This window comes from Prionailurus bengalensis, chromosome A2 (genome assembly GCF_016509475.1).
Source record: "Prionailurus bengalensis isolate Pbe53 chromosome A2, Fcat_Pben_1.1_paternal_pri, whole genome shotgun sequence".
Classification (NCBI taxonomy): domain Eukaryota; kingdom Metazoa; phylum Chordata; class Mammalia; order Carnivora; family Felidae; genus Prionailurus; species Prionailurus bengalensis.
In genome coordinates this window covers 6,161,027-6,216,005 of record NC_057348.1, presented here as the reverse complement: position 1 = coordinate 6,216,005, position 54,979 = coordinate 6,161,027, and the positions used below count along the sequence as shown (strand labels likewise).

Sequence of the window (54,979 nt, the reverse complement as noted above, 5' to 3'; positions counted from 1 at the left end):
GGCGGTTTTGCCTTCCTCCTGATCCTTGAAGTTACAGTGCACTCCTGCCCCAGGGCCTTTGCATTGGTGTGCCCTCTGCCTGGAATGTTCTCCCTCCAGATTCCCACATGGATCCCTCCCTCACCTCTTCCTCATGTTTACTAGAACATCATCTGTCTTCTCATGGGACCTCCCCTCACACCGTCCTGGGCACTTCCCACCCACATGTCCTGATGCCTTACTTTTCTCCTTAGCTTGTAGTACTATCTAACATAACTATATTGTGTCTTTGTCTGGCTGTCTAGTTATTTGTGCCTCAAAAGAGTGTGAGAAATTTGATCTCTCTTGGTCACAGCTACGTCCCCACAGCCTGGCACAAAATAGGTTCTGAATAAGTGCCATAGCTTGCAGGGCTCAGCTCCCTGCCCAAAGCTCTGTGTGTGTTCCATCCACACTATCCCGGGAAACCTTGTCCACTCCCACGAGTTCCCTGGCCACCTCTCCCTTGTGACTCTTTATTTTTTTTTTATTTTTAAAAATAATTTTTGGGGCGCCTGGGTGGTGCAGTCAGTTAAGCGTCCGACTTCAGCCAGGTCACGATCTCGTGGTCCGGGAGTTCGAGCCCCGCGTCAGGCTCTGGGCTGATGGCTCAGAGCCTGGAGCCTGTTTCCGATTCTGTGTCTCCCTCTCTCTCTGCCCCTCCCCCGTTCATGCTCTGTCTCTCTCTGTCCCCAAAAAAATAAACGTTGAAAAAAAAAATTTAAAAAAAAATAATTTTTTTAATTTTTTGAGGGACAGAGCACAAGTGGGGGAGGGGCAGAGAGAGAAGGAGACAGAGAATTCGAAGAAGGCTCCAGGCTCTGAGCCATCAGCACAGAGCCGATGTGGGGCTCGAACTCACAAACCGTGAGATGGTGACCTGAACCGAAATCAGATGCTTAACCGACTGAGCCACCCAGGCGCCCCCCTCCTCATGCCTCTTTAATCCTGACCTGATCCTGTTCCCACCTGCCCTGTGGACAATGTCCCTACTCTTCCCACAGCCCCCATCCCCACGCTCAGCAAGTCCCAGACCGACTGTAGCATCATCCCCTAACGTCTTGCTCTCCGTGTCCCTATCTCAGGGCTCCCCCGCCAGCCACTGAGCCACCCAGTCACAGACCGGTCATCACTGTCTCCTCTTTCTCCCCCCACACATCCCTCCCGCGTCCCAACAGTCACCAAAGTATCACTTCCTCCCGGCCCATGGCCCCCTCCATAGGCAGCCCTCCTTCTCTCTGGACCCCAAGCCCCGCCTCCCCCGATCTGCCTTCCCCGACAACATCTCAGGACACTCTTTAACCCCCACATCTGACCACAGCCCTCCTTGCTTAAAACTCGGGACACTGTTCCTGCTGCAGACAAAAGCCAAGCCAAGCCCAAAGCCTGCAGAGGGACGAGGATCTTGGGCTATAGAGCCTGCTGCTGAATGAGTGGTTACGTCCCTTCTCTTGAGCGCAAGCCGTCCCTGACTGCTTCGTGACAGCACAGTGCGTTTCTCCGAGTGCCTGCTGGGTGGCCGGCCCCATGCCAGGCCCCAAGCACACAGCAGAGAGTCTTTCGGGCCCTGGCCAACCCTCCCAGCGTCCTCCACCATCAGTTAGGGCCGAGCTTGACCTTTGAGAGAGGGAAGGGAGCTAGACTGGCATTCACAGCTGGCCTTGTGGTCGCTAGGAGCTGGCCTGGCAGCCCCAGCTAGGCCCTGGTGCGCTCCTGCGAGACATAAATAATTTCACAGAACGCGGGCGTTGGACAAGGCCACTCCGTGACCGTGGTGGGACGAGACAAAACAAGCTGAAGGCAGGCAAAACATGAGCATTGTCCAAACCACAGCAACAACCAGGCGTTCGCTCTTCCTGGAGAGTCTGAGCGCTGCTGTTCTTTCCCGAGACTTTCTGCGGAAAAACTAAGATCCTCAACAACAGAATTATCTCTCCCCCCACCCCACCCCCTGCTTTCTGACAGCATCCAGGATCCACCTCCTCCTTTTCCCAGCAGACAGAAGGATGAGGCGGAAACTGTATTTGCATCAGCCTGGCCGGTGCCCAACGCCCTACCCTCCGGTCGGGGAGCCGGTGATGGGGCCTCACCCCAGAGGACAATGCAACAATTTGCTTCAATTTAGTGAGAAGAAACCCACTCAGGGAATAAGTCCTGGGGAGGTATTACCTAATGTTACATTGACAATCATATTGCATTATAAATGTATCAAATCAATATGTTGTGTCTCAAACATAGGCAATGTTATATGTCAACTATATCTCAAGAAGAGAGGTGGGGGGAGAGGGAGAAAGAGAAAGAAGGAAGGAGGAAGGAAAGAGCCTATTTAGTAGCTGATTCGGGGTCATGAACTTTATTTATTTATATAAACATATTTATGTTTACATATATTTATTTATATGTATATAAATTTACATGTTTGTATAAATTTACATATTTATATAAATATATTTATACATTTATTTCATTTTATTTTTTTTTAATTTTTTTTTTCAACGCTTATTTATTTTTGGGACAGAGAGAGACAGAGCATGAACGGGGGAGGGGCAGAGAGAGAGGGAGGCACAGAATCGGAAACAGGCTCCAGGCTCCGAGCCATCAGCCCAGAGCCCGACGCGGGGCTCGAACGCACGGACCGCGAGATCGTGACCCGGCTGAAGTCGGACGCTTAACCGACTGCGCCACCCAGGCGCCCCATATTTCATTTTATTTTTAATTTATTTTTTGAGAGAGAGAGAGAGCAGGCGGGGGGAGAGGGGCTGAGAGAGAGGGAGACAGAATTTCAAGCAGGCTCTGCCCTGTCAGGGCAGAGCCGATGCAGGGCTCAAACTCACCAGCTGTGAGATCATGCCCTGAGCTGAAATCCAAAGTCAGATGCTCAACGGACTGAAACACCCAGGCGCCCCTTCATCTGCTTTGTTTGTTTTTTTAAGAAATTGTTTTTCCATTTAAAAAATGTTTTATATTGAGGGGCATCTGGGTGGCTCAGTCGGTTGAGCGTCCGACTTCAGCTCAGGTCATGATCGCACGGTTTGTGGGTTCAAGCCCCGCATCGGGCTCTGTGCCGACAGTTCGGAGCCTGGAGCCTGCTTCGGATGCTGTGTCTCCCTCTCTCTGCCCCTCCCCCACTCGCACTCTGCCCCTCTCTCAAAATAAACATTAAAAAATTTTTTTTTAATTTTTAAATGTTATTCATTGTGGTAAAATACACATGACATAAAATCGAGCATCTTAACCATTTTTAGATGTTCTGCGCAGTGGCATTAAGCACATGCACACTGTCATGAGACCGTCCTCACTGTCCTCTTTCAGAACTTTTCAGCTGCCCAAACCGAACCTCCGTCCCCATGAGACCCTGACTCCCCATTTCCCTCTTTCCTATTGTTTTGTATGTTATTTTCATTTGTCAGGTCATCTCAACAAAGAAAGCCAAACCTCCCAGCAGTAAAAAACCTGCAACGCGAACCCCCGTTGCCTCGAACCTCCCAGAAGCAGGGACACAAGCCCAGGTGAAGACAAGCCCGTCTCAGCTCATACCCACAGCTCCCCGGAGGGTGTGCTCTCGCTCGCGGTCACAAGTAACAAGCTTGGATTTGGTCAGCCTCGGGTGTGTTCCTGACGGTCTTTGGGCTGGGGGGGCACTGGTGTCCCTAAGGGCACCTCGGAGGTCTGCGAGCCCTGGAGTGACATGAAGCAGTGCAGTGACTCAACGACCGAAGACGTTGGCTCGTCCTGCGTGGGGAGTGCTGAGAAGCAGGCAAGCAGGAAAATTCTGGAAAGTGATAATAATGAACATACTGCCTCCAATCCTCACGGCTGCTTTCTGAAGCCCCATTTTCCAGATGGCAAAACTGAGGCTTCGAGAAGTCAAGTCACTTGCCTAGCTCTCTTGAGCTCTCCGGAGGCAGGATCCTCTGGCCTCACTCCCGTTCTTCTTCCCAGCTGCCCTCAGAGTGGCTGGGGACCATTGTGACAACGCTGGGTGAGGGAAGCTCTTTGGTCACAATGGGCAGAACTGGACCACGCGGGGACACAGCCTCGGAAGGAACGTATGAGCATCTTCTGGGAGACCGGGGACACAGGGAGTCCAGAGGGTCAGGCCGGTGGCCAAGGGCATTTCCTAAGACTCATTAGTCCCCATGCCACCCCTTGAGGTACGTCCCACATGCTCATCCCTGATGTGGAAACTGAAGCTCACAGGAACCCGATTGCTTATTCCGAGGTGACCTTGATTTCAATTGTTAGATTCTCCGTAGACTATTGGAGACTTCTCAGCTCTCAACTATTTCAGGTGCCAAAATGATCAAAGAAGCAAACGGAGACTCTGAACATCTGTGGTTTGGTTAAAATGCTTGGCCCCTGTTTTCTAAATATTTTTTATTGTTGTTTTTAATGTTTATTTATTTTTGAGAGAGGGAGAGACAGAGCGTGAGCAGAGGAGGGGCAGAGAGAGAGAGGGAGACAGAATCCAAAGCGGGCTCCGGGCTCTGGGCTGTCAGCCCCGAGCCCGTGAGATCATGACCTGAGCTGAAGTCGGTTGCTTAAGTGACTGAGCCGGCCAGGCGCCCCATGGGCCCTGTTTCCTAAAGAGGTCGACATGACCAGTTTTGAGCTGACTCGGTCTGGGCGGGGGGTGAGCCTGCGGTACCCCCCGCCCCCACCAGGACTGCTCTCAGAGGGGCTGGGAGCAGGGTCGGGGAGACTCCCCTGCTCAGAGCAAAGGCAAGAATGTCCCCGGTCAGCTAAATGGGGGGCCGGGAGCCTGGAGCTGGAGGTCAGAGAAGTGGAGAGACACGTCTATGCCTCTGAGAGTTTCAGGATAGGAAGAGATCCGGGAGAACAATCAGCACCCAGGACAATTGCAGAGGGCAGGAAGACCCACGGTGGGGGGGGGGGGGTGGTGGTGGCAGAGACTGTGGCCAGGACTGAGCAGAGACGGAAGATCCCACATACGGAGGGGAGGGCCCTGGCCTTGACCACTACCGGAGGGTGAGGAGAAGGGGCTCCGGTATCAAAGAGACTAGACTGCAGTCCTTCTTGTGGTCCACCCTGCACTGGCCTTGGCACCTGCTGTTCCTTCCGCCTGGAATGTTACTCCCCCCCGCCCCCATATGCTCCTCTCCCACGTTTTCCAGGTCTTTTCTCAACTGTCATCTCAGTGACACCATCCCATTTAAAACCGCAGCCTCGTCCCCTCACCACCGCCCTCCTGTGCTGTGTGATGTTTTTAGGCACAGCACTCAGCTCCTGCTAACACCGCCACAATTTGTAGTGTTATATTTTTTCAGCATTGTCTGTCACCCCCATTGTCACCTCCACAAGAGCACTGGCTCTTGGTCTGTTTTGTGACCTGATGTTCCCCCTGCCAAGCACCTAGAACAGGGCCTGGCACACGGTAAGTGCCCAATGAATGCTTTTATCTCTATGCTCTCTACTTTCCCTGGGGGCAGGCACAGGGGCTAGGCCTGTTTTGTTTGTTTAGTTTTTATTCAGAGAGAGAGAGACAGACAGACAGAGTATGAGCAGGGGAGGGGCAGAAAGAGAGGGAGACACAGAATCCCAAGCAGGCTTCAGGCTCCAAACTGTCAGCACAGAGCCGGACACATGGCTCGAACCCACCAACGGCAAGATCATGACCTGAGCCGAAGTCGGATGCCCAACAGACTGAGCCACCCAGGCGCCCCGAGCCTGTTTGTTAGGAAGTCCTCAGCCCCACCCCCAATGCCCAGTGCCTGGCGCACAGGAAGGAGTAAAAGCAGCTTTGTCCTCAGGCGGGCACTTGCTCAGTCTCATGATCTCCGCCCTCTCACAGGTGGCGCCTTGTCCCCCGATGGCGATGGCCGCGGTCGCCCTCCTGCCATGCCCGATGTCCCGGCTGGACTTCCTCAAGGCCTCGCACTTTGCACTAGGGCCGGATCCGCGGCTGCACGTGGACGCCATGCAACCCACGTCGCACCGGGACTTCCCGGCCTACCCGGGCGTCACCCGCGCGCTGTCGTGCCAGGAGCCGCCCGTCAGGTCCTTCTTCCGACAGGACACGCGCGCCGCAGGCGCGAAGCTCCAGTCGGAGGCGCACTGCGCGTTCGCGCCCCCGGCGCCGCAGCCGTCCGCGCCGTCGGGGACGCGGGAGCGCACCCTCGCCACGCCGGCCACCAACTTGCGCGTGTACGCGCCCGCGCGCTCCCGTACCGGCCTCTCCACCGCGCGCGCGGACTTTGGCTGGCCGGAGCTGCCGGCGCGCGCCAGAGAGCAGATCCGCGGCGCGCGCCTCATCTTCGACCGCGACTCGGTGCCTCCCGGCGACCGAGCCAAGCTGCGCATCCCGCCCACCACCTACCGGGCGCTTTTCCCGCCCCACGACGCGTGCCCGCGGCCCCGCGCGCCCTGCAGCCACTTCGGTGAGCGCGCCCACGCGCCCCACGCGCGATTTGCCACCCCCTAGGTTCTCCAGGCCCGCGGGGATTCCGCGCCCTCTCCCGGGGGACATTTGGCAAAGTCTGGAGATCGTTTTGGTTGTCACGACCCGCGGAAGGGGGTAGTCCTAGCAGGGAACGCATGGAGGCCAGGGATGCTGCTGAATATATCCTACCGTGCACGGGACAGCTGGCCCTAGTAAAGAATTACGGGGCCCCAAATGTCAATAGTGCCGAGCCTGAGAAAACCTAGAACTTCCCTGAGCCTCAGTTTCTACATTCACTGAATGGCATTGCTGCTGAATTTTTTCGAGGGGCTGTGCCCTGGGCAGAAGGCATGAATGGTGGTTTGGACAAATCTGCTAAGTGCCCCTCCCACACACACACACACATCCCAGGCCCGCCACCATGGTAGTTATGTGAGTCTGAGCAAGGTGACATCTCCAAGTCTCGATTTTCCTCCTCTGCAAAATGGGTGCAACAACAGCGCCCCACTTCATAGGAGCTGGTGAAGCAGAAGAGCCCAGAGTGCATGAGGCACCTGGCGTAGAGTGGGCGCTCAAAAAAGACTAGCTGTCATTTGTGTGGTTTTCCAATTCTGTGACTCGGGGACCTGCCGGTGGACATCACTAGGCAAGAGTCCCTCCAAGTTGGAGTCAGGGATTGTCAGATCTGGATTTGACTCAGTTCCGGTTTTGAATTTCGTGACTTCTGGCAAGTGACTTGATTTCTCTGAGCCCCCGGAAGGCTGTAGAGTGGGGAGAATATTACTAACTCTCAAATGAGGTTTGAAGCACTTAGCCTAGATTCCTGGCTCTGGTCAGGTATGTTGGTAGCTATTCTTGCTACCATTATTTGTATTATTTTGGCTGTTTTTCCACAACAGCCCTCAGGGGGGGCTAGTCAGGACTGCCCACCTCCCCTTTCCAGGCAAGGAATCGAACCCCAGTGGGCCTGAGGCTGCGTGGAACCAATGTTGTTCTCTCTCTCCTCTTGCTCCTCCTCAGGGGGCAACAACGCACTCCAGTGGGACCACAGGAGACAGGACGATGGGACCTCCTACCAGAGACAGTTTCAGGCCCTGCCAGGCCCACCTGCCTCGATGTGTAAGAGGGTAAATCGAGGTGGGGCTGGTGCTGCTGGGGAGGGCAGTGATGGGGGCTGGGTGGTGCCGCCCTCTTCCCACCTGTGTCCACCCACAGGCCTCCTCCAGTGTGGAGCTGGGAGACTCCAAGATTGGCTATGGGCCCGTGTGCTCCGAGCAGAAACAAGCCTACGGGCCCCAGGGTCTGCCCCCAGACAGGTACTGTGGCCTTCCACCAGGATGGAGCAAAGGCCTCTCAGCGACAGGTGGAGTGTACCACCTGAGGCTCTCGAGCCAGTACTGTGGGTGCCCCTCACCTCCAAGCAAGGCCCACTATTGCCCAGATCTCCCACCAGTAGCACCCCACAGCCTGGCCTTTGGGAAGCCTGCCCCTCTCCCATTTCCTGGGAGTTGCAAGGGCCCAGCTCAGATCTATCTGATCATAGAGCGGATCCCCCCTTACCTGCAGGTATGACAAGGCCCAGGCCTCGGCCCACATCCACTGTGTGAATATTCGTCCTGGAGATGGGCTCTTCCGTGACAGGACCACCGAGGCTGAACACTTCTACCCCCGAGAGCCAGGTGGGAGTCTGCTGCCCACCCTGCCCCCTGCTTCCGCAGCAGCCTCCCAGGTTGGCTCAGCACCTATTCTGTCACTGGCAGAACGTTTTGTTCTTCACCACGACCAGACTCCGGCATCGCACATCCTGGAAGGAAATCGGTGCCCCGGCCCGGGCAGCCTCACCACCTCCGTGCACTTCTTCCACGGCCAGGTCAGCAGGAAGGGGGAGAAGGCCACAGGGCTCATCAGGGACAAGGGTTCCCTAGACAGTACGGATAGCAAGTGCAGAGGCCTTGAGGTGAGAGTGCGCTCGACGTGTGTGTGTGTGGGGGGGAATCTCCTGGATCTATCTGCGGGATCTAAGGTTAAGTCAGTTAACCACTCCCAGCCTCAGTGGCTCTGTCTGCAAAATGAGATACAATGCCAACTCCCAGCACCAGCACGTGGGGCCCAAGGAGGGTGTGAGCTGTCCAAGGTCGTATAGCGCTCACCTCTTCTCTCCCGCCCGAGTTCTGGGACACCCCGCACATTTGGGAGCTTCCCAGATGCCATGTGGTCCTACAGCCACTGCCCGTGAACAAGCCACCCAGCTGCCACCTGCCTCACGAGAAACTGCAGAGTCACGTGGGCCTAGGGGAGTCCTCGCTGCTCGGACAGTTCTTCCAGACCTCCACTGGCACAGACTACTGCTCCCCGGGCACCATCCAGAAGCCGCAGAGAGCGCCCACTCTCCACTTGCTGCCTAGCAACCTGCCCCAGGGCACCGGCGGTGAGCTCTAACCCCGCCCCCGCCGTTCTCGCCCCGCCCACCGCCCCACTCTAGCTCCGCCTTCTGAGGAGCTAGATTCCACCTCTTGAACCATGATCCCAACTCTGCCCCCCACCCCACAACCTCGTCCCGTCGAGGATCTGATTCTGCCCCCTCCCCCCACCCCACCTCCGCCATGGCACCGCCCCCTGCATGACCATAGTCCCGCCCCTCCCCATATCTGCCCTCACCTGAACCCTGACCCCTGCTCTTCAGTCGGACTCTGGCTCCGCCCCCTGACCAACTAGACTACCCTTCCTGCCCCCCCTCCCCCGCAACAACTCTGTGTTTGCCCCGCACCTGGCTCCTCCCTTCTCCCCGCCTCCTAGTCCTTCCTTCGCTCTAACTTCACCTTGGGCTCAGGCTTCACCTGAACTCCTACTCCGTGCTTAATCTCACCCGTTCCTGCCCCAGGGCCCTGCCCCTCCTCCCTCAGCCCCTCAGCTCAACTACCCCCACCCAAATCTACAGAAACAGATTTTTTGACCATGAACCAGAAGATGCTGAAGCCGCATAGAACAGCTCCCGCCTCCGTGACTGACGAGATGCTACAGAGGGTGAGGGAGGAGGAAGGGGTATCTCCCTGACCGGTAACCCCCCAAAGCAGTGTAGTTTTGTCCCAGGATGATAACGCCGTGAACTCAGGCCCAGAATTAGTGTCAAGTTCGTTCAGGGTCACTCTACGGTGACCCCAGGCACAGGGTCATCTTAATGTCACTCCAGCCTCAAGGTCATTCATCCCTACTCATCTCCAGGGTCATTTCAGGGTCAGCTCAAGGACATCTTTATATCACCAGCCACAGGTATACCCTCAGCTGAGGGGTAGCTCAGAGTTGCCTAAGGTCACCACAGCCCTGGGGTCATTCCAGGGGTCCCCCGGTTTCTCTTCAGCTTCCCACCCAGCTCCTGGGGCAGCCCAAACTGGGACACCTTTTGCCTACCTCCTCAGAGTCCAATCATCAGCCTTTGCTGCTCCCAGGGTCATATGGGGACCACGGGGTGGGCCAGGTAGGTCAACCACCCTTCAGGCTGTCCTGCCAGGCTCCCCACCCTGACTCCACAGTGCAAGTATAACCACATTGAGCCCCCGCTGGGTGGACAGCGCTTCTTCTCAACCCAATACGAGGATGAGTTTGCCTTCAAGTTCCAAGGCCCAGCGGTGCTGAGATCGGCCAACCTCCAGGACAGCCATGTGCCTCTGGGCTCCCCCCGCCAGTGGGTCTGTGGGGCTGGGAAGGTAGACCCTCAGACCCCCCAGCCCCCTACTTATCCATGCCCTAGCCAGCAATAAACACTGCCTTGGCAACATCTCACCCCTCCTCATCAGTCAGCCATGAAAGATGATGCTTGGTGGGATGGAGACTGTACAGGAGAGAGTGACTCCATCAAAAAAACCCCCAAAAACCTTAACACACACTTCCATGGGCCCTTAAGGTCACCCCACTCTGGGCAGGGAGGCCACTCTAGCTTGTACAAGGGCTTGGCAGTTGGACTCAGTGTAAGGTGTCAGGTGCACCACCAAATCTGAATGATGTGGAGAGAGTGGAGTCAATGTTGAACCGGGCACTGAGGTGAAGTGTTGAGAACCTAGGCTCCCAGGGCTGAATGGACAGGCTCCAAATCTTAACTCTTCTATCCTGGATAGCAGTCTTGGGCAGGTCACTTCATCCCTGTGAGCCTCATCTGTTTGCTCATCTGTAATGCGGAGATGCAGGGAAGTCCTCTCGTTAGAATGTTATAAATGAGAAATGTGCACACGTGTCCATGCGTGTGGCTGAGGGTCAAGGAGGGAGAGCACTTCCCTTCTGAGCATGAAGGTGACGAGGAAAGAGGAAGATGAGAGTATGGGAAGGAGATTTCAATCGTTGAGAGGCTGGGTGGGGCCCAGAGGAGGGACAATGAAGGGGTGGAGAAGCTGAGAGTGGCCCAGCAATTTTCTCCATTATGGTTCACCCATAATGTCCTGGCTGGCTGGGCAATTGGCCCCCAGGTCAGAGCTGGGTCCGGGGACAAACGAACGAAAACCATCAGGATATGATCAAGTTCAAGGGGGTAGATGTCCAGCCAGGGACAAAATGAAGAGGGTGGAAAGGAGGAGGCTGGGGTGGAGCCCTGAAGCCAGTCCTTGACAGGGCTTGACAAGCAGGTCAACAAATGGTACCTTGGACAGCGCCCCCATCTTGAAGGTCTTGGGTGTGGTGAGATTGCTCTGTCTGGAAAAAAAAAAAAAAATGGGCATTGGTGGCCATGCCCAGGGCCTGCTTCAGTGGGCTGCTGCCAATCTGGTTTTGGGGAATGAACATGGCTCCCTGACTCCATAGTCAGACCTTCAAAGACCAAGGCCTCCCATCCATCGAGCCACTGAGAGCCAACCTCAAGCCCAACCAGGAGCCCTCTCCCCATGGGCAGCAATCCTGTGAGGCCAGGTTGTCATTTACACAGGAAGGGCAGGAGTCCAGCTTTGGGTCCTACAGAATAAGATGGCTCTTTTGGCTGCACTCATATTAGCCATGCAAGGGTATGCGAGCTGCAAAACACCTCTTCTTGCTTTCACTAAAGATGTACATGACACATTTGTGAATTACCTCCTGATGAACTGGGATTTCTCAAACCCAGTACTATTGACATTTTGGATGGGATAATTTTTTATTGTTAGAGGCCCTCTTGTGCATCGTAGGATGTTTAGCATCATCCCTGACCTCTACCCGCTAAGGGCCAGCAGCATTCTCCCTCTACCCCAGCCAGTTGTGACAACCGAAAATATCTCCGGGCATTGCCAAATGTCCCCTCGGGGGAAGAGTTGTCTTGGTTGACAACCACTGCAATAAACCCAGCCTACAAAGATCCCCAGGACAAAATCAGGCTCTCCTGATGAAGCTGGTCTGTTTGTTGACAAGACTACTGGTTTGGTTTTTTTTTTTTTTTTTTTTGACTACTCTTAACAAAAAGGCTATTCCTTTTTGCTTTGCCTGCCAGGAAGCTGAGAAAGCTTACTTTGGTATTCCTTTCCATGTAGCTCTGGTTGCAGGATTATTTGTGCTCCCACCTGGTTCTAGAAGTGGTTTGAAGCAACAACCCAGACACCAGATGAAACATAATGGGTAGGAGTTACAAGGAGGCAGATTTCTGCACAAATTGAAGCATTTTCTAACAATGGAATTGACTAGCCCTGGGATGGGTTGCTGGGAAAGAATGAGAACTCCACTAGAAATATTTTCAGTGCAGAAAGATACTTCATCATGATTTGGGATGTATTTTATGGATTTATGGCTACTCTTCCTGTATTCCACTCACCCCTTCCCACCACCAAAACAGGCATTTCATATTAACTACAGAAACCCAAAAGGCTGATAAAATAAGATGAATAACATAGGATTGCACCTGGGAGAACAGATTAATTTTTTTTTTTTTGAGAACAGATTAATTTTTAAAGAAAAACATTTCATCACCGAGCAGCAGAATTCAGACCGGCCACTTACCTGCCTGTCTGTCCTTGGGCAAGTGATGGTGTGCTCTGATCCTCACTTCATTTGTAAAATGGGATGGCACTTAATTCTTCCTTCCTAGAATGGGTACAAGGTTGACACGAAGTGTGCACGTACCATTCTTAGACCAGGTTGCAGCTGCACAGGTGCCCATAGTTTTTTAACGTCTTAGGTCATTTTTGTTGCAAGTGACAGAAACCCAGCTTGCTCCAGTTGAAGAAAGGGATTTTACTGAGGTTGCTAAAAAGAAAGCCACAGGCTCCAAACAGTGTTACTGGGGCCAGGCTAAAGCACCAAACCGGGGCTTAATACCTGACCTAATTGCAGTTTCAACCTCCTCCAGAAATGTAAATTTTAATCTATCGATCAGTAATTTTCTTTTTTTATAAATTTTTTAAATGTCTATTTTTGAGAGAGAGCGTGTGAACAGGGGAGGGGCAGAGAGAGGGAGAGAGAGACAGAATCCGAAGCAGGTTCTAGGCTCTGAGCTGTCAGCACAGAGCCTGACGTGGGGCTCGAACTCAGCAACCATGAGATCATGACTTGAGCTGACCGACTCATGACTCAGCTTAACCGACTGAGCCACCCAGGCGCCCCCTATCAGTAATTTTCTGATATGTACCAATAAGATCATCTGTCACAGAGGCCTTCCCCATCCCCCAACGGAAGGTAATGAGGTAATCTACCCAATAAGATCCACTGCCTTCCCCTAAGGGAAAGTGACTTTGCCTGGGACAACCCTTTTTCTTTTGCTTATAACTTTCTTTCCCTGCCCTCCTCCCTAGAAATACCTTCTATTTTGCACAATTCCTCATAATGCCCCCCTACGCTTTACAAGGGATGCTGCCCCATTCATGAGTCATTTAATAAAACCAATTAGATGTTCAAATTTCTTTGGTTGAATTTTGTTTTTCACAACTTAGAAATAAAATGTGGAATTAGGTCTCACGTGACTATCAGGACTGTTCTCCCTCGCCAGTTCTCAGTCCTGCATCCCTGCAAGTGGTGGCTTGGAACCATTGGGTTCCAAGGACGCTATAAAAAGATGCTATAACCCAAATCCTTTTGATTAAAGCCTCAAAGAAAGAGGGAGGGGTCTTGCCCCCGACTTCTCTTAGTGGAACTTAAGGGACACGCTGATTGGCGCATTTGAGTCACATGCCTAGCCGTGAGCCAATCACTGTGCCCAGAGGGATAGAATGCTATGATTGGATGGCCGGTCCACTAGCCCACCCCTGGGTGGTTTGGTTCCCCAAAGCTCACCAGGATCTTTGAGCCCGGAGACCAACCTTTCTGGACCTTGTTTCCTAGCAACAGACCTGTGCCTGCCATCCCCTTAGCATCTATTTTGCTCCAGGTTACAATCCGGAGGGTGGACAGTCAGCTAATAGGCTCCTCCCAACGGAGAATAATTGTACGTTTATAGACTGGGAGTGTTCGGTGTTAGAGAGTAGCCTGAGGCATCTAATGCGCCCTGGTTCTCTGAGAGAGTCCCAATCTTATCTCCCACCTCGTTACTAACTTCCTCTTCCAGTTTGGGGCAGAGAATTCAGCTCTGGCAATCACAAAATCAAGCAGACGCTAGTCTCTCCTTCAAGAAGTCCACAGAGGCAGCTTGTGTCTGTCGAAGGAGACCTTTCTGAAGACCTTATGAAGGCTCTCACGTATTTCAACATCCTCCATGTTTTTCTCCAAAGACCCTCAAACCACAGTCTCAAGAGACGCGTGTTTAGAGTCCCGAGATAAAATAGGCAGGGTTTTAAGAAGCTATTTTTCTTCCACATAACAGATTTCTCGTTTCTCGAGGAAGGCTCTTCTCAGGGCAGATTGTGCACTGTGTAAATCTAGGGAGTGCCCTTCACTTTAAAGTGAATACGTATGTGTACGCGGTGGCCCCGGCCCTCTACCTCAACGTTGCTCAGCCAATCCCACGTTTGAAGTCATTTCCCTCAATATCCTTCCCTTTCCAGGTACTAATTCTAAATAAGTTAAGACTATCATGGATTCAAGGGACAGAATAGGGATTCAAGGGACAAAACTATCCCAACTGTCTGGGAAATTTGTTGGCTCGTGGTAATGGAAAGGATCAGGGCGTCTGGCTTCAGGTATGGCTCTATCCAGGAGCTCAACCAATATTGCCAGAACTGTCTCTCCGACTTTCACCTGTACATCCTGGTGTAGACTGGCTTCAGTCTGCAGACTGTTCTTCCAGACAACTGCACAAGGTGGCTGAGGGTAAGATGAGGTCCTACATACAGCTGACGATCCCAGAGAAAGAATGAGACCTTCCAATGTCATGTCCTCAGACCTACTTATTGTGGCCAGGGGATGGAGTTGTCTGATTGGTAAGCTTAGATCGAATATTACTGGGGCGGGGGAGGGGGGCTGTGTTAGACTGGAGTAGTGGGGAAGGATCCACAAAGAGAAAGCAAGGTTCTGACTGAGGTACTTAGCAGACAGAAACAACAGCTGTCATTACAAGTATTATTTGTTGGGGCGCCTGGGTGGCTCAGTTGGTTGAGCGTCCGACTTCAGCTCAGGTCACGATCTCGCGGTCCGTGAATTCGAGCCCCGCGTCGGGCTCTGGGCTGATGGCTCAGAGCCTGGAGCCTGTTTCCGATTCTGTGTCTCCCTCTCTCTCTGCCCCTCCCCCGTTCATGCTCTGTCTCTCTCTGTCTCAAAAATAAAACAAACAAACAAACAAACAAAAAAACAAGTATTATTTGTTATGGGATCTTCCGGGAGGCGACGGGGTGAGGAAACCAGTGACATAATCCAATTTCAGTCTCAAACCTCTCAGATCTTCTTGTGGGCTTTCCCGCAGAAACGTGGAGAGCAGGTTTCAAACCATAAGGTCAGCACAGATCTAGAAGGTTCACAACAGGAGAGAGAAGACTCCTGGAGGCCTGACATACTTGAGGTTGTCTTCAAGGGTAGGTGGTGCCAAAATTAACCGGCCAACGACCATCAGAAATACACCTGTCATCAAAAAAAAAAAAATTTTTTTTTTTTTTTTAGCTTGCTCCAGTGGGAAAGATCACATAATAGGAACCATGGGGTGCCTCCATAAGAGGGTGTTGTGGGACAGGAGGGCATTTTATGGGATGCAGGCATGTGCTGGGTAGTTTTAAAGACAGCTGAAGACGGTAGAGGCCAAGTCTAAGTTGGTGCTAGCAGGGAGCGGATTGGTGCCTGGGTATTTTGATGATTTTTATCTAGCAGTGGAAGAATGGACGCGGGGCTCTCGTTGGTAAGAAGCAGCAGTCACTTGCGTTGGTCGGGAGAGGAGGGTGTGTATTCATTTTTGTGGTTGCAGCGTGTCCTTGTCTCTGGCTTGGTTCAGACATGGTCACAGAGCGGCCTTGTGTGATCATTGTTTATATTCTGTGACTGTTGTTTATGTTCAGTGAAGAACATCACGGCCCAGCTGCCAGCTGCCGGGGCTGTTTTTCACTCCCTCTTCCCGGGGATCTGTGTCTCCAGGTAAAGTCTGCCCAGAGTCCTTCCCAGCTCTGGCCTAGGCTTCTCCAGAGATCATCATCACTCCAGTGGGCATCAGACACAGGGAGTCCACACCAGTGACAGCAGTGAGTGACCCATCAGCCGGGTAGGAGGAATACACTCAGGGACAGCGTTCCCAGCCCTTTTCCTGGCAGAATCTTAAAGGGGGACGCTGGGCTGGGCAAAGATTAACAACTTCGTAAATTGCAGGGCTTCTCCGAGCCTTGGCTGTGTTTCTGTGCAGTGCCAGTCGGCCAGGGAAACAAGGTTTGGTGCCTTTTGGACAAAGATAGAGTCAGACACATGGGCAGGAGGCAGAGACAGAGACAGAGGAGGACAGAAAGAGAGACGGAGGGGCAGAGGCAGAAAAAAGTGGCAGGAACGGAGGCAAAGAGATTGGAACAGAGAGACGCAGGAGGAGAGGGACAGAGACACAGAAAGGAACAGAGCTAGGCGCGGAGAGGGGAGCAGGGATGGAAAGAGAGACAGGCGAGAGACAGACACGGGGGCCGAGGCAGGCGAGGGCAGAGAGGGACCCCGAGAGGCTGAGACGCGGGGCCGGGCCGGGCCGGGGCGAGGGCAGCGCGGGAGGGCGCGGCGCAGACAAAGGCGCGGTCGCGCGGCCGGGGCGGCCGGGCCGGGACAAAGGCTGGCCCGGGGGGCGGGGGCAGCGATGGCGACGGCCGCGGCGGGCGCGGGCGAACTACAAGTCCCAGCAGCTCCCGCTGCGGCCCTCGGCCGGCCCCTCTCGCTCCCCGGGAGCGCCTGGCGGGGCCGCTGGGCCGAGGGGGCCGCCGGCGGGGCTGGCGGGCGGGGGGCTTCCTGCGGGCCCCGGGGGCGCGGCGGGCCGGGCAGGGGCGAGGGGCGCCGGGTGAGTGTCCCCGCGAGCGGGCCGGGCGGGCGGGGGCCGGGGTCGCGGCCGGGGCGGGGGCGGGCGCGGGGCGCGGCCCGGGGCGACCTCTGTCCGCCTCCCCCCCAACCTCCGCTCGCGCGCGCCGCCCGCCCCGCCCGGGAGAGCGGGGTCGCGGGCGTGAGGGGAGGGGGTCCCCGCGGCCCGCGGGCCTAGCGCGCCCTTTCGGCCGCCGCGTCCCCGGGGGAGGGCCCAGCCGGAGCTGGGCGCCTGAAATCGGGAGGTGTGGGGGGGGGCACCCTCAGCTGTGGGGTCGGGAGCTCAGGACGCCCCTTCCCCTGGAGGCGATCCAGACCCCCTCCATCCCAGGAACCGTGGAGGACGTCTAAGTATTGTTCTCCCCACCCTCCAGCCTGAGGTCGGGAGTTCAGGAGGCCCTTCCTCAAGAGAGGGATCCAGGGGTTCCCTCTGACCCTCTGGAGCCCCGTTATTGTTCCCCCTACTCTCCAGTCTTGGGGGCCAGAGTTCTGGAAGCCCCTTCGCAAGAGGTCATCCAGGGGTCCACCTGCCCCCCCCCCCCCCCGGAACTCAGAATGCCTGCCCCCCCCCCCTTCCAGCTAAGAGATGGGAATTTGGGAGGGCCCTTCCTCAGGAGGCAATCTAAAGGTCCTCCTGCCCCCCAGGAACCCAGAAGGGGACCCAGGCATTGTCCGCCCCCCCCCCCAAATGTGGTGTCTGGGTTCAGGAGGTGATCTAAGAACTCCACCCTCTTGCTTAGCCACTTCCAGCTGTGGGGTTGTGGCTAGGATGTCCCTCTCCCTCCAGGATCAGATCTATTTGTCGTTTGCTCCCCAACCCCCACCCATGGAGTGGGTAGCTCCAGACCGCCTCCCCATCAGGTAATCCTGAGCTCCCTGTGCTCCCCAGAAGGGGTCCCAGCTATTGTTTCTAGACCTTGTTCCCAACCACCAGGCATGGGGCTGGATGGAATTCAGGATCTTTTCTCCAGGAGAGGATAAAAGGGTCCTGACACCCGTCGCCATATCTCAGCCATTGGGTCAGTTACTCAGGAATTCCCCTTTTCTAGGAGATGACCCAAGACCGCCCCCCCCCCCCCCAGTAACCTAAGAGGAGCCCCAGGTATTATTTTTGCGCCTCCCCCCCCCCCCCCCCCGCTAGGGGTTAGAATTCAGGATTTCTATCCAGTTGGGCAGACAGGTATACCAACACCTGTCCCTGCTCTCCTGGCTATGGGGCCCATGGGTCTCCCTGCGTCCCACTGGGTCCTACAGCATTTCCCCCACCCTCTCTAGCTTTAGGAACTTGGCATTCAGGTACACAAGGGTCTTGACCGTTACTCCCACCCCGGAACTGTGAGGTCTGGCACTCAGGTCGTCTCTTCCCCAGCAAGCAAGCCAGAGGTGCCCCTGCCCTCCCCCAGTGACCCAAGATGAGTACCAGATGCTTTTTGCCCCCCACTCACCCCCACATCCAAGCTTCAGAGCTCACAATGCTCCTCTCTACGAGGCAAGCCCGAGGTTTCAGGGGAAACCCCAAATATGCCCTCCCCAGTGACGGAACTGGGATTCAGGCCGTGTACTACGAACGAGCAAGCACAGGAACCCAGGGACTTATCCCTCTTTCCCGTGAGGGGACCCCAGCCAAGGGGGTAGGAAGCCTGGATTCTCTCTCCTCCACAGGAGCCAAGCTTCCCACGGGAGGAGGAGCCCAAGATGCAGAGAGGGGCAGAGCCCTGGAACTGGGTACTGGAGACCTCTAGTGCCGGGTCCCATGACTTCCATCCAGGTGTGGTGCTGAGAAGGGAAGCCCCGCCCCACCCCCATGTCCCACCAGGGTCCCTCTTCTCCCTGCCCTGTCTGGGGCCTGCCACAAGTCTCCCCGCAGTCTGAGGCAAGAGAAGGATCCATGTGTGTGTGCAGCGATGGGTTGTGGGGCACGGCCCCCTCTCACTTCCCTGCCCAGACTCCAAGAGAGACCCCCTGTTCTCCAGCACCTACCTCCACCCACCCTCTGTCCTCACCCCTGCAGATCCGGCCCTAGAAGCAGCCAGCATTTCCACACCAGGGATGCGGCGCTCGGTCCTGGTCAGGAACCCAGGCCACAAAGGCCCAAGGCCCGCTTATGACGAGCTTGACTCTGACTCCGAGGACCTGGACCCCAACCCCGAAGAGCTGGACCCAGAGCCCGACCCAGAAGACCTCAACACTGTCTCCGAAGATGTGGACCCCAGCTATGAAGATCTGGAGCCTGTCTCTGAGGATCTGGACCCCGATGCTGAAGCTCCGAGCTCCGTCTCGGGGACCCGTGACTCGGATCCCCAAGATCTCGACCCCATGTCCTCAAGTTTCGACCTGGATCCAGACGTCATCGGCCCTGTCCCCCTGGTTCTTGACCCCAACAGCGACACCCTCAGCCCCACCGAAGCCCCAGACCTGGACCCCCTCTCATCTAGCCTCACTGCCACTCCCGAGGTCCTGGCCGCCAGCCCCGCGGTGCTTCCTGCTCCTGCCAGCCCTCCCCGGCCCTTCTCCTGCCCCGATTGCGGGCGAGCCTTCCGCCGCAGCTCGGGGCTGAGCCAGCACCGCCGCACCCACAGCGGCGAGAAGCCCTACCGCTGCCCCGACTGCGGCAAGTCGTTCAGCCACGGCGCCACGCTGGCCCAGCACCGGGGCATCCACACGGGCGCGCGGCCCTACCAGTGCGCCGCCTGCGGCAAGGCCTTCGGCTGGCGCTCCACGCTGCTGAAGCACCGCAGCAGCCACAGCGGCGAGAAGCCGCACCACTGCCCCGTGTGCGGCAAGGCCTTCGGGCACGGCTCGCTGCTGGCGCAGCACCTGCGCACGCACGGCGGCCCGCGGCCGCACAAGTGCCCCGTGTGCGCCAAGGGCTTCGGGCAGGGCTCCGCGCTGCTGAAGCACCTGCGCACGCACACGGGCGAGCGGCCGTACCCGTGCCCGCAGTGCGGCAAAGCCTTCGGCCAGAGCTCGGCGCTGCTGCAGCACCAGCGCACGCACACGGCGGAGCGCCCGTACCGCTGTCCCCACTGCGGCAAGGCGTTCGGCCAGAGCTCCAACCTGCAGCACCACCTGCGCATCCACACGGGCGAGCGGCCCTACGCCTGCCCCCACTGCTCCAAGGCCTTCGGGCAGAGCTCCGCGCTGCTGCAGCACCTGCACGTGCATTCCGGAGAGCGCCCCTACCGCTGCCAGCTCTGCGGCAAGGCCTTCGGCCAGGCTTCCAGCCTCACCAAGCACAAGCGCGTGCACGAGGGCGCCGCCGCGGCGGCTGCCGCTGCCGCGGCGGCCGCCGCAGGCCTGGGCCTCAGTCCTGCTTCGATGCTGCGGCCCGGGCAGGTCTCCCTCCTGGGGCCTGATGCTGTGTCTGTTCTCGGCTCCGGCCTGGGCCTCAGCCCTGGCCCCAGCTCTGGCCTTGGCTCTGACCCTGGCTCCGAGCCGGGCTCCCTCCCTAATCCCAGCCCCAAAGCTGTCTCTGGCTCCGAATCTACCCCCACCCCTGATTCTATCAAAGCTTCTGACCCTAAGCCTGGTCACGACGCAGATCCCGACCTTGTGGCCAGCCCTGACCACGGATCTGGCCCCAGCTCCGACTCCAACCCCGAGTCTCATCCCGAACCCTGCTCCCCCACCCATGACACTGTCAGCCCAGCCCTCCCTACTGGCGAGAGTCCTGAGTGGGTGCGGGAACAAGGGGCGCTGCTGGGGCCCGACGGCTGAAGTGGACGCCGATGCTCCCGGGGGCCTGGGGAAGTTGTGTGTCGTGCAGTTTAGTAAAATCCTCGCACTGCCTCCTGGCTCTGTGTTGTGGTTTGCCTGTTTCTCTTTTTCCACTAAGGCACAGCCCTTTCCTCGGGAGATGGGGGAGGGTGTGGCCCGTGCCAGCCATAGCTGGAACCCCAATGTCCTGGCTCCCTGCCCCTAATCCTCCAGGCTTCCCCGTTCCCCCACAAGGTCTCACACTGGCCCACCGTAGTTACCACTCTGCTCCCCAAGAGCACCCTAGCCACCCTAGTCAAGGGCAGACTTCCTTGGCGGGTGGTCTGAACAGGATCCCTTCCCTCTGGCTTTTCTCTGAGTGGTGGAATTTCTGGCATGTTGACAGTCTAGAAGGCTGATAATGGAGGCTGATAGGAGACCTGGCCAGCAGCCCTATCCCATGTGTTCTGTGTTCGCACAGCCTACCCCACGCCCTTCACAGCCCATGTTCTAGGTACAGCACTGGACAGAAGAGGTGCTCATTTATGTGTTCAGCCCAAATCTGTTGCTTCCTGGAGCCTCAACAGAGAGCAAGATAAGCACGGCCTTGGCCTTCACAGAACTCACAGATGCCAATTTCAGAAAGCTTTGAAAAGCAGTTACTGGGGGGACTGCTCTCCTGAGGAGGGATTCTAGAATCCCAATAACCCACTAATTTAATTGTCAGTGCTGGTTGCCCGGCCTTGCTCTGTACCCTTGCAGTTTATGCTGTCGCATTTTCTCTTTTAATTCCACAGCTTCACCAGACAGGTAACTATGACTAAGTATCCCCATTTTGAAAACGAGCAACCAGACATGTGGAGTTTAAGGGACCCTTTGGCGGATGTAGAAGTAAGTGGCAGTTGGCAGGGCCTAGATTTATTAAATTTTTTTTCAACGTTTATTTATTTTTGGGACAGAGAGAGACAGAGCATGAACGGGGGAGGGGCAGAGAGAGAGGGAGACACAGAATCGGAAACAGGCTCCAGGCTCTGAGCCATCAGCCCAGAGCCCGACGCGGGGCTCGAACTCCCGGACCGCGAGATCGTGACCTGGCTGAAGTCGGACGCTTAACCGACTGCGCCACCCAGGCGCCCCCAGAGCCTGAGTTCTTAACCAGCGTGCTTCAAAGAGTGTGCAAAGGCCCCGGGGCTGTTGAGTGATGAGCTAGGGGAGATTGGGGCCAGAGCAGAGGGCCCCGGCAGACTGAGGTGGGAGTTTGCTTGTTATCCTTGAGCAACGGGAAGACGTCGACAGGTGTGGTAGAAGACTCAACAGGAGTTACTCTTCCAAAATGCTTTCCGGCTGCCGCCTGGACAGTGTAGTGCAGGGGGCCGGAGTGGGAGCCTCAGGTTAGGAAGGAGGTGGCTGCAGTGGTCCAGGCCAGGAATGTTGAGGGACTCTCGGCTGACGGCCATAGGAGTGGGGATAAGTGGTCCTATTTAGGACACAATTAGGAAATGACATAGATTTGCCGACAGTTCAGATGAGAGGAGCGGAAGCCGAAAGAGATGCGAGTAAGCATGAGGTTTCTGCCAGGCCAGAGAAGCAGCCATGAGACAGGACGGACGATCATCCTCGGACTCTGGGGAGGGTAAGGGGTCAAGCCTTGAACGTGGAACTCAAGAATCCGGCACCGGACGGAGGCGTGGCAAGGAGCCAGGACGGAACCAGCCCTACTTTGGCATTCTCACAGCCAGCCCATCCCCCAGCACCTTCAGGGACCGTCGGCGTTAGGGCCCCAAGACCGCCCTCCGCCCCGCAAGTCGCCAGCCGAAGACAACGCATGCGTGCTGCGGCCGCAGGGATTGTCGTGGCGCAGGGGGTGGGACGGGATCCGGTCACGTGCTTCCAGTGGCGGGGGGGGGGGGGGCGCGCGGCGCCGCTCCGATCACGTGACCGCGGCTCGAGTCAGCTGATGCGAGAGGGTTTGAAGCTGCACCGCGAGGGAGCGAGGCCGCAGTGGCAGCGGCGGGCGCTCGGACCCCGGCTGCCCCGCCGCGCCCGCCGGCGTCCGGCGCTCCCCGTCCCGGCATGGCAGCCCCCGTGGGCCGGCGCGGCTCAGGTGAGGGCGCGCGGCCCCGCGGGCCTCCGAACGCGGGCGGCGGGCGGGCGGCCAGCTTCCCCGACCTGGGGCGGCTGAGCTCCCGGTTTCCCTTGCCTGAACTCCGGTGCTGACCTCTCAGCTTCCCGGGAGTGGAGATAAGGACAGATGGCTCCTAGAACCTGGGCCACAGGTGGGCAGCAGCTCCTCCGACCTCGGAGTGGCGGGACTGCCGAGTGCTCTTCCTGGACCCACGTTGTGCTCAGAGTCCCTAAACTCAGGCAGCGGGTGGGCCGCCAGCCTCGCCAGCTCGCGCCGGGGAGGTTTCCAGGGTTTGCGTTCTGCTTTGCTCAGCTTTGCTGGAACTCTCAGCGGGCACCAGCTTCTGCAACCCTCACGTGAAACTCCCAGGATTCCCTTCCCCAATCCAGGAGGCAACGCTCAGCTTCTCTAAACTCAGACAGTGAGCTGGCGGGGGGATTGCCTCCTCGACCTTGGCACTTAACTCGATTTTATAAGTCCAAACCCATGGAAGCTCAGCTTCCTTGAACTCAGGAGGTGGCTGCCCAGCCTCCAGTATTTTCAGTCTCTGCTTCTTAATGCGGGGGGTGGGGCCGGAGGAGGACCCTTTGTGTTGGTCTTTCAGCGGTCCCTGCTGGTAGGATCTGGGGTGGGTTAACTGTGATCCCAGCTAGGGAGGCGGGCCTGCCCTCTGGCTTCCCATCCAGCTGTCTTGTAAACAACTCCACAACAACATCCCAGCTCCAAGGGGACCAGCCAGGAGCTGGCCCTCCCTGCACGACAGGTTCTGACGGTGCCACATTCATCCTGGTGGCTGTGCCAGGCAGTCAGCCAGCCAGGTCCTGGAAAGAAGCAGGGTTCTCCTAGTAGGGGTGTGTGTGTGTGTGGGGGGGCTGTCAGGGATGGTCCTGGGCTGCTGTGACCAGCTGTGACCCCAGCAGGTGATGAAACCTTGGACTTTCCTCTTGGGCTGATCAGGAGTGAAGGGAACGAGTAATGCTTAGAATAGTCCCTGTTTGCTGAAGAATTACTAAGATTCTAGAGCTGAACCGAGGCTTTTGTCTTGTCAGTCTTCATTCTCAGAACACCTTCCAGAATTTCAGCCTCAGGGTAGACTTTTTTTTTTTTTTTTTTAATTTCCACTTTTCAAATGAGGAGACGGAGGTTTTAAAAGATGTCCAGGATCCCCCAACTGGGAAGTGGCAGGTCTGGGATTTGTTTCTAGGGCTGTGTGATTTCCAGAAGTTGGGACCCTTAATGAAGAGGCTATATTAGCTCACGAACTGACGCACAAATGGCATAACGACACCCACTGGGGTACAGTGAGTCTTGAGCAAATGTGCTCTGTTATTGTCGATCTCTCCTTCAGGCCTGTGGCTTGTGAGAGTGTCAGCTGGGTGGGCCAGGTCACCATGAGCGATGAGCAGAAGGGCCCTTCTTTGGGTGTTTGACCAGAAAAGAACGGGAAGGGGTGCCTGGGTGGCTCAGTCAGTTGAGTTTCCAGCTCTTCATTTCGGCTCAGGTCATGATCCGAAGATCATGGGATTGAACGTTGCACTGAGTATCGAGCCTGCTTGAAGATTCTCTGTCTCCCTCTGTCCCTCCCCCACTCATGCTTGCTCTTTTTCTCTTTAAAAAAAAAAAAAAAGAAAAGAAAGAAAAATCTGGAATGTAGCTGAGCTCCACGCTCCCACCTGGGGGCTGGAGTTGATATAAGCCCTGGAGGCTTGAGTGACCTGTGAGAAGCCAGTGGAAGCCATTCGTGCTTTCCCCACAAACCGACAACTGGAACGAGGATGGGATATTCGGACACTCTTACCACGCACCAGCCCCTGTGGTCGATGCTTTGTGAGCATCAGACCTTCAGCTTCCCGGTGAGAGAGATTACTGCCCCATTTTGCAGAGGAGGAAGCTGAGGCTCAGAGGCCGGGTGCCCTGCCCCAGCCAGTGAGCAACAGGGTCACGCATCAGCTCAGGCCCTTTTGAGCCCCAAATCGGAATTGGTAGCCTCTGAGCACTATTGCTGTGTGTATCCATAAAACGTTGCGGTTTCTGGGATTTCTTCGATGGGAGTTATTTTCTTGGCTGGAGCAGGGGACCCGTCTCCCCTGTTCCCAGGTGGTCCCCACTGCCCTCTCCCTTTCCCTCAGAGACGGAGCGCCTCCTGACACCCAGTCCTGGGTATGGCACCCGGGCCGGGGCTTCCCCGGTCCCTCCGGAAGAGGAGGACCTGCGTCGCCGCCTCAAATATTTTTTCATGAGTCCCTGTGACAAATTCCGGGCCAAGGGTCGCAAGCCCTTCAAGCTGATGCTGCAAGTCGTGAAGATCTTGGTGGTCACTGTGCAGGTGAGTCGTGCAGGGGCCCCAGCAGAACCCAGCTGTGGCCGCCGCCGTTCTTGAAGGAGAGTCCTGGAGTCAGAGCCTAGTCCTGATGCTGCAGCAACGTAAGGACAGTGACAATGGCAGTGATCAGTCACAAAGCTCTCCCAGGTCTGTGTGGGAACAGCTCCTGGTAAGCTCACAAACGCCCTTGGAGGTCTTGGCAACTCTTACTGCCACCCTTTTACAGATGAGGCAGCCAGGGCCCAGAGAGGTGAAGGGATTTGTCCAAAATCACAGAGCAACCAAGCATGGGGAGCTGGCACTTGAACCCAGGCAGCCTGGTGCCTCAAAGAGAACGGACCCGGTGGCTTAGCAGATACTGCTGCCACCCCAGGCCCCATGGTGGGCTTTGGGGACCCCAAGACGAATCAGACCGAGCCCCTGCCCTAAGGAGCTCTGGGTCTGGTGCTGTGATTCGGGGCGTATTACCACATTTCTGATTTCTTTTCGGTACAAGGGCCCATCGGTGGTACTCACCCTGTAGATTTGGGCTCAGCACAGAACCCGGCACCTGCTAAACATTTAATGAACGTTGATCTCGGGCATGAGATGTACGAACACCTGCTGTGTGCTGCTCACCGGGGATTTCTGGTGGGCCTTCCTCCACTCGTGCCCTGGGGGAGGCCCCATCCCAGTTTTGTCGATGCCTGCTCCCTCCACCAGCTCATCCTGTTCGGGCTCAGCAACCAGCTGGCAGTGACCTTCCGGGAAGAGAACACCATTGCCTTCCGGCACCTCTTCCTCCTGGGCTACTCTGATGGGGCGGATGATACCTTCGCAGCCTACACGCGGGAGCAGCTCTACCAGGCCATCTTCCACACCGTGGACCAGGTGCGGGGCCCCCCGGGGGGCGGCAGGCGAGGGGGCAGGCAGGGGACAGCAGGCAGGGCTGACGGCTTCTCCCCTTCCCTGCCCGCAGTACCTGATGCTCCCCGATGTGTCGCTGGGCCGGTATGCCTACGTGCGGGGCGGAGGTGGCCCCTGGGCCAATGGCTCGGCCCTGGCCCTCTGCCAGCACTACTACCACCGCGGCCACGTGGACCCGGCCAACGACACCTTTGACATTGATCCGCTGGTTGTCACTGGTGAGCAGGAGGGGGGGGGGGGGGCGCAGACACAGCAGGCGGGGTATCGCGGCCGCTGGGAGTCACATTCCGGTTCTGCCTCCCAGCCTTCTAGGAGATAGGGTTGTCCCGATTGATCGTGACTCGACGCTCGGGGTGTCCTCGGGGGAATGTTTGGTCCGCCCGAAAACGCACGCGTGGTGTCTTAATATCATTGATCCACTAAACGTCTGGGGGCTCACTGAGGGCCAGGCCCTAGGGCCTGTGTCCGGAATGAGACACACTGGGCCCTGTCCTGGGGAGACAGTGGGGGAACAAATGACAACCGCTAAGCTCATAGTGGGAAGTGAAGGAGGGAAGGGGGCTGTCGGGGACTCTGGGGAGACCTGCCTGTGCCTCTCCCGCCCCCAGTGTCCCTTCCCTGACTCCCTGTCCTCAGACTGCATCCGGGTGGACCCCCCTGAGAGACCCCTTGTGCCCCCCAGTGATGATCTCTCCCTCTCGGATGGCAGCGCCAGTTACAAGAACCTCACGCTCAAATTCCACAAGTACTGCCTGATGGAGGGGGCCTCCAGGGCTGGGCCGAGGGTGGGGGGAGGCAGGATGCCAGGCATCCTTGGCCGCCCCCTCACAGGCGGGGACAGAGGAAGGCCACGCTGATGCCCGTGTGCGAGCACTTCCTCTGCAAGCTGCAGAGTCAGCATTGGGGCAGGAGCACTGGTAGGGGCCGGGCGGTGGCAGGCGGGAGGAGCAGAGCCCCTCCCCCTCACCCAGGCCTCCCCACCACCCCCCAGGCTGATCAACGTCACCATCCACTTCCAGCTGAAGACCATCAACCTCCAGAGCCTGATCAACAATGAAATTCCAGACTGCTACACCTTCAGTGTCCTGGTAAGCCCCAGGGTCCGGGACGAGGGTGTAGGGCCTGCCAGTAATAGGGATTGCCTGCAGGGCTTCTGAGCTCCGGGGCTGGGGCCCTTGGCCAAGGGCAGCGTGGGGGTGAGAAGGGGGATGGGGCTGGACAGACCGTCCATCGTGTGGATCTGGGAGCCTGGGTGTGTCAAGGTCCGATCTGGCTCCTCCTGCCTTGCCGTGTTGCTACAGATCACTTTTGACAATAAGGCGCACAGCGGCCGTATCCCCATCAGCCTGGAGACCCAGGCCCACATCCAGGAGTGTAAGCACCCCAGCGTCTTCAGGCACGGTGAGCCCCCAAACCCCACACCAGCTGGGACCGGAGGTCCTGACCTGCCCGGGGAGCCCACCAAGTCCCAGGCCAGCACGGACCCAGTTCCTGACTCGCCCAGGTCACCCGTGAGCCCACTGAGGAGCCACAACCAGTCCTGCAGCCTCCTAGGCCTGGCCTAGCCCCGTCCCTAGTCTCCCGAGGCCCTGAGCCACTCCTGCCTCTACCCAAGTCATCTCCTCACAGGAGACAACAGCTTCCGGCTCCTGTTTGACGTGGTCGTGATCCTCACCTGTTCCTTCTCCTTCCTGCTGTGTGCCCGCTCGCTGCTCCGTGGCTTTCTGCTGCAGAACGTGAGAGCTGCCTCCAGTGGCCTGCACGTGTGCCCAAGCCGGCCTTGCCCAGCTCTGGGGCCATAAGGGCCAGGGGAGAGCGGGTCCCTTGCCTGGACAGGCTCTCACCCCTCCTTCCTCCTGCAGGAGTTTGTTGGGTTCATGTGGCGGCAGCGGGGACGGGTCATCAGCCTGTGGGAGCGGCTGGAATTTGTCAACGGCTGGTACATCCTGCTGGTCACCAGCGATGTGCTCACTATCTCGGGTACCATCATGAAGATTGGCATCGAAGCCAAGGTAGGTCCTGCCTGGGGCCCTGTTGTCCCCTTCCAGGCGCTGCTCCCCTAATACGCGTTAACCCCCATCCTGCCTGGGCACCCCCCCCCCCCCACCTCCGCCAGAAGGGCCAGGCCAGATGAGGTTGACTCTGCTCTTGTCCCTAGAACCTGGCGAGCTACGATGTCTGCAGCATCCTCCTGGGCACCTCCACCTTGCTCGTCTGGGTCGGCGTCATCCGCTATCTGACCTTCTTCCATAAGTACAACGTAAGCCGCGTGTGTGCAGGCTGGACCCTCTAGACGGCAGCCATATGCTCCCCAGATCTCACTTCCCTCCCCCAGATAAATTCATACACGTATGGCAGTCAGCGGCCTCTCTAGGTGGCCTGTCATGAGCCTCTTCCCCATACCTGCCCGCCCCAGACGTCCGTGTCACTACACCTGAACCACAGCCACGTGAGCCCGTTGCTTTACATGCACCCAGCTGAGTCTGGTCGTGGGATAGCCTCAGGCCCCCTCGTCCCCACCCTGCCCCTTCTCAACCCCAACTTCTCAACTCCCGGCTTCTGTGGCGGCTCTGGCGTGACTTCAGCCAGGTCCTGCCCGCTTCACCGCCATTCACAAGTCCCACCTGGGTTCCCACACCCTCATTGTGTCCCCCCCTCCCCCCCCCCCCCCCCCCCCCCCGCCATCTGCCTGCCACAGATTCTCATTGCCACGCTGCGGGTGGCCCTGCCCAGCGTCATGCGTTTCTGCTGCTGTGTGGCTGTCATCTACTTGGGCTATTGCTTCTGTGGCTGGATCGTGTTGGGGCCCTACCACGTGAAGGTAGGGGCTGTCCGGGGCGTGCTGCTCAGGATCCACAGTCCAGGGGTTCCTGTCTCCCCTCTCTAAGCCCACTTCCTAAACCCTCTGACCCCTGGCTTATCGGTTGTTGATGTGGGGGCACGGAATCACCCACCTTGGCCCCTGCTACCTTCCCGGGAGTTCTGCCCATTATTCCCTCTGACCCCCGGTGACCCCACCCTGCCCCCGGCCCCGCCTGTGGCTGCCTCTGACGGCACCACCCCACCGCCCTGCTGGCAGTTTCGCTCGCTGTCCATGGTGTCCGAGTGCCTGTTCTCGCTCATCAACGGGGACGACATGTTCGTGACGTTCGCCGCGATGCAGGCCCAGCAGGGCCGCAGCAGCCTCGTCTGGCTGTTCTCCCAGCTCTACCTCTACTCCTTCATCAGCCTCTTCATCTACATGGTGCTGAGCCTTTTCATCGCGCTCATCACTGGTGCCTACGACACCATCAAGGTCAGCGCCGGCCCCCACGCCCTCCCCCCAGCCTGCCTCCAGCGGGGCCAGCCCTCACATACTCGCAGCCGTGTACCTGGGGCTCCAGGTCCCCTTAGTAGGGTCTCAGGGCACATGAGGCAGGGTGAGGAGGGAAGGGTCCAGGGGGAGAAGGTGGGAGACTCTGAGAAGCCAGAGAGAGGTGACTGGGGTGGTGGTGCCGATCGCAGCCGCCAGTCTTGGTTTCATCCGCGTGGGGTTCTGGCCAGGTAAGGTTTCCTGAGTCTGCTTTTACCAAGCGAGAGACCAGGCTGTAGAGTTTTAGTGACTTGCCTGAGGTCAGCTGCTAAGCGGCCAGGCTCAACCCAGGACTGAGGGATTCCGGAAGGCCCCGCTCCTAATTCTTCTGTAGGGTGGTCTGGGTGGGAGCTCTTTAAGTCCAGGGAGTGGCGGTCCTGCAGGTTGCGGGGGTCAGAGGAAAGGGGTCGGGAGTAGAATGTGGGGGTGGCAGGTGGGCCAGACCCTGTGTTGGGTGGGTATCTAGGAAACGCAGTGTATACAGATTAGTCTGGACCAGTGGGCAGGGTGGTGACCAACTGGTGAAAGGGATGAAGGCTACAGAGGGTCCCCTGGTCTAGACTGGTACTGGGGTGAGTCTGGGAAAGTTTCTAGAATGTGCTGTCTAATACTAATCTTAGCCACCTGTGACTACTTAAATTTTGACTTGAATCAAAGTGAATTCCACACTCAGTTCCTCACTCACATCTTTTGCGTGTCAAGTGCCCGAAAGCCAGTATGGCTGGTGACGACCAGGTTGGTCGGCACAGATAGCAAACCTTGCCATCATCTCAGAAACTTCTGGATTGACGAGATGAGAGTTGAAGAGAGAGAGCACCTGGGAGAAGGAACAGCCAGAGCAAAGGCCCAGTAGCCAGAAAGGACTTGGGGAAGAGATGCTGATTCCTCTACTAGGTTGGGAGGGGGTGAAGGCTCTGCTGAAAGCAGATGTGCACCCCCCCCCCCTTGCAAACATGGATAAACCATCCCACAGACACACTCTGTCACCCAGGCCCGAGGAGCCCCTGTGGAGCTTGCTCTAGCGCCTCAACGTCACACGTGTGTATCAGCTTGGGACGTACAAGCCCAGACCTTGATCCCGCTGTGTGCACCCAACTCAGTAGTTGCGTGTCAAGCACCCAGATTGTGTTACGTGTGGTTCTGGGTGCTGGAGCACAGCAGAGGGCACCAACTGACTGAGATGCGGGGGCACATATTCGGGAGGCCAGGGAAGGTCTCGGGGGGAAGCACACCATGAGGAAGGACAGGTGCAGGGGACAGTGAGTACAGAGTGAGTGCAAAGGGGTGGGGGTGGGGGGAGGCGGGGAAGCTTGGCTGGTGGAAGGAACCAGGAGGAGATCCAGTTGGCTGGCCGGTGGCGAGGTGGTGGTGGGGAGGCCAGACATCAAAGGGGCCACCCGGCGTTTCCCCGCAGCACCCCGGAGGTGCTGGCGCGGAGGAGAGCGAGCTCCAGGCCTACATCGCGCAGTGCCAGGACAGCCCCACCTCCGGCAAGTTCCGTCGAGGGAGCGGCTCGGCCTGCAGCCTCCTCTGCTGCTGCGGCAGGTTCGAGTTGGGTATTGGGGCTGCGGAGAGGGCGTGGGCCCGAGGGAACTGCTGCCTTCTGCCCCGCTGGCTGGCCGGCTGATACGGCTTCTCTTCCAGGGACGCCTCGGAGGAGCATTCGCTGCTGGTGAATTGATTCGGACCCGCTGCTGCTATTGGACATTAGCCCTCCGACTGCGGAGACTCACGCTTATTTATTTTTAGGGTTTGCTTTTAAAGGACCGGTTCCCTGCCGTGCCCTGATGACCTGTGCCAGTCGGGTCGGACACGGGTGGGACAGGGGTGGGTGGGTGTTAAATAAACGGGAAAATAAACTTGTTCTCGGTTCTAGTGGGAGGGGCATTCCCTGCGCCCACAGGTCTCGGTCCCTTTAAGGCGTCGCCAAACAGCGTAACGGGCTGCGCCAGACAGTGGACCCTTGGTGGGGGCGGGGCTGCGGGGCGCCCTGTGGTGAGTGATTTAAAGGGGCCGCGCCTGCGGCGCCGGGCGGAAAGCTACCGGTGTTGGCGCAGAGTGGAGCCTGGCTGCGGCCCCCTGGGTGAGTCCGGGTTTTCGTCGCCCCCGCAGACGCGTCCCTTCCGGGATCGTTAGCGAGACCTTGGTTTTCCTAAGATCTGTCCTCCGATTTCTGGTAGTCCCAGGCTCTCTTATGTTCCCATCCCCCTCCTCCCCCAGTTCCCGGCAGGTGTTTCCACGCGGGTAGCTGGGTGTGCGCTAGGGTGAAAGGGTCCTAGTTCTCCGTAAATTTTCCATGTAGTCTCTAAAGGGCCCAGTGACTCCCCCAAGTTTCCGTTAGTACTCCAGCCGTGCCAGAAACATTCTCATTCCCTCAGAAAAGCCCCAGTAATATTCCAGCGTTCATCCCGAGGCCGGTTCTCTAGCTCAAACGACCGCTGGGACGTGCCCATCCAGCTCCCAGTTTCCCCAGTAACAGTCCTGTATTCCTGGGAATCTCGGCAACTTTACAGTGACCCCCGGTAATTCCAGCATCCCTGGTTTCGTGTCAGTAATGGCGCCAGCATCGTTCCCAAAGTTCCAGTGATGCTCCACACTGTCAGAGACCCCATAACTTTATTAATGCGTGACAGTAAAGCTCCAACATCAGCCAGGAACACCTTGTGACCCCGCCCCACTCCGAGCATCTCGGGATCCTTCCGAGACCTCGACATCACCCCAGGACCCCTTGTGTGGTAGTTTGCCGGCAGCACTCCCAGCGCCCCGGCCTGTGGGTTTCCCGAGGGGTAGGTTTAGGTCAGAAGCCAGTCGTCTCCTCGACCCCCGTGGCTTGAAGACCCCAGTTTCCCTGGGAAGGTCCATCCAGCCTTCGCAGGGGGGTGCGGCCTAGCGTCTGCTGGGTCAGAATTGATCAATCCCGCAGGGAAGAAGCCAGGAAGGGGCCACTTGCGGGAGGAAGTCGGTCCTCTTGGGCGCCCGTGCAGTGGCTGCTGACTGGGTGTCTGGCAGGCTGCCCTTTAGCCCCAGGGTGGGGCTCTACCGCTGGGGCGTCTGCCGGCCCAGCGTATGGGTGACGGGAGCCAGGCGGGGAACCAGGGACCCCCCCCCCCCCTCCGCCCCACTCCCTAGCCCGGGACTCGAGGTCCACCTGCACCACTTCTCTGCTCTTCAGTGCCCCTCCAGCTGTCCTCTGGCCAGCAACGCCATCCAGGTGGCCCGTACGAAAGGGGCAAGGCTCATGGTAAGGAGCAGGGCTTGAGGCAGGGTAGAGGGGGGCCCAGAGCGACGACTTGCACCGGTTCCTTCTACTTCGTATTCCCTAGGACTCAGGGCTACCAGACCTGCCTCCCAGTCTGAAGCAACTGATGGAAGCTCCGCTGCAAACCGGAATGGTAAGGGTTGGGGAGGTGTGGCGCTGCGGGAACTACAATTCCCGAAATGCTCAGCGCTCACCGCGGTCCCGTGAGACCTTGGTTACGCCTGTTCTGGCGGAACTACGTTTCCCGGCGTGCACCGCGGGCCGCGGAGCCGCCGGAAAAGAGTTGCGCCCCCGGGGAGGGAGCAGCGCCGGCCCATTCTGCAGATGGGGGCATCGAGTCACGGGCCGACTGTGACCTCCTCGGGGGCCGGGGACTTGGCGGAGTGGGATGGGGACGGGGGCGTCCCGGCCTCCGTGGAGGGCTCGGCAGGCCGGATATGCGATGCGCAGCCAGTGCCCTTCATCCCGCAGGTGCTGGGCGTGATGATTGGGGCTGGAGTCGCGGTGCTGGTCACTGCCGTATTCATCCTCCTGCTGGTGCGGAGACTGCGAGTGCAGAGTGAGGACCCGGAGGGCCCCTCCGGGGAGGCTGCGGCGTAGGGAGCTGAAATGTCCGGGGCCCTAAGGCAGTAGAGATGGGACTTACGGGAGTCTCCAGGCAGGGTCCTCATCTCTGGTCGCGTGGAGTCTGCGCGGAGCTCAGAGTGCTTCTCTCCCCACTTATCCCCAGAGACTCCAGCCCCGGATGGTCCCAGGTATCGATTCCGGAAGAGGGACAAAGTGCTTTTCTATGGTCGGAAGATTATGCGGAAGGTGAGTCTAGGACCTCCTGGGGTCCTTGCCGACCACACAGAGGTTCTACCCTTTCCCTCTTGCACCTCTTAGTAAGCCCGCCCTCCTTGAGTACGCGTCTCTGGATCTGGTCCCTTCTCCCCTTAGGTCTGAACTGGCAGTTCACCCATCCCCCATCCTTAATTCTCCTAGGTATCACAATCCACTTCCTCCCTGGTGGATGCTTCGGTCTCCACCACTTCCCGGCCACGCATGAAGAAGAAACTTAAGATGCTCAACATTGCCAAGAAGTAAGGCTGTACTGGGTGTACCTGGCGCTGGGGGACCATCTCAGGGACCTTTTGAGTAATCAGCCCACAGCAAAGGGCCTATCTAAGGGTTCTTTGAACCCCACGGACTCAGAGGGGCTATCTCAGAGCTCTCCCACACCAGACAGGCTGTCTCTGGTGTCTGTGTGCCCCGAGGGCTCTCTCAGCTATGTTCCCCTACCACAGGGGTGTCCGTGAGCCCGTTACCTCCAGCCCATATCTCAGACATTTTATAATACACGTAGGGGTCTGCCTCCTAGTTTGCCATGTGGGCTAGTTCATGGGTCTCCCCACCCAAGAAGTGATTCATTGGGGTTCACTCAGGTGTTTCTGTGACCTGCTGGAGGGGCTGTCTCTAGCTTTTGCGTTCTGGGGGTATCTCTGCAATTTCTCCGTCAAAAAGCATCTTTCTATGTTACCTGCCTTAGAGTTCTTCCCACACTAAGGAGGCTGTCTTAAGCATTTCTGTACTGCCAGGAGTTATTTCAAGAATCTTCTTGCTTTAAGAAGCATAGGAGGGCATGTCTGGGGGCCATGTCATCAGCAAAGGGCTATCTCAGAGTCTGTGAGAAAGGCCCTCCCAGGGATCTTTCTAAGTTGGAAGCTGGCTCTGAGGTCGGTCTCCTGACATCATGGAATATACCTGAAGGTCTGTTTTGAGGGTGTCATCCCAGGGCTGTTCATGATCAACAGTTGTGTTATCACACAGCTTTTTAGGGCTTGAGAAGCAGTGGGTAGCTTTAGATTCTCTGTGGTCGGTTGAGGGTTTATATCTCGTGTGTGTTTATGTCGCGGGGGTGGTCTCAGTGTGTGCATACCCTAAAGGAGCTACACTGACGTCATGACCTTCAGAGGGCTATCTCAGCTCTCTGTGAACTGGGTACATGCTAGCCCAAGATCTTTCTGATCAGAAAAGGAGCCATGTCTGGATTTCTCTGTATCATGGAGTTTAATTCAGGGGTCTGGTCATACTAAAGGGTCTATGTCAGGAGTCTTGTGACCAGGGGAGGGATCATCTCAGTAGTAACTGTGCCTTGCCAGGAAGGGTTCTCCCAGGTCTATGGTTAGCAGAGGAGCTATATCTGTACTCTCCACACATGATGAGAGCTATTTCAGGAGTCGTGACCATCAAAGGCGTCATCTCAGGGTTCTTGATATCTGGGCATAAGGGCTAGCTCAGGGATCTTTGCAAAGATCAAAACAGTTGGACCGGGGGGTGACTGGGTGGCTCAGTCGGTTAAGTGTCCGGCTTTGGCTGAGGTCATGATCTCGCGGTCCGTGGGTTCGAACCCCGTGTCGGGCTCTGTGCTGACCGCTCAGAGCCTGGAGCCTGTTTCGGATTCTGTGTCTCCCTCTTTCTCTCTGACCCTCCCCCGTTCATGCTTTGTCTCTCTCTGTCTCAAAAATAAATAAACGTTAAAAAAACAAAACAGTCATACGGGGGGTCTCCTCATATGATGGAAGCCACCCCAGAGATCTGTTTGCGTTAGAGAGATTATGTCAGGGTCTAGTCTGTGCTGAGAAAGATGGTCTCAGGGTCCCATGATGAACAGAGGTGCTATTTTGGGGGGCAGCCCGTATCTTACGTCAGGGATCTGCCTAACTATAGGTTCTACCTCAGAAGCTTACAATTAGTGAAGGAGTAACCAGCAAATTCATTTTGTGAGGGATTAGATCAGTAAACATTTTAGGCTTTACAGGTCATACGATCGTTACAATTACTCAACTTAGCTGTTGAGCGGAAGTAGCCGCAGGTAATATGTAAACGAACATAAATGAACGTGAATTGCGTGTGTGCCGATAAAACTTTATTTACACAAGTGGGTAGGAGGCCAGAGTTTGCTGATCCCTGTCTTTTGTGATTTGGGGGAAAGGCTGTGTGGAGTCTCAGGTCTGCCCGAGCCCTCTCCCTACACGCCCCCTGCACCCTTCTCTTCCCACCAGGATCCTGCGCATCCAAAAAGAGGCCCCAACACTGCAACGGAAGGAGCCCCCGCCCTCGGTGCTTGAAGCTGACTTGACGGAGGGTGACCTGGCTAACTCCCACCTGCCCTCCGAGGTGCTCTACATGCTCAAGAATGTCCGGTCAGTGTTGGGGTGCAGGCGGGGGGCTGCAGAGCTGGGGGCTCACCTGACCTCCTGCATTCCTCCTCCTCCTCCTCCCTCCCCCATCCAACAGGGTGCTGGGCCACTTCGAGAAGCCGCTCTTCCTGGAGCTCTGCCGACACATGGTCTTCCAGCGTCTCAGCCAGGGTGACTACGTCTTCCGGCCAGGCCAGCCGGATGCCAGTATCTATGTGGTGCAGGATGGGCTGCTGGAGCTCTGTCTGCCAGGGCCTGTGAGTGGACCACCCAAGGGGGCACCAGAGGGAGATGGGCAGGGGGAATGGGCACTGGTTATCGGGATGGGCATTGCTGTCAGTCAGCAGGGTAGTAGTCTTCTGAGATGTGCGGGCAGGAGTTGGGAATGAATGCCCAAAGCTGTCGGGGTGGTCTGCATCGTCAGCAGTCACAGTTAGTGATGCCTAGGAAATGGATGCTGGTCAAAGATTTGGTGGGTGCCGGGATCGGGATGTCAGTGATCACTGGGTGGTGAGGTCGAGAGCCAGGGGTGTGGTCAGGAGGTGGAATGCCTGTTGGCAGGGTGGGGACAGCTGTGGTCAGCCCCCCACTCCCCTCCCGGTGTCTCAGGACGGGAAGGAGTGTGTGGTGAAGGAAGTGGTCCCTGGGGACAGTGTCAACAGCCTCCTGAGCATCCTGGACGTCATCACCGTGAGTGGTCGATCTTGGGGGGCGAGGAGGCTGGCTGTGAGGACAAAGTCGGAGGGCTGGTTTGGAGAGGGTCGTCTCAGGGACGCCAATCTCCGATAGTTCCCTCGGGTGCCGCCAGTGTTCTCAAGGCACTGGCGTTGGGAAGGACTGGGGGAGCGGGAAGGGGGCTCATAGCCCCTGATTTTGAGTCTCCTCGTTCCCCCGCGCCCCCAGGGCCACCAGCACCCCCAGCGCACTGTGTCCGCCCGGGCGGCCCGAGACTCCACGGTGCTGCGGCTGCCAGTGGAGGCCTTCTCTGCCGTGTTCACCAAGTACCCCGAGAGCTTGGTGCGGGTGGTGCAGGTCAGCGGGCCCTCTGTCTCCCTCCACCTACCCGACCGCCACGGGCACCTGTGGGCTGGGACTCAGCAGCCAACAGGGGCTCAAGCTGTGCTCTGGGCCCTGAGCAGGCAGAGCTCCAGGGGGGCCCTGTCCCCTCCCTCCAGCTGTCTCCACACCTGCTCCCCCCCATCTTCTGCCACCTGATTGTGGGTTTCTCCCTGGCTGGCCCTCTGCCCCGGGTCAGCCCCTCACTGCTGAGCCGACCTGGACCTTCCCTCCACTCCAGCCCCGTAATGCTTCCTCCCAGCCTTCCTGTTACCCAGCTCTTGTCCCGCAGTGTCTCACCTCCAGTTTTCTCCCCGGCCCCGCCCCCTCCGACCACACCCCTGCAGATTATCATGGTGAGGCTGCAGCGGGTTACCTTCCTGGCGCTCCACAACTACCTGGGTCTGACCAATGAGCTCTTCAGCCACGTGAGTTGTGCCGGGAGTACAGGGAACACGGGGCTGGGGGTGGGACGCGTGCCTCCCGGGTGGTACCACCAGGGTGCTCTCTGTCCCCAGGAGATCCAGCCCCTGCGCCTCTTCCCCAGCCCTGGCCTCCCAGCCCGCACCAGCCCCGTGCGTGGCTCCAAGCGGGTGGTCAGTGCCTCCGCCACTGAGGAGCCAAGGGAGACTCCCGGCCGGCCACCTGACCCCACTGGGGCCCCGCTGCCTGGACCTGCAGGTATCCCAGAGGACCCCAGCCCTCTCCCGAGGACCCCTTAGCTGGGTACCCAAGTCTGACTCCTGTCCGGTCCCCTAGGGATCCCTAGCCTCAGGGAGCCATCGGAATCGCTTTCCTAGTTCCCTACCACGTCATCCGAGCTTCAGGCGTGGTGGCTCTGAGGGGCCGGAGCCTGAACACGTGTCTCTCGCAGGGGACCCGGTGAAGCCCACCTCTCTGGAGGCCCCCTCCGCCCCGCTGCTGAGTCGCTGCATCTCTCTGCCAGTGGACATCTCAGGTTTGGGGCGCCGGAGGGGAGCGGGGGAGGCCATCAGGCTTCTGGGTTGAATGTAGGGGTCCCGGTCTTGATTTTCCCCATCCGTGAAGTGGGAATACTGGCAGCACTCGTGTGGCTTTTCGGCGGGTAATCACTGAGGTGGTTAAGAAGGATTCTGCGGGAAGGAGTGGTCACGGAGTAGTCCTGTCTGCACAGAGGCGGGATTCGGCACATAAGTCAAGTGTGGTCACTCGCGTCTTTGTTGTTTTTGTAAAATGCCTCCTGCTCACGGCAGGCTTGCAGGGTGGCCCCCGCTCGGACTTTGACATGGCGTATGAGCGTGGCCGGATCTCCGTGTCCCTGCAGGAAGAGGCTTCAGGGGGGCCCCAGGCGGCTCCCGCTCGGGTGAGGCCTTGCCCTCTCCCCCACCTCGCCCCAGCGCCCTCCCGGGACCCCAGCCTGGTGCACGGTGGCGTCCTCGGGAGGAGGTCAGGTGGGAGCACAGAGGTCACAGGCCCTGTCCCTTACAGACCCCCACTCAGGAGCCCCGGGAGCAGCCAGCGGGTGCCTGTGAGCACAGCTTCTGTGAGGAGGAGTTGGCCACGGGGGGTTGCCCCTTCGGGCCCTACCAGGGACGCCAGACGAGCAGCATCTTTGAGGCGGCGAAGCGGGAGCTGGCCAAACTGATGCGGATCGAGGTGGGCGGCCGTGGGGTCCTGGGGCACATGAGGTGGAGGGTCGGGGTCGGGGGGGGGGCGGACAGGCCCATCTCAACCCCGCTTTCCCTCCAGGACCCCTCCCTCCTCAACAGCCGGGTCCTGCTCCATCATGCCAAAGCTGGCACCGTCATCGCCCGCCAGGGGGACCAGGTGAGGCTAACTCCTGGTCTCTAATGCAGCTCTGACCCCAGACCTCTTTCTGACCCTTGATCCTTGCCCTTTGATCCTGTATGAAGATCCCCGAGTATGTGATTTCCGCCGCTGATCTTAGGTGCTATGACCCTGATCCCTATGTCCTCTGGACCTATCGACCTTTCTTCTCCAACCCTTGAACCTTTTATCATAGGACCCCCGACCCCTAGATCTCTCTTACCTGCCCCGGCCTCTCCTGTGACTTGTATTTTCTGACCTTTCCGTTCCTCAGTATGCGCTCACATCCTGTGTGCCTCTCGTCCTGGGCCCCTGCTGGGGTGGGTATGCGATAAGTGTGTGTGGATCAGAATCTGGACCCAGAGGCCGTGAACCAGCCCCTGGAGCTGGATTTCAGTGCTTCCTGGTAGCACCCAGCAAGTGTAGGAAAGCGTATCGCAGGAGTCCCTCTGGTGTGCACGTGGGGCAACTGAGGCCTAGTCATGATTTCATAGTCCAGAAGCCAGGAGGAGGAGGAGGAGGGTTCTGGACTGAGGGGGCCAGAGTTGCAATCAGACTCTGCCCTGACTCCCTCTGTGACTTTGGGCATGTCATCAGAAACGTTCTCCACTTCCTCATCCACAGAATGGGGTGATAATGGTAATTACCTGCTAGAATTGTCATGAGGGATAAAGAATAGTTCTGAACCTGAGGTGTTCAAGGGTGACAGGCCCAGGGGAGGGGGCGGAGCAGCTCATGGGGAGATGGGGGGGGGGCGTGACAGGACTCAGGCACTGAGACTGCAACCCCACTTCAGGGGAGGGCCAGGGGGGCCCCAGGCTTGGGGAGGGGGGTGTGGATTTGGGGGTGGCCCGCCTGCTACCGGCTGAGATACTGTTCTATCACTTGACCTGTTGGTTGAGCAGATGCCTCAAGCTGCTCATTGCAAGGTTGGGCTCCTTTCTACAGAGGAAATTGGGTGCGGCTTTCGCAATCTGGGGCTGAGGAAGTGGGGTCACACCGCAGCTCTTGTGGGGGGGCCCCTGGGCGCTGCTTATCTGCGAGACCAGGGGGCTCAACCCAGTCCCAGCTGGCCTGCTAGTGGACCAGACTGGTCTACAACCATGCGAGGCTCCTGGTGTCGGGGGGCTCTTCAGAACTTTGTCAGGGATGTTAATCTGCTGTGTCTCTCTCCCTCCAGAAATTCATACCACTGGTTTGCAAATGGGGGCATTTTTACCCCCCAGGGGACATTTGCCAGTGTTGCGACATTTTTTATTGACTTGGGAGGGTGCTACTGGCATCTAGTGGGTGAAGGCCAGACATGCAAGAATGCACAGGACAGTCCCCCCCCACCCCCAGCAGATTTATCCAGTCCCGAGGTTATGAAACTCTGCTTTACACAGGTATTGCCCAAAGTGTGCTTCTTGGAACACCTGTATTACTTACAAACAAGGGATCTGTGCTCAAACAGGTTTCTGGAATGTTGGCTATTTAATCCCTTTGTGGAAGCTCTATTAGCATATTCAAGGCTCTGAGAAGTCCTGCAGTGAAGAGACTTGCTTCCCAATCTGATGACAAAATGGCAGATTACTTTAGCAACCCCCATTCATATCCCAAACCGAATCTGGAAATTCTCTTAGAGGGTTCCAGCAGCTGTGTGTGTGTCCTGGGACTGCAGAGGCAGGAGATACCAGTAAGGCCCCTGCCCTTAGGAAAACCCACAGTTCTGACAGACCTTGCGTTCAAAAGAATGACACCAGTTCTTGTAAAATCATGTGCTTAGTGCATACACATAAAAGATGTTTTTGCCTTTACAAAATCTGGCTTAGGCAGGGTAGCACCTCTGAGGAAGTAACCTCCAGCTAAGGAGGAAGGAGGGGGAGGAATTAATTATGGGCAAGGGGCAGAAAAGAGCTTTCTAGGCAGAGGGAAAGCTTGTGCAAATGTCCTGTGGTGGAAATAGGATATTTGACCTCTAGGAGACAAAAGGAGGTCAACAGAGATGCAGTGGAACAAGGGAACTGGGAGCAAAGTATGTGTGTGTGTGTGTGTATATATATTATATATATATTTGGGGATACTTTTTTTGACATGTAATTCACATACTATGCAATTCATGCATTTAAAGAGAAGTCTGTGGTTTTTAGGACATTCAGAGTTGTGCAACCATCAACACTATCAAATTTTTTAATGACTTTCTTTTTAAAATTTATTTATTTATTTTGAGAGCACACAAGCAGGGTGGGGGCAGAGAGAGAGAACCCTGGGCAGGCTGTCAGCTCAGAGCCCCACACGGTGCTCAAACTCACGAACTGTGAGATCATGACCTGAGCCGAAATCAAGAGTCGGACGCTTAACCGACTGAGCCACCCCAGGCGCCCCGTAGACTGCTTTTAACTTTTGCCAGACTGTTTTCCGAAGCGGCTGCTCTGTTTTACCTTCCCACCAGCAGTGGGTGACAGTTGTAGTTTCTCTGCATCCTCTCTAACACATTTTGATTCTAGTCATCCCAGTGCGTGCAGTAGCGTCTCGTGGTTGTGTTTTTTGTGTTGAGAGAGAGCGCGTGCACGAACGCCTGGGAGACGGGCAGAGGGAGAGAGCGTCTCAAGCAGGCTCCATGCTTAGCTCAGCCCAATGCGGGACTTGATCCCACGACTCCAGGATCATGACCTGAGCTGGAATCAAGAATCAGACAGTCAACCAACTGAACCACCCAGGTGCCCCTCATGGTTTTGATTTGAATTTCCCTAGTGATCAATGATTTTGATCATCTTCTCATGTGCTTATTGGCCATTTGTCTACCTTCTTTGGGGAAGTGTCTATTCTGATGTTATGCCCAGAATTCGTGATCCCCAAAGACCACTAGGGAGCCGAGTCCGATGCAAAAGCAAAGAGCCTTTATTCGAGCTAGCTCGACCTCAATCCCCTACCTGCACCGAAGCAGAGGTGAGATACCAGGGAAGGAGAGCGAGTTTCAAAAGGACAAAGGTTTTATTGAGGCCTGGGGGCAGTTGGTGAGGTAATGGCTATGGCCTCAGCCGATTGGCTGGGGAGGGGTCCTGGGGAAGGGTCCGGCAGGTGAGGGAGGGTTTACTCAAGGGGAGGAGGTGTGGTCAAGGTGAAGGACACAGAAAAAGATGGAGTCGGCTGGCGTAGGCCCGCCCTTTCACTGAGACTTTGACCATTTTTTTAAAATTGAGTCATTTGTCTTTTTGTTATTGAGTTGTAAGAATTCTTTATGTATTCCAGATACAAGACCCTTAGCAGATAGGGGATTTGCAAGTATTTTCTCCCAGTCTCTGGGTTGTCCTTTCAGTTTCTTGAATCAGTGTCCTTTGAAACTCAGAGTTTTTCATTTTGATTAAGTCCAACTTATCAAGTTTGTGTTGTTGCTCTTATTTTTGGTGTCATATCTAAGGATTCCTCACCAAATTCAGAGTCACAAAGACTGAGCCCTATATTTGCTTCTATGAGTTTTACAGTTTTACCTTTTACCTCCATGTCTTTTGATCCATTTCTATATGGTGTGAGGTAAGGGTCCAAATTTATTCTTCCATGGGCTAACTAGTTGCCCTGCATAAACTCAGAGGGCTTAAGCTCAGCCATGCCACCCCCCTCCATAGCCCTTGCAGCCTCTTGCCGGCTATGTTGGAGAGAATTTATGGAGCTTGGGGCACCTGGCTGGCTCAGTCGGTTGAGCATGGGACTCTTGATCTCAGGATCATGAGTTGAACCCCGTGTTGGGCATAGAGAGTACTTTAAAAAAAAAAAAAATCTCATGGGTGCCTGGGTGGCTCAGTCAGTTAAGAGCCCGACTCTTGATTTCAGCTCAGGTCATGATCTCATGGCCTCATGGTCTGTGGGTATTGAGCTCCGTGCTGACAGCAAGGAACCTGCTTGGGATTCTCTCTCCCACTCTCTCTGCCTCTTCCCTGACTGTGCACGCTCTCGCTCTCAAAATAAGTAAACTTGTTTTAAAAAAAATCTTCAAAAAAGAATTTATGGGCCTTAATCTGGTCTCAGATTTTGTTAATCCGTTACTAATGGCTACCGTGGGTGCCCAATGGAAATTAGGTATGTTGTGCAGCTCAGAGCACTGCAGAGCGTTTCCTCCCTCCCCTTAGCTTTTCCTCGGGGTGCACTGAGCTGAGTTGAGGGTGGGAGTGTTGCCCCCGTGCCCATCTCTGCCTCTGCCCCCCAGGACGTGAGCCTGCACTTTGTGCTGTGGGGCTGCCTGCACGTGTATCAGCGCATGATCGACAAGGCGGAGGACGTGTGCCTATTCGTGGCACAACCCGGAGAGCTGGTGGGTCAGCTGGCGGTGCTCACCGGGGAGCCCCTTATCTTCACACTGAGAGCCCAGCGAGACTGCACCTTCCTGAGGATCTCTAAGTCTGACTTCTATGAGTATGGCGGGAGGCCCCCCCCCCCAGTGTTGGGGTGGGAGTGGTACTTGGAGGGCCCGACTTGACCCCATTGTGCTGGGGCAGAGCCCCCCCCTACCCCCCCCCCCCCCCCCCCCCCATGCCCGGTGCCTTTCCCCGGACAGCTTTGAGCCCTTCTGCTCCCACCACCAGGCCATCACGGGCCCTCTCCACTTCCCAAGGACATTCCCTTCCAGCTCCCCTCCCCCGGCTCACGCACCCCCCACTGTCCCCTGTAGGATCATGCGTGCACAGCCCAGTGTGGTGCTGAGCGCCGCGCACACGGTGGCCGCGAGGATGTCGCCCTTCGTGCGCCAGATGGACTTTGCCATCGACTGGACGGCGGTGGAGGCGGGACGCGCTTTGTACAGGTGCAGCTCAGGCCTTGCCTAGGACGCAGCCCCCACCCCGTGGCAGCCCCCACCCCGTCTCACCCGCTCCCCACCCCAGGCAGGGCGACCGCTCCGACTGCACCTACATCGTGCTCAATGGGCGGCTGCGCAGCGTCATCCAGCGCGGCAGCGGCAAGAAGGAGCTGGTGGGCGAGTACGGCCGCGGCGACCTCATTGGCGTGGTAAGCACCCCCCCCTCCCCAGCTCCTCCCAACAAACACGGCGTCCCAGGTAGTCTGATGGGACGGTGATGGCGGCTCCCTTCCGTGGGCGGGAGGAGGGGGCGACTTCTTGGGGTGGGGAGTCTTCATGGGTCTCCTCCCCAGACTTCTATCAGAAGAGGAGACAACCCCCCCACCCCCGGCCGACCCCTGCCGCATGGGTCCCTCTCCCCGACGTTCTAATGAGTCGTGGGGCCTGATCTTCCATCCCATATCGGGGGACCGTCGGGGTAGGGCCGGACCGCCTCCTCTCTGCACCCACGGTCGGCTTCCCCTTTCCTACCCGAGACCTCCCGGCTCAAGCAGCCCTGGTCACGCACGCGGTCCCCCAGGTGGAGGCGCTGACACGACAGCCTCGTGCCACGACGGTACACGCGGTGCGCGACACGGAGCTGGCCAAACTCCCCGAGGGCACCCTGGGCCACATCAAACGTCGATACCCGCAGGTGCTGCTGGGTGCTGTGCGGGCTGGTCTCCTTAATGGAGGGGAGGGCCCGAGGGGGCAGGGCCTAATGGGGGGGGGGAATAGAGCCCTAGGGAGGAGGTGGAAACCCCCCCAGTAAGAGCAGGGCTCTTTGGGGGCGGGGCCCGGGCAAGGGGTACGCAGGCAACCGAGTAGGAGGAGGGAAAAGTTGTCCCTCTCGTCTCACTGGAACGCCGCTTTCCCACGTCCAGGTCGTAACCCGCCTCATCCACCTGCTGAGCCAGAAAATTTTGGGGAATTTGCAGCAGCTGCAAGGACCCTTCCCGGGTGAGAGCCGGCAGCCCCGGGAATGCTGGGGGATGTAGTCGTAAGCCTAGAACGCGCCGGGAGAGGGAGCCCTAAGCCCTGGGCATGCTGGGAGATGGAGTCGGGTGTAGAAACCACGCTCTGCGTGGGGCTTGAAGCGGGGAGGGGGGGGTGGGATCTGATGGATTTCCGGTGCCTGCTGTGGGGGCGGGGAGGGGGATGGAGTTCGGGTTCCTGGGCAGGCCGGAAACGGAGACCTAGACCCCCGGCCATGCTTTTAATGGAATCTAAAGTGTCGGCAGTGCTGAAGGGCAGAGTCTTTAGTGGCAAGCTGGGTTGTGGGTGTCCGGGCCTACGGGGCGGGCTAGGGACCACATCTTGAGCCCACTGTAGAGGGAGTCCTTAAAGGAGTATGCTGGGAAATGAAGTCCGTCGGGGTGGGGGGTGGGGTCAAGGGTCTTGTTGGGGAGTGGCTTCTGAAGTGACGGGCAAGCTGGAAGGGGTTGTTCTCTGTTCCAGCGTTTGCTGGGAGGTGTGGTTCCTTGAGTTAGGGTCCTTCGGGGAATGGAGTCGGGTAACAGGCATGTGGGAGTAAGGCGCTGAGATTCTCTGTGAGGGCAAGCCCACCCTGGATCAGCCCAGCAACCTCTACGCCTGCCCTTCTTTATCCCCAGGGTCTTCTTAGGCCCCTTCGGCCTTGATGCCTGGATGGGGGATGGGCAGTGGTGACCCTTGGCTAAGAACCGCCCCCACGCCCAGGGTCTTTCCTGACATTTTTTCCCCTGTCTTGGCCCATGTATACAAATGCCCATTCACTTCCATCAGGCCATCCGTCCACCCTTGTCACAATTCTGGGGCAATCGCAGGCGCAGAAACGTCAAGATTTCAGACCCCTGAGAGTCTCTCTGTTGATGAAATACAGAAAAGTTTTCCAGGGAGCACCTAACGTCCTAGGCACTGTGTTGGGCACGGGAGTGGGGAGAGTGCGTAGGCAGACAAAGCTTCTAAAAGGGCTTACAGCTCGACAAGCGAGGTATTTTAATGTTTATTAAATTAAATTAATTAAGAGAGAAACAGGGTTTGAGCAGGGTAGGGACAGAGAGAGAGAGAGAGACAGAGTCCGAGGCAGGCTCCAGGCTCTTGAGCTGTCAGCACAGAGCCCGATGCGGGGCTCAAACTCACCAACCCGGAGATCATGACCTGAGCCACAGCCGAGGCTTAACTGACTGAGCCAACCAGGCGCCCCACAAGCGAGGTATTTGAAAAACACAAAGAAAAGTCCTGATGTCACAAGCTGATACATACAGTGAAGAAAACAAAAGGTCTAGCGGAGGGAGGGCGGCCTGAGGACAATGAGCTGAGACTTGACAAATTAGATAGGGCCTGGAGGGGAACTAGGAAGACCCACACAGGATTTGGGGGCTTTGGACCGCTTCACGGATGAAAGGGAGCGAGCAGGAGAAATGGAGGCCGGGGCCTGGAGCCTGGGAGGGGCATTTAAGCTTATTCAGACTGGGAAGCATCTGGAGGGGAGGAGGCAGTGAGAGCTCCAGGCAAGAGAGAGGGGTTCGTGGCTTGGTGTAGGAGGTTAGTGGAGAAACTGAGAAGCAAGTGGATGTTTCTGCCTAGTTTTGCGTTTAAGTCCCTTCAGTGGACAGAGGCACCAAGGCCAGAATGGTGTGGGAGCACGGATCTGTCCATGCAGACATATAATGTAGAGTTATGTGATGGGTCCTGTTGAGGAGATTAGGCCCCAAATCGAAGTTCACATGGATAGGTCTTATCAAGACGGGGGACGGGGTGAGGCTGCGGGACCAGTACCGAAGCCGTTACCTTTGCTGTGGCTTCACCAGGCCTCAGCTAAGGGATGAGGGCCCGGGATTTCTGAGGAGGAGGCGGAGACAGGTCTACCCTCCGGACACGATTGCACAACAAATCTTTACTCGGGACTCAGCAGGCTCGGGACTCGGCGTCCCCCCTCACTCGGAACTTACCAACCCAGCCAGCAACTTGGCAACCGTGGCGGTCCTGCCAGTGTGCGCCGAGGTGCCCATGGTGGCCTTCACCCTGGAGCTGCAGCATGCTCTGCAAGCGATTGGTCAGTCGGGGAAAGGGGCGTGTCTAGAGGCCATTGGGTGGGGCGGGGCGCACGTGGGCGGAGCATTGGCCAGTGAGGGTGGGGTGGACCCGGGAGTGGGGGGGGGGATTCTCTTATAGGAGAGCCTCCCTGCCCCCCCCCCCCCCCCGCTCCCCGCAACCCTGCACCCCTCTCTCTTGGCCTGGATTCCTAACTTCATCCTCACCCATCCCCAGGTCCAACCCTTCTCCTCAACAGTGACATCATCCGGGCCCGCCTAGGGGCTTCTGCCCTGGATAGGTATGTGTTTGGGGTTTGAGGACGTGGGGATGGACTTGAAGCCCAGAATTCTTTCAATTCCGGTTGAGTTCTGGGCTGTGAACCAAGGAGCATGCGCCCCATCCTCCGGTCAATGGGAGCCCGTGGATTGAATCGCCCCTGGAGGGCGCGGATGCAGGGGTCTAAGATCCCCTCCAACCCTCCAACCCGGAATGGAGCTGCATGGTTTCCGGGAGGTGTGGGACCCCTGACCAGCCCCCAGGATGGCTCACCCCCAACCCCTGTCCCAGCATCCAAGAGTTCCGGCTGTCAGGGTGGCTGGCCCAGCAGGAGGATGCCCACCGCATAGTGCTGTACCAGACTGACGCGTCGCTGACACCCTGGACTGTGCGCTGCCTACGCCAGGCCGACTGCATCCTCATCGTGGGCCTGGGTGACCAGGAGCCCACTCTTGGCCAGGTCCGGAGACCGCACGCACACAGTGACCCCGCCCTCCCGTGCCTGCACCGGGCCCGCACACCCTCACCGTGGGGCTAGGAGAGCGGGGACCCAAGCTCAGCCGGGGGCTGGGGCGGGGAGGAAATGACCCACGATCAGTGACTTCCACCCTCCGCTACCCCACAGCTGGAGCAGATGCTGGAGAACACGGCGGTGCGCGCCCTCAAGCAGCTGGTGCTGCTGCACCGGGAGGAGGGCGCGGGCCCCACGCGCACCGTTGAGTGGCTCAACATGCGGAGCTGGTGCTCTGGGCACTTGCATCTGCGCTGTCCACGCCGCCTCTTCTCTCGCCGCAGCCCAGCCAAGTTGGTGAGGGCTGCACTTGGAGAGGGGCCCCGCGGGAGGCGGGAGGGGCGGGGTGTGGGTGGGTGGAGCACCCTAGGGGCGGGGCCTAGGGGCTGTGGGGGCGGAGCGGTGCCGCGGAGGCCCAGGTACCGCCTCCTGCACCCCATCCTCATGCGTCGCCTCTCTCTCCCCCGCGCCCCCCGCCCCCTGCATCCCAGCACGAGCTCTATGAGAAGGTTTTCTCGAAGCGCGCGGACCGGCACAGCGACTTTTCCCGCCTGGCGCGGGTGCTCACAGGCAACACCATCGCCCTGGTGCTGGGCGGGGGCGGTGCCAGGTGAGGGGTGGGGCTTGTCCTGAAGAGTGGGGTTGCGGTGCCTGGGGGGTGGGGTTTGTTCCCTGGGAGCCCTCCCATAGGGATGGGGCTGGCGCTTGCTGGTTGCCTGGGGAGATGGGAGAAGGGGAGTCCTTGGTTGGGGGGGCGGGGGTGGGAGATCTCCAGGGAGTCCCTGGGTTTTCTCCCCTTTGCAGGGGCTGCTCACACATCGGCGTGCTGAAGGCTTTGGAGGAGGCAGGGGTCCCCGTCGACCTGGTGGGCGGCACGTCCATCGGCTCCTTCATCGGTGCCCTGTACGCTGAGGAGCGAAGCGCCAGCCGCACTAAGCAGCGGGCCCGGGAGTGGGCCAAGGTGTGTGTTGGGGGGGGAGGGGGGAGGAAGTGGGGGGGGAAGGAGGGGTGGGGGACAGGCCCACCCCCACCCACCGCAGGAGGGGACAGGCCCACCCCCACCCACCACAAGAGGAGCACCCTGAAACCTGACCCCAAAGGGTCCCTGAGCCCTTTCTGCCCTTTTCCTGACTTAATTTGTGAACCCCACTTGGACCCCAATAGCAGATGCCACCAGGACTTTGTGACCTCCTGGTTAGTGACCTGGCCCCCAGCTGGAGCCAATCAGGGCCCTCTGTGACCCCCTTGTTAGTGACCCCGCGCGACTCCCGTTTGACCCTCACTGGCCTCCTTGCCGCTAGAACATGACTTCGGTGGTGGAGCCGGTGCTGGACCTCACGTACCCCGTCACCTCCATGTTCACCGGGTCGGCCTTCAACCGCGGCATTCACCGCGTCTTCCAGGACAAGCAGATCGAGGTGTGCCCTCCTCCCTTGCCTGCCCTGCCCCTGCTGCTCCCTGCGGGAGCCCCCACTCCTCTGCCACCCTGGTCCCTGTCCCCACAGGACCTGTGGCTCCCGTACTTCAACGTGACCACGGACATCACCGCCTCAGCCATGCGCGTCCACAAAGATGGTGGGTGCCCCCAGCCGGCCCCACGACAACCTCTGTGGCCGAGTCGGGAGGGGGTGCGGGGAGGGCAGCTGAGCATCTGGGACGTTGTTAACATGAGTGACCGTCCGCCCCGGCCTGAGGGCCGAGCACTAACCACCACCCACTAATGCCCCGGAGGCCCCAGGTATGTCTGTCCTCAGGGGTGGGGGGCTGGAAGGCTAGTCAGGCCCCTCACCCCCTCACCGCCATCCCCGCAGGCTGCGTGTGGCGTTACGTCCGGGCCAGCGCCTCCTACTGTCCCTACCTGCCCCCACTCTGCGACCCCAAGGACGGGCACCTGCTGGTGGATGGGTGCTACGTCAACAACGTGCCAGGTCAGCGAGCCCACCGGGCTGGCCGGGCCTCCGAGCGTGTCTGAGCGTGTCTGTGCGTGTCTGTGTCTGTGTGTCCCGCCGGGCAGGCTCCCTGTGGCGATACGTACGCGCCAGCATGACGCTGTCGGGCTACCTGCCCCCGCTGTGCGACCCGAAGGACGGGCACCTCCTCATGGACGGCGGCTACATCAACAACCTGCCAGGCAAGTGGCTGCCCCCTCGCTCCCACGCAGAAGCGCGCACAGCACACGCGTGAGCAGGTGGGCCCACATGCAGGCACACAAACAGGCGCCCGGGAGGCCACGCCCTCGCACGCCCGTCCCTCCACGCTGCCGCAGACACACACGAGCGCACACGCACAGATGGGGGGCACCCGTGCGACCGAGTGAAGCTCTCGCGCTTACCTGCTGACCTCACCCGCGCCGGTGGCAGGCGGCCAGCTGTGCAGTTCGACGTGTCACATACCCCGAAGCGAGCGCATACGAACAGATGCAGGGGCTAGGTACACGCGCGCTCCCGGGGCCCGCAGGCCAAGGTGGGGGGGGGGGGGGGTGTCAGCAGACGACAGCGAATCCGGCCCCCGGCCTGATTTTGCAAATGAAATCGCACAGCCACGCCCAGTCGTTCACGCTCTGTCTCGTGGCCGCTCCGTGCCGCCATGGCAGAGTCGCGCGCGGTTGTGACGGAGACCACGTGGCTGCAGAGCCGGAGTTGTTTTCTCTGTGGCCCCTTACGGGAAACGTTGGCAAACCCCCGCCATCGGTGCTCTGCACAGACGCACAGCCTAACAGCCACACGCACGTGAGCAGGTGTGCACAGATCCGTAGGTGCACAGGCGCTAGGAGACTTGCGAGGGCCGTCCAGGTGGGTGCACAGAGACGACACACGCCGAGGTGTGCGTGCTCACACACACACACACACACGAGACACACACGGGTGGCAGGCGTGTGCAGGCTCGTGCAGGCGCACGGACGTGGGCACGTGTTCCGAGACACACAAACAAGCTCGTGAGGTACTCAGGCAAAGTCTGATGGAGACTCAGGTCTCTTTCCTGGCTGCAGGACCCTGTCCCCATCCCCCCAGGCCCTCCCAGACCCACTCGGGGACACTCAGTGGGACACACGGACGTGGAAACACAGACCCACAGACACACCGGCCTCCTCACCGGGCCATCACCCGCCCTTCACCCCTCTGTCCTGTTTCTCTGAACCTCCTTGTTCCTGTTCATTGTTCTCTGTCCCCGTCTCAGCCCCAGATCTCCCCCCAGATCCTCTCTCCCTCCAAATCTCTGATATCTCTGCCCAGAAAATCTCTGTTGCTCTCCCTGCATCTCTGCATGTCTCTCCCTTGTGGTTTGACGTCCACGCGTCTCCGTGTCTGTTTTCTTGCCCCTTGGTCTTCCAGCCTCTGTGACTGTATCTTCCTGCCTCTCCGTTTCCTAGTGTCCTCACCACCCTGTCTCTCCTTATCACTCCCTCCACACCTCTGCCCCCCCCCCCCCACGTGTCTCACTTTGTGTTTCCTCCCCAGCGATGTTGTCTGTACCTCCATCTTCTCCACCCCTCTGGCCCCACTTCCCCAGACCTAAAAGCTCCACCGTCTGACCCTACCTCCTCAATGTCATGGGCATCAATGCCCATGCCCTTTGCATACCGGCTTGTTGTTTGCATGGTTTTTCGTGTGTGACCTTTTGCATGATGGTGTTTGTGGGACTGGGTTGAGCTTCCCTGCCCTGGGCTCTGGCGGGGAGCCACCTGCTGACCGCCCCCGGCCCCACAGCGGACATCGCCCGCAGCATGGGTGCCAAGACGGTCATCGCCATCGATGTGGGGAGCCAGGATGAGACGGACCTCAGTACCTACGGGGACAGCCTGTCTGGCTGGTGGCTGCTGTGGAAGCGGCTAAACCCCTGGACAGACAAGATCAAGGTTCCAGACATGGCTGAGATCCAGTCTCGCCTGGCCTACGTGTCCTGCGTGCGGCAGCTGGAGGTTGTTAAGTCCAGCTCCTACTGCGAGTACCTGCGCCCGCCCATCGACTGCTTCAAGACCATGGACTTCGGGAAGTTCGACCAGATCTATGTGAGCGGGTGGGAGTGGCATGGTGCCTGTATGGTGGGCTGACAGAGCTTTACTACTTAGAGCCCAGAGCAACATGAGGGGAAGGATTCTAGGGCTCCGTTCCCAGATGGGATCTGTGAGGAACAGAACGGTAATTGATTTGTGATGTCTGCAGTGCGTGTGGCAAGTGAATGTGGCTGTGCATGTGCCGTGTAAGAACTAAGATTCCCATTATGTGCCAGCTGCACTGCCTGAAGCACTGTCTAGCGATTTCTAAAGCCGTTTTCTTCATCGGTGGGAATGAGAACATTGGTCAGTTTGTAACGTTTGCCACAAGCATGGGAGAGGTGTGGAGCAGTGCATATGTCACCTGCCACTGACCTGAAAAATATGTCCTAGCCCATGCTAGCTGAAATTGACTGGGAGCTGCTGACCAGAGCCCTGAGTAAAAAAGTCTGATCCCCTTTCTGGGCTCACTAGGAAAGTGTGCCGTGATGGATTGGTGACGTCTGTCACGGGCACGGGAGATGGTGATATCTACAGACGTATTGCATTTTTGCAGACCTTGAAATAAGCTTACACAACATCATCTCAGGCCATTTGGTACTTGGCACACTGCACAGGGCTGAGTGGGAAAGAACGTAGAGAGATTGATTGGTAATGTCTGACAGGGGCACAGGATGAGAAGCGTGGGGACAAGTGTGCGACCTATGGCTGGCCCTGAAATAGGTTTAGTCTCAAATGCCAGCTCCCCCAGAGCATCAGGCTGTTGAGAGGCCAAGGAAAGGTCAACAGAACAGAGCTGAGGAGAGAAGGGGAGGCAGAGAAGACCGTTAGGGGAGTGGGGTTTGCGGGCATGGCCTCAGCCTTCTTGCCTCCTGCAGGATGTGGGCTACCAGTACGGGAAGGCTGTGTTTGGGGGCTGGAGCAGGGGCGACATCATTGAGAAGATGCTCACGGACCGGCGGTCTGCTGACCTCAATGAGAGCCGCCGTGCGGATGTAAGCCCGTGACCTACCCCAGTGGGGCCACTCTTAAAACTAGATTACCCCAACCCGTCTCAGGTGACCACAGACCTCCTTGAATTTAGCTGAGACCCTCAGACCAGAGAACTCCCCCTAGGATCTTCGGGCCCCCAAAACACCACAGGCCCTGATGCTCCAGGATCCCACAGAGGCCCCGAGACCTTCACTTACACCTGCATTCCACAGGTGCTGGCCTTCCCCAGCTCTGGCTTCACCGACTTGGCAGAGATCGTGTCCCGGATTGAGCCGCCCACGAGCTACGTTTCCGACGGCTGTGCTGATGGTGAGGGGCCCAGGTCGCTCATAGGAGGGTGGGGCTGGGCCTGGGATTGGTGGGCCCCTGGCCCCACACCTCACCTTGCTCCCTGATTCCAGGAGAGGAGTCAGATTGCCTGACAGAGTATGAGGAAGACGCAGGGCCTGACTGCTCGCGGGACGAAGGGGGCTCTCCCGAGGGCGCCAGCCCCAGCACCGCCTCTGAGATGGTGAGAGTGAGTGGCCCAGGCCCTCCCCAAGGTGGGGTGACATGGCTGATGCATGCCGAGCGGCGTGCACCAGCATCCCGGGCTCTGTGATACGTGTTGATACGTGTGTGTGGCACTCCTGTCCCCTCAGGAGGAGGAGAAGTCAATTCTCCGGCACCGGCGCTGCCCGCCCCCGGACCCTCCCAGCTCGGCTGTGGATGCCTGAGGACCTCGAGAGGGTCCCCCTGGGGCTGGGCTGGGGGCGAGCCCTGTGGGGGTGGCTCATTCCCTCTCTGCCTGCTGCTATGCCTGCGACCCTCCTGGGTCCCCCTTGATCCCAGCGCCCAGGGCGCACACACTGGACTGCCCTGCCCCCGAGGGGAGGGACAGCACCGCACTGAGGACCCTGGATCAGTTACTCCCAATAAACCCTCCCCTCTTGGAAGTGGCCTCATGTCATCTTTGGGTGCAGGGGGCACCTCACCCCACCTTCCATGACTGGGATGGCTGGAGCTGGGGCCGAGACAGCCTTGAGCTTGTCACAGCCCCCGCCCCTGCTGCCCCCTTGCCCAGCCTCAGGCCCAGCTTCCCTGAGGGCTCTCAGAATTCACAGGACCTCCGAATGCCACAGGCAACCCCCAGGGATCACAGGTGTTCTTGGGTGCCCACCCTGGCACCCCTTATTTTCCCCCTGCCCTTGGCTGGTCCTACTGTGTGCACGTGCTTTGTGTGCTACGTGTGCCTACTGTGTGCGCAACAGAGCCTGGCTCCCAAAGGATGCCCTGTGCAAATACGCAGGCACATGTGGGCGCACACGCATGCACGGAGCTCACAAACTTTCAGAGACTCCCAGGCATGACCTTACTGTGTGTTGAGCTGAGGCCGTACAGAATGAGCCAGTCCCGACGGCGCGCGGAGACCTGTCCCCAGGGGTTCTCAGTCACCGTCTTGGTGTGTCTAGACTGTGGAGCCGAACTGCCTGGTGTGAAGCCCCAGGCTGGCTTCTTACTGGTGGCCTCAGGCTTGTGGCTGAAACTCTGAGCCTCACCTGCTCCAACTGTGAAGTGACGCTGGTAGTAAGTGCCCCATCAGATGCCACTGCTACTGTCACTACAGCTGTCGCTACTGGGCTCTAGCCTGGGCCTGAGCCCGGGCCCCTCGAGGCTCCCAGCCGGCGCCCCTACTGTGTGCTGAAGGCCTTTTGGGGGCTCCCAGTCACTGCCTTTACCACATGCCGTTAAGTGCAAAATTCGGTGGCACCGTTGTGCAGCCATCCCCACCGTCCCCCTCCAGAACTTTCTGACCCGAAACTGAAATTCCGCCCCAATTAAGCACTAACTCCCCCTCGCCCAGCCCCAGCACCCACCAGCTACTTTCTGTCTCTATGGGTTTGACTCCTCCAGGGACCTCATATAAATGAAATCAGATAGTATTTGTCCTTCGGTGTGACTGACTTATTTCGTTAAGTATGACGCCCTCAAGTGTCATCCGTGTAGCAGGCATCAGAACGTCCTTCCTTTTTAAGACTGAATGATACTCCGTTGTACGGATGGATCACGTCTTGTTCATTTGTTTACCTGTCAGTGGACGCTCCTGGCTGCTTCCACCTTGGGGGCGTTGTGAGCAACGGTGCCGTGAACACGGGCATATACATATCCCTGCTTTCACTTCCGCTGAGTGTGGACCCAGAAGTGGCATTGCCGCGTCATACGGTCATGCTCGGTTTAACTTTTTGAGGAACTGCCACACTCTTCCTCACGGTGGCTATACCACTTGACCTTCCCACCAGCAACACACTGGCCTTGGGAGGTTTTTGAGTGGGGAATAGTCAGATCTGTGTCTCCAGAAGGGGATGGCTCGCAAGGGACCGAGGAGAGATGACTGGGGCAGCGGACCCAGGGAGGGGAAGGAGGGACAATGTCCGAGACATTCACAAGAAAATTTGCCAGAATCCAGAGTTTGATGCACACCGGGGGGCAGGGCGCAGGGGACGGCAAGGGACAAGGGCACCGTGGCATAGGTGACCAGGGAGGGACCTCTTTGTCAAGATGGGATGTGGAGAAAGGAACAGGAGTAGGGGGTCATTCTGGGCTCTGTTCTGACCACGTTCAGTGTGAGGAGCTTGAGGGGCCGTCCGAAGGGAGATGGTGGGGGCTCTGGACATTTGGGTTGGGGACTTAAGAGAGATTTGTGCTGGGACCAGTCGGAAGCACCAGGGCAGTGGTGGAGATTGATGACATGGGGATCCATGACGTTGTCCAGAGAGAGGCTGTGCTGAGCGAGAACAGCCCTGGGGCTCACGTATGCGCTGTCTTCTAGATGCTTACCTGAAGCTCCCCTCCTCGCCTTGAAGTGGCCCAGGGGCAGCTGGGGTGGGCCGAGCCCCCTAACAGTGACTCTGTGGGCTTGGAGAGCACTCCTCT

At 58.0% G+C, this 54,979-nt stretch overlaps 4 protein-coding genes across 15 annotated transcripts; all 4 read left to right on the top strand.

The window, feature by feature from the left end:
• The first annotated feature begins 3,203 nt into the window (after positions 1-3,203).
• TEX45 (testis expressed 45) lies at positions 3,204-10,193 on the top strand. Its single transcript, XM_043590244.1, has 9 exons — positions 3,204-4,172; positions 5,831-6,416; positions 7,439-7,545; positions 7,634-7,734; positions 7,985-8,097; positions 8,179-8,288; positions 8,642-8,846; positions 9,357-9,442; positions 9,949-10,193. Exons 1-9 carry the CDS (start codon positions 4,158-4,160, stop codon positions 10,174-10,176), a joined length of 1,551 nt encoding a protein of 516 aa, XP_043446179.1. The 5' UTR covers positions 3,204-4,157; the 3' UTR covers positions 10,177-10,193.
• A 6,334-nt stretch (positions 10,194-16,527) lies between these two features.
• ZNF358 (zinc finger protein 358) lies at positions 16,528-20,553 on the top strand. 5 transcript variants are annotated; one of them, XM_043590236.1, is made up of 3 exons: positions 16,528-16,742; positions 18,422-18,527; positions 18,771-20,553. In XM_043590236.1, exons 1-3 carry the CDS (start codon positions 16,545-16,547, stop codon positions 20,474-20,476), a joined length of 2,010 nt encoding a protein of 669 aa, XP_043446171.1. In that variant the 5' UTR covers positions 16,528-16,544; the 3' UTR covers positions 20,477-20,553. The 5 variants fall into 5 exon arrangements, with proteins under 5 accessions (XP_043446171.1, XP_043446175.1, XP_043446172.1 ...); XM_043590237.1 differs by lacking the exon at positions 16,528-16,742 and adding an exon at positions 17,008-17,620; XM_043590240.1 differs by lacking the exon at positions 18,422-18,527 and having other exon boundaries at positions 16,623-16,742.
• Positions 20,554-22,333: 1,780 nt separating this feature from the next.
• Positions 22,334-30,911, top strand: MCOLN1 (mucolipin TRP cation channel 1). Of its 3 annotated transcripts, XM_043590242.1 has the most exons (14): positions 22,334-22,559; positions 24,710-24,906; positions 25,606-25,773; positions 25,862-26,027; positions 26,446-26,554; positions 26,801-26,897; positions 27,111-27,210; positions 27,439-27,545; positions 27,672-27,821; positions 27,968-28,069; positions 28,508-28,630; positions 28,889-29,104; positions 30,576-30,706; positions 30,806-30,911. In XM_043590242.1, the coding sequence occupies exons 1-14, from the start codon at positions 22,529-22,531 to the stop codon at positions 30,840-30,842; spliced, it is 1,734 nt and encodes a 577-aa protein (XP_043446177.1). In that variant the 5' UTR covers positions 22,334-22,528; the 3' UTR covers positions 30,843-30,911. The 3 variants fall into 3 exon arrangements, with proteins under 3 accessions (XP_043446177.1, XP_043446176.1, XP_043446178.1); XM_043590241.1 differs by lacking the exons at positions 30,576-30,706; positions 30,806-30,911 and having other exon boundaries at positions 28,889-29,817; XM_043590243.1 differs by lacking the exons at positions 22,334-22,559; positions 24,710-24,906; positions 25,606-25,773; positions 30,576-30,706; positions 30,806-30,911 and having other exon boundaries at positions 25,882-26,027; positions 26,418-26,554; positions 28,889-29,817.
• A 180-nt stretch (positions 30,912-31,091) lies between these two features.
• On the top strand, positions 31,092-53,001 carry PNPLA6 (patatin like phospholipase domain containing 6). 6 transcript variants are annotated; one of them, XM_043590230.1, is made up of 35 exons: positions 31,092-31,244; positions 32,334-32,402; positions 32,485-32,553; positions 32,892-32,979; positions 33,151-33,233; positions 33,405-33,502; positions 35,465-35,605; positions 35,700-35,859; positions 36,212-36,292; positions 36,506-36,634; positions 37,006-37,086; positions 37,177-37,339; positions 37,533-37,616; positions 37,891-38,000; positions 38,126-38,293; positions 38,387-38,464; positions 42,648-42,853; positions 43,110-43,241; positions 43,321-43,444; positions 43,816-43,929; positions 44,159-44,234; positions 46,168-46,311; positions 46,527-46,590; positions 46,860-47,028; positions 47,194-47,376; positions 47,571-47,689; positions 47,884-48,040; positions 48,381-48,497; positions 48,585-48,654; positions 49,094-49,210; positions 50,787-51,088; positions 51,952-52,068; positions 52,279-52,375; positions 52,468-52,577; positions 52,708-53,001. In XM_043590230.1, exons 2-35 carry the CDS (start codon positions 32,400-32,402, stop codon positions 52,780-52,782), a joined length of 4,029 nt encoding a protein of 1,342 aa, XP_043446165.1. In that variant the 5' UTR covers positions 31,092-31,244; positions 32,334-32,399; the 3' UTR covers positions 52,783-53,001. The 6 variants fall into 6 exon arrangements, with proteins under 6 accessions (XP_043446165.1, XP_043446166.1, XP_043446167.1 ...); XM_043590231.1 differs by having other exon boundaries at positions 31,098-31,244; positions 46,171-46,311; XM_043590228.1 differs by lacking the exons at positions 31,092-31,244; positions 32,334-32,402; positions 32,485-32,553; positions 49,094-49,210 and adding an exon at positions 48,891-49,007 and having other exon boundaries at positions 32,642-32,979.
• Positions 53,002-54,979: the final 1,978 nt, after the last annotated feature.

Excerpts from the sequence above, each read along its gene's own strand:
- TEX45 (XM_043590244.1), top strand. Across the intron at positions 6,417-7,438 it reads CGCGCCCTGCAGCCACTTCG|GGGGCAACAACGCACTCCAG; the intron begins GTGAGCGCGCCC and ends GCTCCTCCTCAG. Across the intron at positions 9,443-9,948 it reads CTGACGAGATGCTACAGAGG|TGCAAGTATAACCACATTGA; the intron begins GTGAGGGAGGAG and ends CTGACTCCACAG.
- ZNF358 (XM_043590235.1), top strand. The coding sequence starts at position 18,172 with ATGAGTACCAGATGCTTTTTGCCCCCCACTCACCCCCACATCCAAGCT. Across the intron at positions 18,485-18,770 it reads GGGCAGAGCCCTGGAACTGG|ATCCGGCCCTAGAAGCAGCC; the intron begins GTACTGGAGACC and ends TCACCCCTGCAG.
- MCOLN1 (XM_043590241.1), top strand. The coding sequence starts at position 22,529 with ATGGCAGCCCCCGTGGGCCGGCGCGGCTCAG. Across the intron at positions 26,898-27,110 it reads GCTACACCTTCAGTGTCCTG|ATCACTTTTGACAATAAGGC; the intron begins GTAAGCCCCAGG and ends GTGTTGCTACAG. Across the intron at positions 27,211-27,438 it reads CCCCAGCGTCTTCAGGCACG|GAGACAACAGCTTCCGGCTC; the intron begins GTGAGCCCCCAA and ends ATCTCCTCACAG.
- PNPLA6 (XM_043590228.1), top strand. The coding sequence starts at position 32,745 with ATGGGGGCATCGAGTCACGGGCCGACTGTGACCTCCTCGGGGGCCGGG. Across the intron at positions 32,980-33,150 it reads GCGGAGACTGCGAGTGCAGA|AGACTCCAGCCCCGGATGGT; the intron begins GTGAGGACCCGG and ends ACTTATCCCCAG. Across the intron at positions 52,069-52,278 it reads ATGAGAGCCGCCGTGCGGAT|GTGCTGGCCTTCCCCAGCTC; the intron begins GTAAGCCCGTGA and ends TGCATTCCACAG.